The sequence below is a fragment of the Cetorhinus maximus genome, chromosome 21, assembly GCF_964194155.1.
Source record: "Cetorhinus maximus chromosome 21, sCetMax3.hap1.1, whole genome shotgun sequence".
NCBI classification, from domain to species: Eukaryota; Metazoa; Chordata; class Chondrichthyes; order Lamniformes; family Cetorhinidae; genus Cetorhinus; species Cetorhinus maximus.
In genome coordinates, this window is record NC_135899.1 from 28,928,487 (window position 1) to 29,000,575 (window position 72,089).

The window sequence follows — 72,089 nt, forward strand, 5'->3', positions numbered from 1 at the left end:
TTCAAGCATTTTCCCTATAAAGCTAACTGTCCTGTAGTTTCCTGCTTTCAGTCTCCCTCTTTTCTTGAAGAGAGGTGTTACCTTTGCTATTTTCTAAACTGATGGGACATTTCCAGAGTCTAGGGAATTTTGGAAAATTAAAACCAATGGATCTATTATCTAAGCAGTTACTTCTTTTAAGATCCTAAGATGAAGTCCATCAGGACCTGGAGGCTTGTTAGCTTTTAATTCTAATAATTTTCTCAGTACTCCTTCCCTGGTGATTGTAATTGTTTTAAGTTCCTCCCTTTCACTACTTGATGCACACTTATTTCTGGGATGTTATTTGTATCCTATGCAGTGAAGACAGATTCAAAATCTCTGTTCAGTCACAATACATCACCTGCCCTTCAAACTAATTTAGGTGTTAATTTATTTTTCTTAAATAATTTATATTAGTCACTTGGTAATACAGAACTTGAGTATTGCTGAAAAAAGAGACAAGCTGTCGAAGCTTTTCATCTGGAACTCATCAGGACAGATTTGCAAGAATACCAAATCAAATGGAACAACAATTTATGCTGCATGAGAAGAGGATGCTGATAAGTTATGATTAATAAACACTGCTACTCGCAATAACCTTTACTACCGCTAGTAAACCTTACTAAAAGTATAAAACCTTACAATTACCAATCAATTACATGGGTTTTGAAGATAAGTGAGCAAAATATTCACAAACCAACCACTTTTCTGTTTTCCTGTGATGTCAGACTTTGATTTCTCTTAGAATATATTTCCAAGTCAGGATGGTGAGTGGCTTGGAGGGAAACTTCCAGGTGGTGCTGTTCCCACCTATCTGCTGCCCTGGTCCTTCTAGGTGGTAGTGGTCGTGTGTTTGGAAGGTGCTGTCTAAGGAGCCGCAGTGAATTCCCGCAGTGCATCTTGTAGATGGTATACACTACTGCTACTGTGCATTGGTGGTGGAGGGAGTGAATGTTTGCAGATGTGGTGCCAATCAAGCGGACTCCTTTGTCCTGGATGGTGTCAAGCTTCTTTCTAGGTACTGCCGACTGCCCCCAGGTTCTCCTTTAGCCTGCTCTTCTAGATGCTTCTGACAGCCTCCAGGTCCTCCTTTCATCCTTTCTTCTAAGTGCTGCTGGCTGCCTCCAGGCCTTCCTTGTGCCCACTCTTCCAGTTCAAGGCACTGAATGCTGTAAAGGCTATGGGCCCTGACAACTTTCTGACACTAATACTGAAGACTTGTGCACCAGAACTAACTGTGCCCCTAGCCAAGCTGTTCCAGTATAGCTACAACACTGGCACCTAGCCAAAAATGTGGAAAATTACCCAGGTATTTCCTGTCCACAAAAAGCAGGACAAATCCACTCCAACCAATTGCTGCCCAATTAGTCTACTGTTGATCATCAGCAAAGTGATAGAAGGTGTTACTGACAGTGCTATTAAGTGGCACTTACTCAGAAATAACCTGTTGACTGATGCTCAGTTTAATTTCCTCCTGGGCCACTCAGCTCCTAGCCTCATTACAGTCATGGTCCAAACATGGGGCAATACAGTATGACAGGGCCTGGTGTATCCTGGAATATTACAGTACGACAGGGCCTGGTGTATTTATTATTTTATTCATTCACAGGATATGGGCATCGCTAGCTGGCCTAGCATTTATTGCCCATCCATACTTGCCCTTGAGAAGGTGGTGGTGAGCTGCCTTCTTGAACCATTGCAGTCCATGTGGTGTAGGTACACCCACAGTGCTGTTAGGAAGGGAGTTCCAGGGTTTTAACCCAGCGACAGTGAAGGAACGGCGATATATTTCCAAGTCAGGATGGTGAGTGACTTGGAGGAGAACTTCCAGGTAGTGCTGTTCCCATCTATTTGCTACCCTTGTCCTTCTAGGTGGGAGTGATTGTGGGTTTGGAAGGTACTGTCTAAGGAACCCTGGTGAATTCCTGCAGTGCATCATGTAGATGGTACACACAGCTGCTACTGTGCATCGGTGGTGGAGGGAGTGAATGTTTGTGGATGTGATGCCAGTCAAGTGGGCTGCTTTGTCCTGGACGGTGTCAAGCTTCTTCAGTGTTGTAAGAGCTACACTCATCCAGGCAAGTGGGGAGTATTCCACCACACTCCTGACTTGTGTCCTGTAGATGGTGGACAGGCTTTGGGGAGTCAGGAGGTGAATTACCCGCCACAGGATTCCTAGCCTCTGACCTGCTCTTATAGCCACAGTATTTATATGGCTAGTCCAGTACAGTTTCTAGTCAATTTAACCCCCAGGATGTTGATATTGGGGTATTCAGCGATGGTAATGTCATTGAATGTCAAGGGGCGATGGTTGGATTTTCTCTTGTTGGAGATGGTCATTGCCTGACACTTGTGCAGCACGAATATTACTTGCCACTCGTCAGCCCAAGCCTGGATATTTTCCAAGCCTTGCTGCATTTGGACATGGACTGCTTCAGTATCTGAATCATCGCGAATGGTGCTGAACATTGTACAATTGTCAGCAAACATCCCCACTTCTGACCTTATGATGGATTTCATTGATGAAGCAGCTGAGGATGGACACCACCCTGAGGAACTCCTGCAGTGATGTCCTGGAGCTGAGATCACTGACCTCCAACAACGACAACCATCTTCCTTTGTGCTAGGTATGACTCCAACCAGCGGAGAGTTTTTCCCCTGATTCCCATTGAGTGCAGTTTTTCTAGGGCTCCTTGATGCCATACTCGGTCAAATGCTGCCTTGATGTCAAGGGCAGTCACTCTCACCTCACCTCAGCAGTTCAACTCTTTTGTCCATTTTTGAAACAAGGCTAACGACGTCAGGAGCTGAGTGACCCTGGCAGAACCCAAACTGAGCATCAGTGAGCAGGTTATTGCTAAGCAAGTGCCGCTTGATAGCACTGTTGATGACCCCTTCCATTACTTTGATGGTGGTCGAGAGTAGACTGATGGGGCGGTAATTGGTCGGGTTGGATTTGCCCTACTTTTTATGTACAGAACATATTTTCCACATAGCCGGGTAGATGCCAGTGTTGTAGCTATACTGGAACAGCTTGGCTATGGGCGCGGCAAGTTCTGCAGCACGAATCTTCTGTACTATTGCTGGAATATTGTCAGGGCCCATAGCCTTTGCAATATCCACTGCCTTCAGCCGTTTCTTGATATCATGTGGAGTGAATCAGATTAGCTGAAGACTAACATCTGTGGTGCTGGGGACCTCTGGAGGAGGTCGAGATGGATCATCCACTCGGCACTTCTGGCTAAAGATTGTTGCAAATACTTCAGCCTTATCTTTTGCACTGCTGGGCTGGGCTCCTCCATCATTGAGGATGGGGATATTTGTGGAGCCACCTCCTCCAGTGAGTTGTTTAATTGTCCACCACCATTCAGGACTGGATGTGGCAGGACTGTAGAGCTTAGATCTGATCCATTGGTTGTGGGATTGCTTATCTCTGCCTATCACTTGCTGCTTATGCTGTTTGGCATGCAAGTAGCCCTGTGTTATAGCTTCACCAGGTGGATACCTTATTTTTACATATGCCTGTTGCTGCTCCTGGCATGCCCTCCTGCACTCTTCATTGAACCAGGGTTGATCCCCTGGCTTAATGGTAATGGTAGAGTGGGGGATATGCTCGGCCATGAGGTTACAGATTGTGGTTGAGTACAATTCTGCTGCTGCTGCTCCCACAGTGCCTCATGGATGTACAGTCTTGAGTTGCTAGAACTGTTTGAAATCTATCCCATTTAGCATGGTGGTAGTGCCACACAACACGATGGAGGGTATCCTCAGTTTGAAAGCAGGACTTCGTTTTCACAATGACTGTGCGGTGGTCACTCCTACTGATAGTCATGGGCAGATGTATCTGTGTCAGGCAGGTTGGTGAGGATGAGGTCAAGTATGTTTTTCCCTCTTGTTTGTTCCCTCACCACCTGCCGCAGACCCAGTCTAGCAGCTATGTCATTTAGGACTCGGGCAACTCAGTCAGTAGTGGTGCTACCGAGCCACTCTTGGTGATGGACATTGAAGTCCCCCACCCAGAGAACATTCTGTGCCCTTGCCACCCTCAGTTCTTACCCCAAGTGATGTTCAACATGGAGGAGCACTGATTCATCAGCTGGGGGAGGGCGGCACATGGTAATCAGCAGGAGGTTTCCTTGCCCATGTTTGCCATAGGACTTCATGGGGTCGGGAGTTGATGTTGAGGACTCCCAGGGAAACTCCCTCCTGACTGTACACCACTGTGCTGCCACCTCTGCTGGGCCTGTCCTGCCAGTGGGACAGGACATACTCAGGGATGGTGATGGTGGTGTCTGGGACATTATCTGTAAGATGTGATTCCGTGAGGATGATTATGTCAGGCTGTTGCTTGACTAGTCTGTGAAGCAGCTCTCCCAATTTTGGCACTAGCCCCCAGATGTTAGTAAGGAGGACTTTTCAGGGTTGACAAGGCTGCGATTGCCGTTGTCATTTCCGGTGCCTAGGTCAATGCCGGGCCATCCGTCTGATTTCATTCCTTTTTTGTGCCTTTGTAGCGGTTTGTTCCAACTGAGTGGCTTGCTCGGCCATTTCAGAGGGCATTTTTCTGGAGTCACATGTAGGCCAGACCAGGTAAGGATGACAGATTTCCTTCCCTAAAGGACATTAGCGAGCCGGATGGGTTTTTACAACAATCGACAATGGTTTCATGGTCATCATTGCATTTATAATTCCCGATTTTTATTGAATTCAAATTCCACCACCTGCTGTGGTGGAATTCAAACCCGAGTCTCCAGAGCATTACCCTGGGCCTCTGGATTACTAGTCCAGTGACAATACCACTACACCATCACCTCCCCGACATCCTGGTATATTACAGTACAACAGGCCTGGTGTACCCTGGGATATTACAGTACAACAGACTTGGTGTATTCTGGGATATTACACTGCGACAGGACCTGATGTACCTAGGGATATCACAGTATATCCTGGGATATGGTACCAGGACCTGATGTATCCTGGTTTGATATACTACCAGCGCGTGTTGTATACTGGGATATTACAGTACCAAGACCACTATTAATTATAAAGGTTATTTGTGCTTCTCTCTCATTCAATGCAAAACGATCTGTAGGGTGAATGTGGGCACTGGATATTGAATTTCAGTCCGATAGTTGACAGATGGCATCTGTTATAGTGCTGACACTTGTGCAGTCTCTACAATGTATAATGCTGGGTACCCCCAGTATGCTATCAATGCTCTCTCTCTCTCTCTCTCTCTCTCTCTCTCTCTCACTCTCTCTCTACCCTTTCTTTTCTCTCTTCTCTCACACATACTCTATCTCGCTCTATGTTTCCCTCCAACAGTGCCCCAGTTAGGCTCCAACCTCCCTGTGATAATGGATATTGTGCTGGGGATTGTGCTGCTCGTCGCTCTCACTATTCTTGTTCTTGTCACCCACAAAGAAAGAGGTAGGAATTGGAGAGCAAATGGACTGGTCCTTGCTATGCGAGAGGTGACTGGGGACCCGAGTGGTAGGAGGTGAGTGGGAGTCTGGGTGCTGGGGCCCAGGGTGGGGGAGTTGACTGGGAGTGATGGGTTTTTGTTGCTGGGATTTGTGGAGGTGTGTTTGTCTGGTGGGTTTTTTCCTGGTGTTGCTGGGGGAGTGCTGGGTCTGGTGGGCTTTTTTCTGCTGGTGTATGTGTGGATATGTTGGGTCTGATCGTATTTTGCTGGTGTTTGTGGGCGAATGCTGGGTCTGGTGGACTTTTTCTGCCAGTGTATATGTGGATGTGCTGGGTCTGGTGGACTTTTTTCTGCTGGTGTTCATGGGATTCTGCTGGGTTTGATGGGGTTTTTGCTGTTGTTGTTTGAGGTGGTGCGCTGGACCTGGTGGGTATTTTTCTGCTGGCGCTTGTGTGGGTGTGCTGGGCCTGATGGGACTCTGGCTGCTGGTGTTTGTGGGAGTGCTGGGCCTGATGGGACTCTGGCTGCTGGTGTTTGTGGGTGTGCTGGGTCTGATGGGACTCTAGCTGCTGGTGTTTGCGGGTGTGCTGGGCCTGATGGGACTCTAGCTGCTGGCGTTTGTGGCGGTGTGCTGGGTCTGCTGGGTTTTTGTTGCTGTTGTTTGTGGGAATATTCTGGGTTTGTTGAGTTTTCCTCACTATGTAACCATCTATTTCTTTCTCTTCCCCAGAGCCTCGCTGCCCCAGGGCAGCAGATGCATGGGAACACCACCACCTGGAAGTTCCCTTCCAAGGCACTAGTCAGTAACATCCCGCAAATGAATAAAAAAAATCCAAAAGCTATTCTTTTCACTAAAAATGAAGATTCACTAGATTTGTATGAAAATGTTTTAGAAAGGCTGTCAGGTGTCACCTGCATCAATTCTACAGATGAAGAAGATGATAATAGTCTATCCGTCCAGAGTTTCTACACAGTCTAACTCCAACACACAAACATCTGGCTACATATATATTCTATGTCTGTACATTCACACACCGAGCCCTATCCTTTGCAGACAGATGGACTGTCTCCAAACCTCTTTCAACTAATCAAATGCTTAAGGGACAGCCATTCCCTGGTTCATTCCCCAGGGCACTGCCTTGACCAATCAGAGTGGTCCTGCCTGGTTTCAATTTAAACAGAAGTTTTGTGGTCAACTTTTCCCTGGTGCATTCTCCATGGCAACACCTCTACCATTAGAGCCCACTTGCCAAGCAATCAGCACTCTCTTCTCATGCAGTATGAATTGTTGTTCCCCTTACAATTGGTATTCTTGTGAATCTGTCCTGATGAATGCAAGACAAAAATCTTTGACAGCATGTCTCTATTTTCAGCAATACTCAAGTTCTGTACTACCAACCGAGTAAAGGTAAGAAATAGAGGAACTGGAAAAGGTGCAAAAAGTTTGAAAAGCATCCCACCAGAACCGAGAGGCTGCAACTATCAGGAAATATTAAACATATTTGGACTCTTTTCTCAAGAAAACAGAATGCAAGAGGTGTCACTCAAGGCAATCTTTAAGTTTATGAAAAGGCTTGACAGATTAGGTGGACAGATGTTTCCACTTGTTGGGGTGACGTAGGCATGGGGGTGGGGATTAGGAATGGAGGCTATCAGTATCAGCTAGTCACTAAAAAAAACCCATAGGGAACTTAAGAGAAACTTCTATACCAGAGAGTGGTTAGGATATCAATCTCGCTACCACAAGGCTCAGTTGAGGTGACCAGCATTGATGCATTTAAGGCAAACCTCAATAAGCACATGCAGGAGAAAGGAATAGAAGGACATGCTGAAAGGGCTTGATAAGGTTGAGTGGGAGGAAGCCTGTGTGGAGGATAAATACCAACATTGATCATGTTGAACCAATTTCTGTGCTGCAAATGTTGTGCAATTCTAAGGAATAAGCCTTGCACCCTATAAGAAAGCATGCACCCAGAAATAAACCGTGCTCTCTACAATAAATCGTAAACTTAGAAATAAACTTCACACCCTATAAAAAACAGTACACCCAGAAATAAACCATACATCTGGTCATGAATCCTGCACACAGTAATAAATCGTACACCCTATTATAAACTGTTCACTCAGAAACTTGCCACGTGCCCTAGCCAAGCTGTTCCAGCACAGCTACAACACTGGCATCTACCTGGAAATGTGGAAAATTGCCCAGGTATGTCCTGTACACAAAAAGTAGAACAAATCCAACCCGGCCAATTACCACTCCATCGGTCTACTCACCATCATCAGTAAAGTAATGGAAGGGGACATCAATGGTGCTATCAGGCAATACCAGCTTAGCAATAACCTGCTCACTGATGCCCAGTTTGGGTTCCTCCAGGATCACTTACCTCTTGACCTCATTACAGCCTTGGTTCAAACATAGACAAAAGAGCTGAACTCCAGAGGTGAGGTGAGAGTGACTGCCCTTGACATCAAGGCTGCATTTGACTGAATGTAGCATCAAGAAGCCCTAGCAAAGCTGGAGTCAATGGGAATTGGGGGGAAAATCTCCACTGGTTGGAGTCATACCTAGCACAAAGGAAGATGGTTGTGGTTGTTGGAGGTCAATCATTTTAGTTCCAGGACATCACTGCAGGAGTGCCTCAGGGGAATGACATAGGCCCAACCATCTTCAGCTGCTTCAACAATGACCTTCCTTCTATCGTAAGGTTAGAGTTGGGGTGTTTGCTGATCATTGCGTAATCAACTCCTCAGATACTGAAGCAGTCCATGTCCAATTGCAGCAAGACCTGGGCAACATACAGACTTGGGCTGACGAGTGGCAAGTAACATTCGCGCCACAGAAATGTCAGGCAATGACCATCTCCAACAAGAGAGAATCTAACCATCGGCCCTTGACACTCAATGACATTACCATCGCTGAACACCCCACTATCAACATCCTTGGGGTTACCATTGACTAGAAACTGAAATGGACTAGCCAGATAAATACTGTGGCTACAAGAACAGGTCAGAGGCTAGGAATCCTGCGGTGAGTAATTCACCTCCTGACTCTCCAAAGCCTGTCCACCATCTACAGGGCACAAGTCAGGGGTGTGGTGGAATACTCCCCACTTGCCTGGATGAGTGCAGCTCCAACAACAGTCAAGAAATTTGACACCATCAAGGACAAAGCAGTCTGCTTGATTGGCACCACATCCACAAACATTCACTCTTTCAACCACAGATACACGGTAGCAGCAGTGTGCACCATCTACAAGATGCACTTCGCAACTCACCAAGGCTCCTTAGACAGTACCTTCCAAACCCATTACCGCTACCACCTGGAAGGACAAGGGGAACAGACACATGGGAACACCACCACCTGGAAGTTCCCCTCCAAGTCACTCACCATCCTGACTTGGAAATATATCGGCGTTCCTTCACTGTCGCTGGGTAAAAATCTGGGAACTCCCTCCCTAACAGCACTGTGGGTCTACCTGCACCACATGGACTGCAATGGTTCAAGAAGGCAGCTTACCACCACCTTCTTAAGGGCAATTAGGGATGGGCAATAAATGCTGGGCCAGCCAGCGAAGCCCACATTCCATGAATGAATAAAGAAAAATAAACTGCATCTGTTCACAAATTGTACACTCAGTAATGAATTATACTGGTGACAGACTATTGACCCACTCCTGAAAAAAAAACCAGCCATGATAACAGACATAAGCATGTGCTTTGTCTGCCTCATACACCACTATGTGTGGAAAGAGAAATAAAGAAGAATATATTGTGCATCCCGTTATAATCTGTACACCCAAAAATACACTGTATATCTGGTAATAAATTGTACACCCAGTAATAAGTTGTATACCAAGAAATAAACCACATTGCAGGAATAAACTGTACATCCAGTAATAAACCACATGCCCAGAAATAAAGTGTACACCCTATAATATATCAGACACCCAGAAATAAACTGTACGCCCGCTAAAAAACACACATCCACAGATAGACCATACTCCTTATAATATATCAGACTCCAGAAATAAAGTGCACTTCCAGTAATAAGATGCACAACAGATAATAAACCACACACCCAATGATAAACCACATTCCTGTTTATAAACTGCACACCCAGTGATAAACCACATTACCAGGTATACGTTGACAACCATATTAAACGTAGAGATGCAATAGTATCCATTTCAAAGGTAGGGAAAGAACAAGCTGTCATTTAAAATGTAAAGCAATAAACTTTCAGGGCAGGTACAACATAGGTTAGGTACAGAATTATGCGCACTCTACACTGCCCCACCAGGCAAGGTAACGCACAGGTTAGGTGTGGAATAAAGCTTCCTGTACATTGTCCCATCAAACGTTCCCAAGGCAGGTACAGCACAGGCTAAATACAAAGTAAAGCTCCCTCTGCTCTGACCCATCAGGAATTCTCAGGACAGCATGGGTTAGATATAAAGTTCCCTCAACAAACTTTTGAAAATAGACTTGCATTTATACAACACTGATGTGGGAAGTAAAGGGCTAATGTGGTTACGTTGAATTGTAAAGTGAATTATACTGATAAAAGCTCTTTCCTTTGCTGTATTTTGCCATAACCCTTAGCTTACACACCTGACCTGCTTTTCTCGATGAGTTTTATTCGAGATGAAGTTACTGTAGCTGATAAGTCTGAACTGTTTTTATTGTTTTTACATTTCATACCTTTTCACTAGCTTGCTGGATTGTGACACAATGATAGGACATGCTTAGCAGGGACATGTTGAAGAGCATGAGTAGTGAAAATAAGCTCTGGCTGAAGCTGTATTATGTATAAATGTATCTTATTGTAACTGCTTTTTGAGAGATTCTGCAGTTTGAATCTTTCCCCTGCATGCTTGTAATAAATAACTTTTGACTTTAACCATCTCCAGACATTTGTCCCACAACAGTGCCTTACATAACACCTGGATGTTTTACAGCACTTTACAACCAATGATGTGCTTTCGAGCTGTAGCCATTGCTGTAATGTGGGAAACATTGCAGCACAGCAAGCTCTGACAAACAGCATATGTGCTAATGACCAGATAATGTGTATTTTATGTTAATTAAGGGAGAAATATTGACCACAGGGATAACTCCTTTGCTCTTCTTTGACATAGTGACTGAGGAATCTTTTATTACTGCCTGAGAGGGCAGGTGGGACTTCAGTCTAACATCTCCTCTGAAAGACAGCCGCTCTGATGGTGTAGCACTCGCTGCATTGGGAGTGTCAGCTTTGATTGTTATGTTCAAGAGCCTGGAGTGGTGCTTGAACACACAATATTCTGACATGGAGACTACTAACTGAGCTACGTCTAACACTGAAACACTCCCATTGCCGCTTTAGTGTTGGTTAGATACTTATTAAGATCACTGTTTGCTGCTCCAACATAAAATCCAAAGTCAGGTGAGCAACACAATTTCTATCCCTCCACATAGTCCCATCAAACACTCCCAAGACAGGTACAGCACAAATTTAGATACAGAGTAAAGCTCCCGCTACACTGTCCCATCAAACAGTCCCAGGACAGGTACAGCACAGGTTGGATACAGAGTAAAGCTCCCTCTACACTGACCCCATTAAACAATCCCAGTACAGGAACAGTACAGGTTAGAGATGGAGTAAAGCTCCCTTGACACTGTCCCATCAACACTCCCAGTATAGGTGCAGCACGGGTTAGAGACGGAGTCAAGCTCCCTCTATGCTATCGCATTAAACACTCACAGGACAGGTACAGCATGGGTTCGATACAGATTACAGCTCTCTCTAAACTGTCCTCATCAAACACTCCCAGGACAGGTACAGCACGGGGTTAGATACAGAGTAAAGCTCCCTCTACACTGTCCCCATCAAACAGTTCCAGGACAGGTACAGCACAGGTTAGATACAGAGTAAAGCTCCCTCTACACTGACCCCATTAAACAATCCCAGTACAGGAACAGTACAGGTTAGAGATGGAGTAAAGCTCCCTTGACACTGTCCCATCAACACTCCCAGTATAGGTGCAGCACGGGTTAGAGACGGAGTCAAGCTCCCTCTATGCTATCGCATTAAACACTCACAGGACAGGTACAGCATGGGTTCGATACAGATTACAGCTCTCTCTAAACTGTCCTCATCAAACACTCCCAGGACAGGTACAGCACGGGGTTAGATACAGAGTAAAGCTCCCTCTACACCGTCCCCATCAAACACCCCCAGGACAGGGACAGCACAGGGTTAGATACAGAGTAAAGCTCCCTCTACACTATCCCCATCAAACGCTCCTAGGGCAGGTACAGCACGAGATTAGATACAGAGTCAAGCTCCCGCTACACTGCCCCCATCAAACACTTCCAGGACAGGGACAGCACGGGGTTAGATACAGAGGCAAGCTCCCTCTACACTGCTCCCATCAAACACTCTCAGGCCAGGGACAGCACGGGGTTAGATATAGAGTCAAGCTCCCTCTACACTGTCCCCATCAAACACTCCCAGGACAGGTACAGCACGGGGTTAGATACAGAGTAAAGCTCCTTCTACACTGTCCCCATCAAACACTCCCAGGGCAGGTACAGCACGAGGTTAGATAAGAACATCACGACACAAAGACATAAGAAATTTGGCAAGGTGCAGGCCGTTTGGCTCCTTGATCTTGCTCCCTCAGTCACTAACATTATGGTTGATCTAATGTGGCTTTAGCCACTTCCCTGCCTTGGTCCCCTTATCAATCAAAAATCTGTCTAACTCAGCCTTCACTGGCCCAACATCCACTGCTCACTGATGGAGGGAATTCTAAACACTAACAACCCTCTGAGAGAAGATTTTCCTCCTCATGCCCTTCTTAAATGGCAGTTCCCTTATTGTGAAATTGTTACCCCTAGCTTTAGATTCCCCCAATGGGGGAAACGTTGTCTCAGCATCTACTCTGTCAAGACCCCACAGAGTGTTCTATGTTTCAATAAGATCACCTCACATTCTTCTAAATTCCAATGAGTATAGACCCTACCTGCTCAACCTTTCCTCATACGATAACCTCTTCATCCCAGGAATCAGCATAGTGAACATTCACTGAACTGCCTCCAATGCAGGTATGTCCCTCCTTAAGTAGGGTGACCAAAACTATATACAGTACCTTGTGGTCTCACCAAAGCCTCGTGCAGCAGAGTTCAAAATACATGGGGACCAAGGGCGAATTCACCCTTGAAACGTCACATGTAACCTGCGAGAAGGCCTTGTGTATTTTTTTTGAATTACCCTAGAGTTTGGGAAGCCTGTAACTCCCCTTTGTTTTCCCCATGGCAATGCCTTGACCAATCAGAGTTAACTTGGCAAGCAATGAGCACCCTTTTCTCCTGTAGTATAAATTGTTGTGATTGTTTGAAATTTGGCATTCTTGCATCTGTCTTAATGCGTGCAAAAGGAAAAGCTTCGACAACATGTCTCTCTCTTCAGCAATATCCAAATTCTGTAATGCCAAGTGAATGTTAAGAGTATTTCCTTCATTTTTGATCCCCCTTCCAGAGGAAAACATTCAGTGTATGAACACTACTGAATCCTTTTATGTTTGTAAGTTCTTTTGAACTTGAATTCCAATTTTGTTCATTTGAGACTTTACCATTCAGGCAACAGGAGACAGTTTAGTGAAGTAAATCAGGAAACTTTAGTATGCTGTAAGTTAATACTTATCACAGTAGGGCAGTGACTTTACAATTCTTTTGAGTCAACCAGATAAACTAAATTAACAAAACTGGGGACAAATTAAAAAGCAGCCCCTTAAAGGGAAACTGCAAAAACAAAGACAAAATTTAAAGGAAACTTACAAACATTAAACCAAAATGTGATTAAGGTCAATACAACACCCCAGTCACCGCGGTGCCCACTGAGCATGGAAGGCGTCAATAGTGCCAGCAGACACCGCGTACCCCTCTCCAGGGACACCTGGCCACTAACATAGCCATGGAAAAGGGGCAGACAGTTGCGTCGGACGTATTACAGTTCTTGCTTCCCGGTGCAGGTTTGATGCAGGTTGACACACAGTCTTCTCTCTCTCTCTTTCTGGCTCCTGATTTTCTGTTTTCAGCTGATAAGCCATCTTCAGTTTCAAATTCAGTATGCGTTGGTCAGTGAAAGCTGTTGCTTATTAACTCTTTCCAAGCTAATACCCACAGATGATCAATGATGTTATTGTATCTGATTAGCCCAAGGGGTGTGTGATCAGTCTGTGATTGGCCTCAAGGATGATGGCCATCAATTTATATTACACAGAGACACACACAAATACACATGAACATATAACAGGTATAAACCTTAGAGACACAAGGATGAGAGAGAGAGAGAGACAGAGAGAGAAACAGAGAGAGAGAGAGAGAGACAGAGAGAGCGAGATGGGAAAAATAGACAAAAAATGTTCTGCCCTGATGAACATAGCCAAATATTTCCGTACTGGGAAGTAAGTACACTTGTGGCTCTTAATTTGTTTTGAAAAAAGACTATCTTTAACCTTCCATATATGAAGATGGTGGCAGCATCTGCCATGATCAATTCTGATGTGGATGATGGTTATCCCCTGTTTGTGAGGAATATTTAATCATTCAGGGTTACTGTGCGACCCTCTATAAATAATCCATCTGGTATGCCACAGAAGAAGAAAGAGAAAGAGGACCCCCATCCCCAACCTGCATCTTGGAACCAAAGACACTGGAGGCAGAAGTCACCATCTCTGGCCCTGCCTTGCACAGCCGCCTCAGACTGAAGGTTTAGGGAAGACCCCCTTCCCTTTGTTGGGTTGGGATATTGCTGGGGAAGAGAAATAAGTAGAAGTTCACAGACTAAGGTAAACCGACTAGATGCAGTACAGCCTTTAAATATCAGCAACAAAACCCATTAAACTTAGCACACACCCCACAAACACCAGCAGCAAAGCCCAATAGATCCAGCACCCCCCACAAACATAAGCAGCAAAATAGCAACCCCCCTCCCCCCCACCCCCACCCCCACCACCAAAACAAATCAACAGTGGCAAACCCACCAGACAAAAGAGCACAAAAAATAGGAGCAGGAGTAGACCATACGGCTCATAGAGCCTGCTCCTCCATTCAATGCAATCATAGCTGATCGTGGGCTTCAACTCCACTTCTCTTCTCACTCTCCATATCACTTAATTCCCTGAAAGACCAAAAATCTGTCTATCCCACTTTAAATGTAATCAACGACAGAGCATCCACAACCCTCTGGGGAGTAGAGAATTCCAAAGATTTCCAACCCTTGAGTGAAGAAATCTCTCCTCATCTCAGTCCTGAGACTGTGCCCCGATATCTTAGCTTCCCTGACCTAATACCATCAACCCCCACTCAGAATTTTGTAGATTTCAATGAGATCGTCTCTCATTCTTCTAAACTCCAGAGAATATAAACCCAATTTACTCAGCCTCTCATCATAGGACAATCCCCTCATCCCAGGCACCAACTTAGTGAACCTTCAATGTCCCTCTCCACTGCAAGGATATCCTTTCTTAAACGTGGAGAGCAAAACTGCACACAGTATTTCAAATGTAATCTCACCAAAACAGTGTACAATTATATCTAGTCTTGTTTATTCTTGTACTCCAATCCCCTTGCAACAAATGACAACATGCCATTTGCCTTCCTAATTGCTTGCTGCTCCTGCATGTTGACTTTCTGCATTCCTTGTACAAGCACACCCAAGTCTATTTGAACATCAACATTTACAAGTTTCACACCTTTAAAAAAAAATCTGCTTTTCTATTCTTATCACCAAAGTGAATAACTTCACACTTCCCTATATTACACTTCATCTGCCATCTTGTTGACCTCTTCATCTCCAGCAGACAAACCCACCAGAGTGACCACGCCCATGCAAATACCAGCACAGTAAACATCAGACTCACCACACACCAAAAGCAAACAAAAAAATCAGAAAGGTCCAATTCCGTAAACACCAGCTACAAAACTCATCAGATCCATGTGACAGAAACATAGTCTGTGAACTCCCGCCACGTATTGTTACAGGTAACGTTAAAGGTGCAGAGGGGACCAGTTTAAGAAGGTGGTTTATGATGGAGGAGAGAAGCTGGGGGTTACATTTGCATTGTGGGATGATCTTTGAACAGTGAGTGATGGAGAGGAAGTGATATTGTTTCATGTGGAACAGCCAGATCTACAAAGATAGTCAGATCTGGGTCCCTTAGGCTTAAGTAAGCAGAGATGAGGGGTATTTCAGGGGGAGTGACTTGAGCGAGAAAGAAAGTGCATTACCGAATGTTCTGAGAGGCTCTGAAACTATAAGTTTGTTGTGTGTGCCTCACTGTCCAGCTAATGAATGTGTATAGCTGAACGGTATGAGTGTATCAGTATCTTTGAACTCACAACCTGTGTCTTACTGACCAGGCGATGAAAGTGTGTAATCACTTGTTTGATTAAGTACTGAACATGGAACTTACTTTTACATATCCTAAAGATCACAGGTGAAGAACCATGAAGTTAATTATAAAAGAAATATGAACTTGTGATTTCACCATGTGCGTTTGGTTTTGAAGTCTTACCAGTTAGTTGGTTCAGTTTCTATGTGTAAGTATTGACCTCACCCTGGGAAGGGGATATAAATTCTGTAGAATGGGAGGATTACATCAGCTCATGGAAATAATTAAAAATCTGCAAATGAATCAGCTCCCACTTCACCTCATTCCTGTCAGATCCAGCGATTTGTCCCATCTGTCATTCCCAGCAGATATTAAAACGATCATATTCTCAGGATTGTAGGAGTTTGATTTTACATCTGCTCAATACCTCGTTTAGACTACATTATTGTATCAAGAGTCTTATATTGTGTAGCGGCTCAATGCTGGTGCTCAGTGACTGGAATTCATGTTAATCAGCCTAGAACCTAAACTTTCCTGCTTCTTATTAGTTACACGATGTTGCGGTGGGTGTTTGGTTAGCTCAGATAGCTAGAGTGCACAGCAGGATTATGCCAACAGCGTAGGTTCAATCTTCGTACTGGTTTATGGCAGCCTGCCCCATGCTTTCAAAGTGGTGCTCCTCAAGCTAAAAATAACATGTCTCTCTCCAATGAAGACAGATGTGTATGATGCTTTATGGATTATGGCTAATTACCTCACCTGTCAAGTTGCGGGCAATATGCTTACATAATTCTGCCGTTAATATTCTTTAGAATATATTTCAAAAGGTCCTCCAAATTAACATTGCTGCTCAATTCATTAAATGAATCACTATCACTTCACGTCATACAATCAGGCAATATGATTAAGAGATATAACCACGGTTGGGAGTGCAGCCTGTCTTAGGTGTACAGGGCATAATTTCAACATGTTCAGATGACACAAAAAACTTGAGGGTTCTGAACGGTGAGGAGATTAATAATAGGCTTCAAGAGGACATAGACAGGATGGTGGATTGGGCAGAAACATGGCAGTTGAAATGTAATCCAGCAAAGTGTGAACATAAAAAAACATATGAATTAGGAACAGGAGTAGGTCACTCGGCCCCTTGAGCCTTTTACGACATTCAATAAGATCATGGCTGATCTGATTGTAACCTCAACTCCAAATTCCCGCCTATCCCCAATAGCCTATCATCCCCTTGCTTATCAAGAATCTATCTACCTCTGACTTAAAATTATTCAAAAACTCTGCTTCCACTGCCTTTTGAGGAAGAGCATTGCAAAGACTCACAACCCCAGAGAAAAAAAACACCCTCATCTCTCTATTAAATGGACGACCCCTTATTTTTATACAGTGACCCCTAGTTCTTGAGAAACATCCTGTCTACATCGACCCTGTCAAGGCCCCTCGAGATCTTATATGTTTTAATGTGAAGTGGTACCTTTTGGTAGGGAAAATGAAGAGCTGCAATATAAATGAAAGGTTACAAAGGAGGGGGCATATATACACCTGGGGGTATATATACACCTGGGGGTATATATGCACAAAGCAATGAAGGTGGCAGAGCAGGTTGAGAAAGTTGTTCAAAAGCATATGGGATCCTGGGTTTTGTGGATAAAGATACAGTAAAAAAGCAAGGAAGTTATGATGAACTTCTATAAAAGATTGGCTTGGTCTGAACTGGAGTACTGTGTCCAATCCTGGGCACCACATTTTACTTAGAAAGAATGTGAAGGCTTGAGTGAGGGTGCAGGAAAGTTTATGAGAATGGTTTCAGGGATGAGGGACTTCAGTTACATAGATGGATTGGAGAAGCTGAGATTGTTCTCCTTGGAGAAGAGAGGATGAAGAAGAGATATGATAGAGGTGTTCAAAATCATGAGGGATTTGGCAGAGCAGATAGAGAGAAACTGTTCACAGTGCAGAAGAGTCTAGAACCCATGGACACTAGTTTAAGGTGATGAGCAAAAGAACCAAAGGTGAATGAGGAAAACCTTTTTGAGTATTGCTGAAAAAAGAGACATGCTGTCAAAGCTTTTCATCTTGCACTCACAAGGAAAATTCACAAGAATACCAATAGTAAAAGCAACAATAATTTATGCTGCATGAGAAGGGAATGCTAATTAGTTGACAAGTGGACTCTGATTGGTTGAGGTATTGCCATGAAGAATGCACCAGGAAACAGTTAGCTGCTAAGCTTTTGTTCAAGTTCAAACCAGGCAGGTCCACTCTGATTGCACAAGGCATTGCCATTGGAATGAACCAGGGAAAGTTTGCTCCCCCCCCCCCCCCACCCCACACCCCCAAGCTTTTGTTTAGTTGAAAAAGGCGCAATGCATGGACATGCTCCTTTTGCCTGCAAAGGACAGGGCCCTGTGTGGGTAGATCTGTGGTTTATAGCTTGCATAAGTGAGCCACACTGCAAGCCCGACTGATAATCTTAAATTGGCTTTCAGTGGAATTCTCATCACAAAAAAGGTTGTTTAGCAATAACAGAATCACATCTAATGCTGGACCATATGTTTTGAGTTTTGCAAGCACAGGCTGGTTGAGTGTGGCCTGTACTTTGCCTGGTTAATTTCCCATGGAAATGCCTTGACCAGAGTCGACCTGCCTGAACAAAAGCTTGGCGGTTAACTGTTCACTGCTGCATTCTCCATGGCAACGCCTCTACCAATCAGAGCCCACTTGCCAACCCATCAGCATTCTCTTCCCATGCAGTATAAATTGCCCCCTTTACTATTGGTATTCTTGACAATTGTCCTGATGAGGGCAAGCTGAAAAGCTTTGACAGTATGTCTCTTTTTTCAGCAATACTCAGGTTTTGTGCGACCAAACGACTGGGGAATCTTCCAGAATCTGGAATGCATTGCCTGAGAGTGCAGTGGAAGCTGATTCAATCGTGACTTTGAAAGGCAAATTGGATAAGCGCCTGAAGAGAAAAAGAAATTCAAGGGCAGTGGACTGGGATTCGTTGAGTTGCTTTTGCAGCAAACCTGCAAGGGCACGACGGGCTGAACGGCCTCCTTTTGCGCTGTAACCGTTTTATGGCGCAATCACATAGGCTGCCGGCTTAAGGTGAATTTTCCATGCATCAGTTCTCTGCCCCTGTACAACTCGGGGCGAGAAATAGTTGCGGGCACCGTTAAGGTGAATAACGCAGTCACTGAAACTTTGTTCACTGCCGGATGTTCTTGGCTGCAGTTTCCAGGGGAGTTGCGAGGTGGCAGCAACATTCCGGCTCCGAACACCAATATCAAAACAATTTTAGCACGTCTCAGCCATTTGTGCCAGATTCCTTGAAATCTCCTGGCTGACCCCTAGGGGGGACACGGGGAACTTTTTGAGAAGCACTGGTGCAAAGTCCGAGCTCTGCTCTGTTTGCCGGGGCATTGGGGCTCTTACTCCAGAGGCTGCAAATGAATCGCTGCACCAAATATGTCAATCGTCTCTTCGATAGAAGAGTTCAGGTGGAATACAATAAAGAAGTGGTCCAGTCCCAGAAGAAAATGTCCAACTCTGCAGTCAGCCACAGTACCTTGTCCTGGACACAGTGGTTCATTTGTTGCTGGCTGTATCTTCAGGTTGGTTGATGGAAGCCGGGAATGAAATGTAACATTTCTGGACTGGGAAACGCTGGGGCCCTGCTCCGCGCTGTTCTCAGTGGTTTCGTTTATTCATGAATTGAATAATGGATGTAACCGGATATTTCACCGCGCTCTTCAACTGCTCCCTGAACTTGGACTGAGTCACCCCGTAAATAAATGTGTTTGTACAGCAACTCAAACTCTGCAGCATAGATCCGACTTGCTGAAAGATGTACAAAGAATACCTGTAATAATTGGGAGTTATTTCTGTAATGATATATAGGAAATATACAACATATGTCAACCACAGGAGTATGAAGCTGCCGGATATGGTGAAGAGTAAAATCATAGACTTCCTTCTGCTCTCCATCTCTGGGTCACTGCGATTCTCTCCCTTGCTCTGACCCCTCAGGCCCTGACGGACTCGGCTGGCGATTAAAATGTGTCTGACTGTCAGGATGTTGAGCAATAAGATTAAAACAAATGGGGGCAACGGGGTTAAAAGCGTGTCAAACCAGTCAAATCCCACCCATCCGGGCTCAGTAAAATAGCTTGGTTTTGTATGACAAAACCATGGGACATTGTCGATTATCTCTGAAGGTTCAAGCGTAAAGTAGAAGGGGATGTTTTTCAAACAGAGCAGGATGCAGGTTGTTGCTAGAACCACACACACAGTTTTCACGGTGCAATATTTTGTCTTCAGCTTCTGGCAACAAATGGCCACAAACCGATCAAAAGTGAAGTCAACGGTGAACCAGACAGAACAGTCTGTGGCTGCGCGACTCAGGACAGCTCGAACACTGCACACAGGGGTGATGTTCAGGAAAATCATTATTGGGAAATAATAGCCATTGATGTGCCGCAGCATGACCTCAGTGATAATGACCATTAAATCCGCTGCTGCCATGGCCACCAGGTAGCAAGTGGTACACGTAGAAAGCCCACACTTTCCCCGAGACAGGATCAGAATTGTAACTAAGTTAACTGCACACAAAAACAAAGACAAGGGGAAAGGTTGGAAATTGCAAAGCAAACATTCTTTATCTGTGTCTGGTTTAAAGTTTCATAAAACTTGAACCCTCGCCCCAGCGGCCCTCCAAACTGTCCTCCTTCCAGGCTGAACAAGGGGTGGAACGGAAGGCAGGGCAGCCAACTACTCCCAAGGTGCACGTTGGCAATGTACACACTTTAAATGAGGCTGATTTAACTTTGTTGGGCCTACTTTCTCAGGCCTAGGGGAAACTCCCACAGCTGAAGGGAGATGAGGAAAGCACCAGAGATAAGGCAAGTGCTTTGACAGCACTGTTTTTGGGCCAGAAGGAACAAGAGTGCATCTGGTTGTCCACTCAACCCTCCTCCAAGCTCACTCCCCATCAGCTCCCTCCCAGTTAAAGACCCTTGCTCCCTGGGATTGGAACACCCAGTCTACAATTGGATCGTTGTGGGGTTGGTCACATACCCGGATCCCTGGATTGCATCTACCTGGTTCTGCAGCTTGTCCCTACCCGCCTAGAAGTCAGGTTTTCAATCAAGCTGCTCCTGATAGGCAATCTATCAAGGGCAAAAGAGTCACCGTGATGACTCTCCAGCAGTGGGAAGCCAAAACTTTCAGGGTTTTTATTGTGACATCTTTGTCATTTAATCTCTCCTATCCTCTATCCTATCCTAGACCTTCCCTTTTGTTATCCCTCCCCCTCTCCTTTTCAATGGCATCAAATCCATTACACTTCCACCTTCTGAAGAAGAGTCATATTGGACTCGAAACTTTAATTCCATTTCTCTCTCCACAGCTGCTGTCGGGCCTACCGAGTATTTCCAGCACGTTTGCGTTGATTTTTTTTTCCAGGATTCTTGTTTGAAACTCTGCTCCCCGCCTATGTAAACCACCCATGTTATTACCTAGTTCTAAGTATTTCCAAAAGGACTTTTTAAAACATTCATGTGATGTGGGGGTCGCTGGTTTGGCCAGCATTCATTGCCCATCCCCAATTGCCCTTGAGAAGGTGGTGGGTGAGCTGTCTTCTTGAACCGCTGCAGTCCAAGTAGTGTAGGCTCACCCACAGTGCTGTTAGGGAGGGAGTTCCAGGGTTTTAACCCAGTGGCAGTGAAGGAACAGTTATGAATGAAATTTAAAAAGAAAAACAATGCCGAAAACATTCAGGTCAGGCACCAACTGTAGAGAGAAACAGTTAACATTTCAGGCTGATAACTTTTTAAATCAGAACTGGACGCGATATTAGAGATTAACTGTTTGAAAGTAATCATGGGGGCACAGCAATGACCATTAGGGAAGGAAAGAGCCAAGGGGAAGCTCTATGATCGGGCAGAGGGCAGGAATGAGTTAATGGTAAAAGGGATAATGGCGCAAAATGAAAGGTAAGTAAAAAAGGAGTTAGGTCCAGAGGAGGTATAAATGTTTCCAGCAGAGTAATAGATCATGAATGACAGGTGGGAAATCTGACCAAGAGGAGAAAATGCTGCAGTGACCCTAGAATGAGTCTGGGAAAGGTAGATAGACCCCAGGAGTGAGGATCATCTGGCTGGTTGGGTGTTAATGGATTGTCCCTACCACAAGCAGCAGCCTATATCTCCTCCACTCCCAGGGGCTCTATGCAGTCATCCTCCATCACCGGCACGTGCCATCTGAGAAAGAATGTTGTTTACGATATACAAAAAAAAACAAGCGTTAAGTCCAGCAGACAGTAACATGGTTCATTGAGATAAGGGGCTGTTCCTCGTTAAGCTTCAGCGAAGCGGTGCATAAGGTCGAGGACAGAGAGGTCAGAGTTGGATTCGGATGCTGAATAAAATTTACCTCAATGGCGGACTGAATGGAAGTGTCTGGCAAAGAGATCATCCAAGTGTGAGTTTGGTCTCCCCAAAGTAGGGGCGATTGTTGTGCATGGAATATGGAGAGTGCGGGAGTTAACTCGGAATAAATGCAGAATTGTTAGGCCTCATACATGATGCGATCGTGGCGCCAGCTGAGTGTGGGGATAAGCCAGTATTCATACCCTCGGTCAACATTCCTGTATTTTGCAATAAGGGCACTGCACAGGAAATTAGGTCAGGAACCTGCGAGGGTATCCATTACCAGCTCAGAGCTGCTGGGGGAGAGCGGTATTCCAGCGTAATGGTGAGTGAGTGGAGACGGTTGCAAATGGTACCTTTAGATGGTGGAGGGAAAACGGCTTGGCAATGACTGAATGGTGCAGGCCAGGCACAATCCTGCTTACTGCCGGTTTGAGAACAACTCGGGTTTATTGAACTTTGGATGACCGAGGGACGGATTGACAGGGGCAGAAATTGAAATGCGCAGTGCGAGTGCAGATCCAACCTCCGAGGGAAAGAAGAAGGTCGCCGTGTGGGACAGCGGTAGCAGCGTGAGCATGTGGATGTGGAGTAGAGCGTGAAAAAGGGGGATTCCATCTTCATAACAATCTCTAGAGAAAGAAATAGACTACGGAGCAGTCACCTTAACGCCCGTGTTAGCAAAGAACCTGGAATCCTTACAAAAAGATGTAACATGGAAAAAGACAAATCTAGAAGCACAAAATATAAAGAAGTTTGGTCAGCACATATTCCATAAGGGAATGTCATGCTCAACCCACCTTGCTGAATTCTTTCAATGCGTATCAGAAAGAGAAGCTGAGGGTAATGCTCTAGATGCAATATATTGAACTTTGAAAGGGCTTTCGATAAGGTACAATATAGCAGACTCCTGACTATTCTCAGTGCAAGTGGAGTTAAGGGATATCTAGACTGTAACAAACAAAAATGAACATGGAGTAGGGGTTTAAGGTATTTACTCGGGTTGACACAATGTGAGATGTGATGTTCTACAACTTTCAGTGCTGGGGCTACCATTGCTCACCATTTGCATAAACGATTTGGTCTTGGGTATCAGGAACACAAATTCAAATTAGCAGAGGAATCCAAAATGGGAGTTAAAATAATATAGAGGGAGAATGCAAGGAGATGCCTGAAGAGATCCACAAACTACTAGAATGGGAGTCTCAACGGCAAATTAATTTCAATATTACCAAGTGTGACGTGCGGCATCTTGGCAGGAAGAATAAGGTATTTGGAGAAAAAAAACACATCTGAATAGGCTAAAGGGTAAAGAATGTTTCCGCAGCACAGAGCCACAAATCATTTGAAGAAGCAACGCAGATTAACAAGACCAGTAGGCACAAAAAAAAGCATTGGAATTCCTTGCTACAGGAGTAGGCTAGATGATGGTGGACCGACAATGTCTTTGGACTAATAATTTGGAGGCCCAGCATAATGATCTGCGGATATGGGTTCAAATCCCACCACTACAGCTGGTGGAATTTATATTCAACTCAAAGTTTGGAATATAAAGCCAGCCTCAGTAATTGTGACCATGAAGCTATCATCTAATGTTGTCAGAGCCCATCTGGTTCACTAATGTCCTTCAGGGAAGGAAATATGCCTGGTCTGGCCTACATGTGACCTGAGACCCACAGCAATGTGGTTGGCTCAACTTTCTTCCTAGCAAGCAACCAGTTCAAGAGCAATTAGGGATGGTCAACCAATGGTGGCCTTGTCAGTGATGCCCACACCCCATGAACAATTTGAGAAAATAATTGAATTGAAAAGCAGAAAGGGTATATTTAACCTTTTGGAATTTTGGTTATATGACCCTTAGCATACCGTGCACAGAGTTCTGGTATCCATATTGCAAAAAAAGCATATCAAGACCCCGGGGAAAGTGCAACCTTTTTTTTAAACTGAGATTTTATCAGAACTGTGAGGTTATAACTTCCAGAAAGAGATTGAATAGGCTTGGGATCTCTGGATAAGAGAATGCTGAGTGGTGACCTTTAACATGATGAAGGAGGTTGATAGGATGATCGTGGGGAATATATTTCCATTTATCGATGTAAGCTAGCCAAAAATAAATGCAGTAAGGAATTTAGGAGAGAACACTTTACACAGAGACAGTGGAGTATTTGAGGGGAGCAACATAGATCTATATCAGAGGAAGTTAGATACATGAGGGAGAGAGGAATAGAGGACATGCAGATAGACATAAATGGGGTGAGATGGGGATGGGGATGGGGGGGTGGGTAGGGGGGAATCTCCACAACAGTAACATCCATACTTTATGTGGGGGCAAGGTTATGAGGAATTCCACTAAATTTGACAACTTAACTTGGCCACGAGAGATAAACAGAAACAAGAATTTAAGTAAGACAAAGTTATAACAGAATATGAAGTTTGGGACATCCTACTTATCGAAACGATATCGGGTGATTGCATAACTGTCAGAATATATCAGTGAATGAGCAAATTCAGAAGGCAGCTGACACATACATTTGCACGACGATTGTCGTCTCTTACCAGGAATACCAATGACGGCGAGGATCATGTAATATATTTTAATGATCCTGTCAATCGGAAGATGCATTTTCTGTGTGAGGTGATCTGTCCCTCCGTGCTGCAAGCATTCTCCTCGAATCAAACTCTGAGACGGTACATTTCCAGAGCCTTAAATTTATATTCCGTGCGATCTCCACGGGGACATTGAGGTTACCTCATTAGATTTTTTTTCCGAAAAAAAATTGAACAAACAGATTACGACAGCCAATTTAGGTCCCTGTGGTGGCAGAGTTTAATTAGCGCTAAAATTGATTTCAAAACCTCCAAAACCGAACAATTCTGATAGCATTCATTAAAAGGAGCCTCCTTTCATCCATCAGTTGGCTATTCTCAAGGTCTCATATTGTTTTGGTCAGTTGGTTTGAATTGCTGGACATGTTGCAACTGTTTGAGATACGGTATTCATTGGAGGGATATTATTAGGTACAAATTCTACAATTTACTTGGTAACTGAATAGCCACAGTTAAAGAGGGCGATGTCTTTCGCGCTCCTGTGTTAAATTTGTAATTAAATTCATCATGCATTCTGCTTTGTTGCTACCCTCTTTAACCAGGAATCGCTCCCACTCTTACTGCCTGCCACTGGCTTATGTTGCAGACTCACACTCCACCTGTGTGGCCACACCTTCCTGGGCTATCAGCTCCTCAAGGTGGACTCGTACTCGGAGCGCCTGGCTCAGGTGGTAGAGACGCTACCTACTGCATCGCAAGGTCACTTGACATAAATCATTACAGGATTAATATAAGTGCAACTCTGTGCGTGAAATAAAACATGGAGATTCTCAAAAGGATATGCGGGCGTGTCTGCATGTATATGTATGTGTGTCTGACTTTATGTGTGCGTATGTTTGTATTTGCATTGTTGTGTGCGCGTCTGCTTATGTATGTGAATGTGTGTATGTTATCACAGGGTAAAAGGTAAGTGATTGGTTGGTGAGTATTTCCTGCAGGGTGCGCGTTAAAATTAGGAGCTGGGAAATTAAAAATATTTGAAACCTCTTTAGTTAAATATAACGTAATAAGGAAGACAGGGCCGATGATGTGTTGCAGCTGATGCGCGTGGGAGCCGGTGTGATCCATGGGAGCCACAAGTACCTGTAGCTCGAAGAGCTTTGGCTCAGAGTTGATGAGCTGGAGTCCGAGCTCAGTACACTGTGTCAGGATGGGGGAATGTTACCTAGATACTTTGTCCCAGAAGGAAGTCACACCCCCTAGGCTAGGTTCTTCAGATTTTGTCTGTTGTCAGGGGCAGGAAGGTATGACTGCGAGAAAGGCAGGCATGGCGATCAAGAAGATGGAAGTGGAGGAGGAGGCTCAGGCCACAGTCCGACTGTGCAGTTCTTGTAGCTGACCGAGAGCGGGGGCTGCAGGTAGGATGAACGAACTGACCATGGCACCATGGTGCAGGGAGCCATTCAAGTTGGGGGGAGTTAATAGGAATATATTGGTAGTAGGGGACAGTATAGTCGGGGTATTGACACAGTTCTCTGCAGCCAAAACCAGAAGTACAGACGGTTATGTTGCCTGTCTGGTGTCAGGGTTTGGAACATCTGTTCAGGGCTGGGAAGGAACTTGAAGTGGGAGGGGCATGATCCAGTTTCCATGGTCGATGTGGGTACCAATGACACTCACAGGACTAGGAAAGAGGCTCTACTTAAGGATTATGAACAGCTAGGGGAAAAAGTAGAAAGGAGAGCCCCAAAGGTAATGATTATGACCTAAGCCACGAGCAAATTGGTGTAGGGTAAATAAGATTAGAGAGTTGAATGCATGGCTCAAAGAATGATGTGGGAGAGATGGGTTTCAATTCATGCGGCACTGGAACCAATACTGGGGAAAGTGGGCGCTGTACCATTGGGATGGTCTTCACCTGAACCATGCTGTGTCCAGTGTTCTGGCGAGTCGTATATCTAGGGTGGTAGGGCTTTAAACCAATAATGTGTATTTGTGTGTGGGGGTGTTGGGAGGGTGTGAGGGATGGGGTGTGTGGTGCTGCTGGTGGGTGGGGGTGGGGGGTAGGGGAGGGCTCATGACCAGGGGAGATGTGCTAGGAAAACTATTAGAACTGAAATCTCACAAGTCACATGCACCTGATGGCCTGCACCTTCGGATCTTAAAATAAATGGCTGCACAGATAGTAGATGCATTGGTTGTAATCTGCCAAAATTCCCTAGCTTCTGGAAAGGTCCCATCTGATTGGAAAATTGCAAATGTAATAAATCTACTTAAGAAAGGAAGGATATAGAAAGGAGGAAACTATATGCCAGTTAGCCTAAGGAAAATGCTAAAATCCATGATTAAGAAAGTAATGGCAGGGCATTTAGAAAATGATTATATAATTAGGCAGAGTTAACCTAATTTTGTGAAAGGGAAATCATGTCTGACCAATTTATTAGAATTCTTTGAGGAAGTGACAAGAAGGGAACCTGTAGATGTGGTGTACTTAGATTTCCAAATGGCATTTGATGAGGTGCCACGAAAGGTTAGCACACAAAATAAGAGCTCGTGATGACATTTTAGAATGGATAGAGGATTGGTTAGCTATTAGGAACAGGGAGTTCCTAATAGATGGGTCATGTTTGGGTTGGAAAGCTGTAACTAGTAGTGTGTCACAGGCTAACATTATTGACAATGATTGATCAGACATATACAGTTTATCTCCTTCACGCAACTTGCTGCAATATTTAAAATAGGTGCAGCCAGCTATTAGTCATGTAGGAAATGAATCCTCCCCACCTCCCCCATTTCCCCTCCCACCCCCCGACCCCGCCCCTCTCTACAAAAGAAAAGCCCACTGATGCAGGAAGTATGTGAGCTCCGCAATCTGACAGCTTTGGGTGAGCCCAGAACCATTTCATTGACAGGTTTGTGATGATTTCTGGGATAGATTGTGGTCATGAAATTTCATAGAAATATCAAACTCTCACTTAGTGAAACCAAACCATGTAGACGATCTCCCGCCAAAATTCTTCACTCATTTCTGCAGACCCATGACAATCAATGTTGTATGGCCGTATTATTTAAAATACCGACACATTCCCAGACACCCCGAAAAATGTGTGTGCATCAGCCGGAATCTTTGCCGTGCATATATAACCATGGACCTCATCCTGAGTCAATTGTAACCATTTACCTGCTTTAAGCGCTGAAACATTTCTGAGTTATCCGCTTAAATATTAATAGAAGCCCAGGGGCCCGTGCGACAAGATTCCAGTAGCTCCATCACTGTAACTGTAATGTAACTATTAGTAACTAAAGGTTTACAATCGGTTGGGACTGACTGGAGTTATTGGCACAATTCCTGGGAACCCGTCGGCAAATGCTGTTTCAGAGAAACATTCCAAATAACTCATTCTTAAATCTTTCTTATGCTTATTTTCTCACTTTCAGCAGCGGACTAAGAGCAATTCACATAAGACCAAACTCTAATCCCTGAACTTCTCTTTTAACATGGATTTTAATTATATATAGAGAAGAGGAAAGCCGTTTTATTTCCTAATTAGAGCAGAGAACAGGCTCGATGGGCTGAATGGCCTTCTCCTGCTCCTTGTTTGTATGTTCGTAATGTTGACAGGAGGGCTGACGGAATCGTTCAAAATCAGAAAGGGTTTTGAGACAATAGTCCGGGAGGGGATGTAACCACTGGCGGGGCGGGGGCGGGGCGGCGTGGGGGGCGGGGGGAGGAGGGGTGGGGGCAGTTAAGGTAATTGTTAAACAAATGCAGGAGGACTATGAGGAGAAATATATCTTGCAGCAGTTTGTTATGCTCTGGAATGTAGTACGCGTTGCCAGTAGAAGCAGATTCAGTGCCGACTTCCAAATGGATATTGAACGCAACGCAACAACTTGCATTGTTGTTGCATCTTTAGTTTAGCAAAATGTCCAACCGCAATTCAGAGGCAGGTTATTCAGAAAGATTGACACTAAACTACATAGAGACAGCTGAGGGTAAATAGCCAAAGGCTTGGTCAAAGAGCAACCGGTATAGCTGACACTTTTCGAGCTCCAGGAGATTTATTATCCGACCCTTGTTATTATTAGTGCCCCTCGTAAGGATTTCTGCCCAGGTGTTAATTCCATAACCATTTTAACTTTTAAAGAGCATTTTAAATGAAGAAAGAAAAAGAGGGGAGACGTATAGGGAAATCGCTGAGTTAGGGCCTAGGCAGCTGGAGGCTTGGCCATCAAAATTGGAGCGATTAAAATTGTGGATGTTTATGGGGCCAGATTAGGGCAAGTATCTCGGAGTGTGGTGGAGCTGGAAGAGTTTACAGAGATAGGTAGGGGCGATGACATGTGGAGATATGTGAAGCAGTATGACAACTTTAAAATCGAGCTGTTGCCTAACCGAGAGACAACGTAGGTCAGCGAGAACAGGCGCGAAGGAATATTTAATGCCAGTAAGGACACGCGTGGCAGAGTTTGGCCGTTTATGGGGGGTAGGATATGGGAGGCTGGTCAGGAGGGTGTTCAAGGGTCAAAACTAGGGGCAACAAAGGAATGGATGCGGGTTTCAGCAGCGGATGAGCTGTGGTGGTGGTAGTGGGGAATGGGGTTGGGGCACAAATCGACGGACTTAATGATGGCGTTGGAAGCTCATATCGGGGTCAAAGCTGAGACTGAGGTTGCAGCAGGTACCAACGACTCTTCGGAACATTTAATTGGAGGAAATAAAAACCGAAAAAAAAAGTGCTGGAAATACTCAGTATGTCAAGCAGCACCTGTTCTGTGACATTTCATCAGAACTGGGAAAAGTTAGAAATGTTATGGTTTTGAGCAAGTGAAAACTGGGAAGATGAGAAAAAGAACATAGCTGAAGGATTGTGATAGGCTGGAGGGCAGGAGAGATTGCATGACAACAAGGTTTCAACGGTACAAAGTCAAAGGGAGTGGGTATCGATCAAGTAAACAAATAAAAGGTGTGTCTAGAAGAGGTGTGAATGGCAAATTGAATCATACTTTCCAAAAGAAATACTGCCTCCTCACCGCCCTTTCTTTCCTCCGGTATCTTTTCTGACAACTTTGTTTTCTTGAATATTGTGTGCCCAGTCCTCACCACTTTAAAGTCACTTTCTTGTTATTGCCACTACATCTTATTCCCACCTGTTTACTTGTGCTTGTAGCTCGCCAGTCTTAGTCACACTTTGTGGGTTTGCATACATGCATTCTAATCTTGTTTTTTTTAATTCCTCGTCGGCCTTCTTTGTCTGTTCCTATCTACATGGTATTACTTCCTTTTAGTCTTTCCAAGACTCGCATTCCTTCATGCACCTCATTACTTCCTTCTACTTACACATGCTGGTGCCTGTTCCTTTGCCAATTTAGTTTAAACTTTCCCCAATCACACTCTGAACCTCCCGTGAGGACATTGGTCAAAGTTATATAGCACTTTAGTCCATAAACACCAGATCGACCGCAGTCCCCAAATCAACCTTCCCTGCTAACTCATCAAAAAACTGAATCAAATTAGTTAAACCCGATTTGCCGTTAACAAATTCCTGCTGGTTTTCCTTAATTAATCCACACTTGCCCGAGTGACTGTTTATTTTCTCTCGGCTTATTATTTAGAAAGCCTTTTCCATTACCAAGTTTAAACTCATTGTTAAATGGTTGGTGGGTTTATCTGTCTACCCTATTCTAAATAATGGTGTAACCGTTGTGGTTCTTTATCGCTCTATCACCACCTCTGTATCAAGGAAGGATTGAAAAATTACAGTCAATGCATTCGCATTTTCCATCCTCACTTTGCTCAGCATTCTCAGATGCATCCGATTCGGTCCTGGTGACTGACCAACTTTAAGTACCGCAATCCTTTCCAATGTCTCCTTCTTATCTATTTTAGACCACTTGGCACCTCAGCTACTTCCGATTTCACGATGATTCTGGTAGAACCTGCTTCCTTGGTAAAGACAGAGGCAAACTTCTTATTTATCACTGGAATGCTGCTCTGGGCTGCAGTAGAGTGCTTAAGTTGGAGTTTGATGGCTGAGGGAACTTAAGGGTTAATTTCTATCTACAGTCTAGTCTTTATTTAATTTAGTAATTAACTGAAAGTTGCTGTTTGGGTTGGAAGAAGGTGAGTTTTAGGTCAGCTTTAAAACAGGGCTTATACAGACTCTGCTGCAGCTACAACTAGTTAATTAGATAACCGGCTTTAACGGGTTTTCAGAGGCTAGATTCACAGAGTATAAAACAGGCCATCTTACAGTGCTGACTTTGTCTGCACTGAAGTGCTGCTTTGGGCTGCAGCAGAGTGTTTATGTTGGAATTTGTTGACTGAGGGAGATCGATGAGGAGGGATCGAGTTGATCCTTTGCGTATCGTGAGTATGGTCGGGTAAGTATTTACTACTTTTATCGCTTATAGTTTTTAAGGTCTTATTTTGTGGTTCATCGTTTGTAAGGGCTATATTCTGTAACAACGAGGAGCAGGGAAGAAGGGCCCTAGAGTAATTGATATTATTTGATATTAAGTACCTTCCAAAAGGTTTAATTAAATTTAAATGGATAAGTCATGACAGGAGAGCTCAAAGCTGTGCTGTGCTCCACCTGCTCTATGTGGGAAGCCGAAAAAATTTCCAGTGCCCGGGGCCAGCATGTGTGCAGGAGGTGCCTCCAGCTGCAGCTCCTGGAAGCCTGGGTTTCGGAATGGAGCTGTGGCTGGGGACACTGTGGAGCATCCGCGAGGTGGAGAGTATTGTGCATAGCACATATAGAGAGGTGGTCACACTGCAGGCTAAGCGTCCACAGGCAGGCACGGAATGGGTGACCACCAGGCAGTGCACGAATCTGCAGTGGCTATTCCCCTGCAAAACAGGTATATTGTTTCTCATAATATTAGAAGTGAAAAAAATAACATGCCTTCAGGCAAATTCCCCGACAAATCTTGTTTCAGTTTTAGGCTAAATGATGCATCGGAGTGGTAAGGCACAAGTTGCTGTACACAATAGAACCATAGAACCACAGAAAAGTTACAGCACAGAAGGAGGCCATTCGGCCCATCTTGTCCATGCCAGCCCGAGGACACCCAGGTACCCTTTCTAATCCCACCTTCCTGCACCCGGCCCAATAGCCCTGCAGTTTACAGCACTTTAGGTGCAGATCCAGATACTTTTAAAAAGAATTTAAAGTTTCTGCCTCTACCCACTTGGGCAGCAAATTCCAGACACCCACTACCCTCTGCGTAAAAAAGTTGTTCTTGGATAAACATAGTTACTTATGCAAAACGGGTTAATCTAGCCTAATGAACGGAAATTACTTCGATTTTGATGCGATGAATATCTTTCATAGACGTTGTCTGAGCTACATAATCAAAATTTAAATGCAACCGATAGATTTGAGATCTCCAGGCAGAAAGGCAGACAAACCACACCTGAGGCACACAGTTGAAATTGAAATGTATATGACTAGAGTGATAAGCTTGTGTCAACTACATTGGGCACCCATTGTACTCATAGCTTTGAAGCCATGTTTTACTCCCTCTATACCCTGGATTCTGCGACTAATATTTGCCTTAGCTGATCAACAACTAGACATTTAATCCTCCAGCTCCATTGCTTTCCAGTCAATATGTTTAGGAATTATAGCTAATGATCTTTGACACAAAAATCATTTTCCTTTTAATTGTGTTGCAGCCAAAGTAACAAATAAAGCCTGGAAGCACTGTGCACATTCGATGTTTTTTCTTGCACACAGTGACAGTATGCACAGCTAGCACATGGCAACAGCCTAATTCTCGTAATTATACAGCATGATTGTTATGTGACAGCCCTTCGGTAAAGCTGAGTTAATTAAAAATCCCAGAGGGAAACTTGAAACAACTGTCATAACATATATTTCAAGTGGTATATTTGAGATGCAACTCTAAATTCAGGAATCAGGCCACCAGTCCTCGAGAGGTTTTATATTAAGCTAAGTGAAACATCGTATCAATTTACACAAGTTAAAATATATACACATAGCTACAAATTACTACTATCATAACTTTTAACAAATTCCCAAATTAATCTCCATTGCAACAGACTTAGCCAGGCACCAGGCAAAGCATTTTCACCGTACGAATTCAAAATGAGGTTCCTTTCACTTTGGTTCCTGTGGAAACAGTTGTAGGCTTACAGCTACTTTGATCTTACATTGCCTCTGCCCTGCACACACAAAACTGCTGAAGTTATACGTAGAATGTAAATTATCATTGTATCACCAGCCTCTTCTAACAATAAAACCCCTTTCATAGTACCAATTTTATTAGCAATATAAACATATAATGTAAACATATTGCTTGGTCTTTGCTCGCTATGTGCCAGATTTCACTTGTTTTCTTGAATGCTGTATTCAAAAAATGCAAATACACTCAACCTCTCTTACATCTCAAAGCTAGTACACATCAAAGCACCCAGACTAACTGGCTTTAATTCAATTAAGGCACACCCACAGACTAAACTCTATTTTAAAAGAAAAATATTTTCCAATACTATTATATACATTAATAGCTTCATGACAATGATCAACCAATTTCTAAGTCATGTTTGAACTCGATGTAAAATCTGAATCAATCCAGTTTTGTTACAATGTTATGAAAAACAAAATCAAGAGAAAAGTGGAGACCATTTCCACGAATATAATCCAAGGAAATGGCTGCCACCAGCTCAGGTCCAATTTTAGATATAATTTTCAGGCTCGGGTGTGTCTAGGACTTTTGGAAGGTTTGGTATATGACGCTCAGCCACTTTCATGGACTTTTCAGGCGGATATTAAGATCTTTATGCAAATTGATTTTCTCAAAAACCCAGTGCGTATCATGCCAGTTTCTATATCAGTCACAGCGCTCAACGCTTGTTGATGCCGAAATCCAACATCTCAGTTCATCTCTATTTCAGCATTTAACTGACTATCGCTTTCTGTGTCTAGTTGTGACGTTCCTTGATCTCATTCTTCATGCATCTTCTTAAATGTACATCATTACAGTATTTAATTAAAAGGAAATGATGCAATAACAAAGTGTAAATGCCGCTAATCCACCAAAAATATTTACAATTATTTCATCGGCTATCGTCCATGAACTTACTTACTTAATAAGTTTAGATTCAACCGTATCAGTGTTTTTGGGTGCAGACATTTGGGTGCTTTATTGCATTAAAAACATGATCACAACAATATTCCATAATTAACTTGTTTGAAATGTTGCAAACATGGTTCTGGGAGGGAGAGGATGCGCTGGAAGTGGGCCGGACACAGTTGAGCGGTCAACCGCCGTGGGTGGAAAACCTCGGTTAAGGAAGAAAGAAGGCATGTCAGAGGAACTGTTTTGGAAAGTGGCATCATCAGAACAGATGCGACGGAGGCGAAGGAACTGAGAGAATGGGATGGAGTCCTTACAGGAAGCGGGTTTGTGGAGCTGTAGTCGAGGTAGCTGTGGGAGTAGGTAGGCTTGTAATGAATGTGGCGGACATTCTATCACCAGAAAATGAGACAGTGAGGTCAAGGAAAGGAAGGGAAGTGTCAGCAATGGACCAGGTGAAAGTGATGGAGGGTTGGAAATTGGAGGCAAAATTAATAACTTTTTCTACAGAAGTAGAGAGGTTATGTTTCAGTTGTACAGGGCATTGCTGAGGCTACATTTAGAGTGCAGTGTACAATGTTGGCACCTTAGTTAAGGAAGGAAATAATTTATGGAAAGTTTACTAGACTTTTGATTGGAATGGGTGGTTGCCTTATGAGGCAAGGCTGAACAGGCTAGGCTTGTACTCATTGGGGTTTTAAAGAGCAAGAGGCAACTTGATTGAAACATATAAGATCCAGAGGGGTCTTGGCAGGGTTGATGTGGAAAGAATGTTTCGTTTGTGGGAGAATCTAGAACTATGTGGACATTGTTTAACAATAATGGGTCGGCCATTTAGGACAGTGATGACGTCATTTTTCCTGCCACAGTGTGGTGAGTCTCTGGACCGGTTTTCCTCAAAAGGCGGTGGAAGGCAGAGCTAGATAGACCCTTGATGAGCAAGGGGGTGGAATGTTATCGGGGGTAGTTGGGATTACAGTCAACCATGATCTTATTGAATCGCGGAGCAGGCTCGAGGGTTTGAATGGCTGATTCCTGCTCCTAATTCATATGTTCATATGTATGTTCATATGGGCCAGCTATTATACACCACAGAAGATTTTATTGCCCAGAGAAAGTAAAAGGGTGGTAGCCTAATCAGCTCAGCTCCTCATTGTTCGGGCTTGTTCAAACCGAATGAAATGCTTTTATTAAGAACATGAATATGAGCCACGGACTAGCTGGTATAATCACCTCATTGGATGTGGTTAAATAGAAATTAATTTCAGCTTTGATGCAATAATGTGGGAATAAGAAGGAACAATTGCCAGCTCATGGGGTTATCCCAAAGGAACTTTTGTTTGAACAATGGTGATGAATAAAAAATGGACGGCATCGTGCTGATTGAGAATCCCTGGAAATCCTCACTTCGGCTTTTCTTGTTAATTAGCGAAAACTAACTTAGGCACTTTGACTGACTGGTCACTCGCTGTGATATGATAATACTTCAAAATGAAGTTTTGTTTTTAACCTGTCTTTGAGGTGCCGTGGTGAAACGCGGCTTACAAGTAATGAGAAATTGCAGGCTGGATCTTCTTTGACGAAGTGCTTTAATAAAAGTGACGAAGTGTTGAAAGGGCAAATATCAGCAGAAATTCAACTAAGGCTTGGAAACAGACGGCTGTACCTCTCTGAGACTCAATGATGTTAATTTTTTCTAATTCCAGAAACCCAGATAAAGGACCAGAGAATATAATATCCTGGATTTCTCTCACCGTCATTGGATACAAGGAACATCATGCTTTAATTTCCTTAGGTGGGGATTAGCCTTGAAATGTCAATGAGCGGACATGTGCCCGAGAGTAGAAAAAAAACAAATGATATCAGGGATCATGAGACGCTGACACGGGCCATTGGGTACGTTTCATGGTTTGTTATTGGACAGCTTACATTACGGCAAATCAGTGATTGAATTAATTTGGTCTATATAGACAGTGCAGCGTATCAAAAATATAAGAAAGCCTTCCATGAGCATCCTAAAGTGCAGAGGTGTTCAAGCAAAGGTTTGTAGCTATCCACGGCTATGAACTTCCAGAGACTTTTCAGGCGGCTATTAAGATCCTTTTTAGGGCTCATTTTCCAAAACGCTAGCTTATTTCACACTAGTTCATATGCATCTCACATGTTCAAGACCTCTTGATGCCGATGTCCAACATCTCAGCTCACCCCCGTTCGAGTTTGGAACTGACTATATCTCATGCTCTGTGTCTAGTTCTGAACGCTCTTCAACATCACAAGCATCATGCATATCCTTCATTATATACTATATAGTTTTTAAGTTGAAACAAAAGCAACGTAGAAATTCCACCACAAACGTGCACATTTATTTGATCAATTGTATTTCATAAACTTCCTATTTGCCAGTTTGAGATTAAAACGTCTGTATTACTGTTTTTGGAGCGCAGGCATTAGCCTGTTTTATTTCAAAATGTGATGACTGCAATGCTCCAGATTTTTTTATATTTGAATATGGGATGCCGTTGAAAGTGATCAGGCTTCTATAGCGGTAGAAGTAAACACGGCTCGGGTTAGTCCATTTTTTCAAAAGACTGAATCTAACGCTAATCATTGCGCAATGTTTGTGTTGTCACTTGAGGTATCCTTCTACTAATACATTTTGCACCTTCTACAGTGCCTCCTCCCCCTCTCCCCCCAACCCAACCGCAAATCTGTCTATATATTAGTGAGATCACGAGTATTCACAGCGCTCCAAGAGGGTTTTAGATGAATTTGTATGAGAGTACGTTTTTAAACTTCATCCTTATGGAAATTATATCCCGTGATTTGTTTGCATATTTATGGTTTCATTATCTTGCATCACTTCTTTAGTGAACAGTATATCTGTACGACCAGATCCGCCTCTTCATCGACACTGTTTAGACAAATATTTTTCAACATGCATGTGATCCCTTAAAGCCTCCTAGCCACTTATGTCCTGTCACACAGATCTGTATTAAACTTGGGTTGCTATTTTCACGCCGGTCATGCAAGCTTATTACAACTTTGTTATATTTTCTTGCAGTTTTTCTTTTCAGAAATACATTCCCAATTTGATGATATTGCAATTATATTTCCGCTTCTTGAGTCCAGATTGTTTGTGGACGTGTTAAAGAACAATTGCCTCAGACAGATGCTTGTGGAAGAGCTGATGTATTTCCATTCAGTTATGACAATCAGAAGAAAACCCCAAGGCTTGTGTTAGCACATTCTTAGGCAGCAAATTCTTGTCGGCATTTCAGCCAAAGCATCTGAAACCACCGGACAAATTTAAACTTGGCAGCCTTCCGGAGACACACATAATCAGATGAATCTGTAGTTTTACACCTTGGCGCTTGAACCTTATATCGAAAATATGCAGCATAATATTGGCACTTGGCAAAACCAGCGTCCCAAACAATAACATTGTTTTTTTCAGCTCTCCCAAAAGCGTAACATCAATATAAACAGTGCATGATTGTTTCGAACAAAATAAATCTCGACTCGTCATCCTATCAGTACCAGGAGAGTTACCAATTTAACTATTCGCTTCTTTGCAGCTAATCTGGTGACAATTGTGATTCTGTCCCGCGGACGTTGCGAGCTCTCCAAGTGCATCACCCGATGCCTGGTGGCTGTGGCAGCGCCGGATTTCTCTCTCCTGATACTTAATGCAACACTCCATGACATAAACGATTCTTATTTTACGTATTCGTTCCTCAACTATACTCCAATTTACTCCTTTGACATCTTCCTGTGTTTCCTTTCGTTTGATGGTTCTGTCTGGTTGACTTTTGCATTCACCTTCGATCGGTTTGTGGCCATTTGTTGCCAGAAGCTAGGAAGAAACTATTTAACGCTTAAAACCGCAACTATGGTTATAGCAGTGGTGTTTGATTTGAGCAGTTTACAGAGTGTTCCGTTCTATTTTATACACGAACCCCATGTAATAATTGCCAATGCACCATTGTCCTGCTCTGGAAAACCAAGCTTCCATACCTTACCCGTATGGATTGCATTTTCTTGCTGGAAACTCTTTTAACCCCATTTATTCCATTTATTTTGATTTTGACGTTCAACGTGCTGACTATAAGACACGTTGTAAGAGCTAATAGAGTGAGAAGGGGGTTCAGAGGAAACAACAGTGATCAGGATCAGGAAGACTCGGAGGTGAAGAGCGGCTGAAAATCAATGATTTTATCACTCGCCATATCCGGCAGTTACATACCCTTATGGACTGTAAAGTTAGTGTCTTATCTTTGTGCACAGTTTACAGATGCTCAATTATTAGAAGCCAATTACACCGGCCCATTAACTATTCTGGAACAATCTGAATATATCCTTACGACATTGAGTTGTTGCACAAACACGTTTATTTACGCAATTTCTGAGCGTAAATTCAGAGATGAGCTTAAGCATATGATTAAACGACGCCTGGCGTTAATGACGGCTTCATTGAAGTAAATTAATACACTTCACCTCTCGGCGACTGGCTGAGCTCAGAATTTGTCGAATGGGTGGAATTCTCGAACAATTTGTAAAGTTGCGACTCGGCGTCTAGATTTATACTGATCAGATTTCGAATCCAGGATCACATGGCATCACCAATGCAATAGGTGTGCGAAAGCATAAAGGCAGAACTTGATGGCCCGGACATTTCAGGGCTTCGCTAGCTGTTCTGTCTTTAATCAACACTGGGAATAACCTCGGGTTGAATAATGCGCTTGGAGATCGGGATCGTTTCCTGCTTCGCAGAGCGTGCGTTGGGTATGATGACGACTTGTGCCGTTTACGACGTAAACAAGCTGTTCTCCGATAATACGGCACTCGCTCGTGTCAAAAGATCGGGAAGCCGCACGTGTTAATTAAATGTCAATTTAAAAGGCAATTCAGCACATTCACTACGCGTCTCACTGCAATAATACCTCCAGAAGGCAATAATGTGCCTTTGGGATGAGATTTAGGGCAGTTGGGCAATCGGTGTTTTCAACGGTAAACCTGGGCAGATTTTTACGGCCCCGCTGAAGTCAATGGACGTTTGGACCGTAAGCCGCATTTTACGGCCACGTGCCCGCCACGATGGGGCCGTAAAATTCCGCCCCTGGTCTGGGCGGGTTTTAAAACTGCACCTGAGGCCAGGGTCCCAGCGTTGCAGTTCAAACTTTTTGACTGGAGGGTCTACTCATTTGAGTGGGCAGAGGAACATTTTGGAACTTTTTTATTTCACGAGGAATACTCTTCTCTGGTTCAGAGGGGTTTTCATGTGAATATCTTCCTGTCCATTACCCAGGGGTGAAGGGAGAAAAGTGTCTGAGACAGATCGGGATTGTGGCCTCACTTGAAGACATTGCGTCCAGTGAGGGGGAGAGCAGGATGAGGAGGAGGCGGATGAGAAGGGTGGGAGGAAGTAGGGAACACAGTGAGGCTCAGGATGCTGTGGTTACTCAGGAAGGGACAGAAATTGCCAGGCTTCTAGGATCAGAGAGAGCCAATAAAACCGCAACAGAGGTGCAGATGAACCTATGCAACCCCAATGGGCAGAGGTTTATTTCCCTGCAGCTGAACACATGAGGCCATTGAGCTTCTTGTGGCACTGGGACCAGGCCCTTCGCACCACCTCAACACTGTTGACCTCGTCGGGCATCTAATTCTACACAGGATGAGTCTGCCTGTGCTTCCTGATCTTCACAGCTTTGGAGCGAGCTGATCACACCTACCAAGTACTGCACGCAGGAAGGCACCAATGGCGGCCTCACTGAATCTGGAGGCAGGTTTGCCCTTTCTAGAATGCCTCTCCCCACGCTTTGATGGCGCAGATACCTATGCATGGATAAATGTAATAAATGTACAACTCATGAATGTCAAACGTTGGAAGGGTGGATGATTTTTAAAACATCTGCTGCCTATGATATTTGACATGGTTGGCAGAGATTAGCTAAAATGCAAAATGAAAACAGAAAATGTTGGAAAGTCTTAGCAGGTTGGCAACATCTGTGGAAGGAGCGGCAAACTTAGCGTTTCGAGTCTTTAGGGCTCTTCTTCTGACAGTCAAGGATGCAAAAAACCTGATGGGTTTTATAGTATGGAAGAGAGGGGGTCGATTAAGTGGAGTGAATAGACTGTCATGGATCGGTGGGAGCTCAGGAGAGATTTGACAAAGATGTTATGGACACATGACAAAGGGTCTGGTAATGGTAGTGTTAAAGACTAAGACAGCCTCTAACAGTGACGTAAAGATCATATAACAGAATATGTTAAAAGCAAAAAAAGCTTTCTATGAAGACAAAACATAAGAACAAGTTACAAATTGGCCTTTGTGTGGTGATATGGTTTGGAAAAGTATCAACATAGAGGACAGAGTTCTGAGTTTGAAGTATTTGAACTCAATGTTGTGACCAGAAGGCTCTAAAGTGCCCAATCGGAAGTTGAGGTGCTGTTCCTCCAGTTTGCATTGAGGAACTGGAGGAACAGCACCTTATTTTCTAGTTCGGAACTTTACAGCCTCCTGGGCTTAATACTGAGTTCAATAACTTGGCTCCATGAACTTTGTCCTCCATTTTGATACTTCTTGCCTCTCTTCATTTCTACCTCTTTTCAGCCCTGAAGAGGAGTCATGCCGACTCACACTTTTACTCTTTTTCCCTCCCCCTAGATGCTGCCAGAATTGCTGAGCGTTCCCAGTATTTCCTTCATTTCAGATTTCCATCATCTGACTAGTTTGCTTTTATTTTTGTTAAAATTTAAATCGAATTATCTGGCTGTACTGGAAAACGCACAGATCTTCACTATTTATAGTAGGTGCACTCGAAAGATCATCTGATGGGATACCTGAGACTGTCCTGGGCTAGGGGGGCTCTTTAGAGCGCTGGCAGTCACCTTGTCCTGGGTCCCAGCCCCTAGCCTCAGAGCCCTTCAGCTCTCATTGGGCGACCTGACGGGCTGTAACCAGCCTTTGCCGCTAATTCGCGGCAATTACCATATTATTGGGTGTGCACTGACTACGAGTTTGGAAGTCGGAACGCCGCCAACTTTCGGGTGCGGAACCGCATTATTCAGCACCTTGCAGGAAAGTCGCACTGGGAATCGAGTATTGCGATAATTAGCGCACGGGAAACCCTTTCCTTTGACAGCATCGCGAAGGACGAACATAGAGCTTTGCAGACAGGTCGTGATATTTTTCCCCCGCTGGAGTTGCGGTGGAAGGAGTGTCTGACATTATAGGTAGGAGTGCAAGGATACCACATGAATGTGAATTCAGTTGGTCGGGAATCTCTCTTTGGGCACTGAAGTCCGCGATTTCTCATTATTTGAAGATGAATAATCTTTTTTTCAGACAATTTCTTTTAATATATCACCTATTTAACAGTGAAATATTAAATAAATACGGAACCATTCATTGCATCATTGTGTTTAAAAGATTCATAAAATATAATACTTTATATTTCTGGCATGCCGATACCGTGACACCCAAGCAAGGAAAAAAGCTAATTGAAAAAATCTTAATTTCACATAAAGCTCTGCCGACATTGAAAACAATAAACGGGGTCACAAGCTTTAGGTAGTGGAAGTTCTTTGAAGCAACTGAATATTCGCACGTCATAAAATGAATTGAATGCATCATCCTGATCAATTAGCTTCAAAAACATTTTTCATTCCTTTCTCTGCAGGGAAAAAAATGCATAAAAACACTAAATATTCTCTAAATAATTCAACAGGTGTTAATCTAACAGAGGTGTTAATCTAAAAACATTTAACCCCAGGAAATGTTTTAATCTTCCTGTTATTTTGCACTCCGAGCGATTTTTTTGTCGATTCAGGGGTAAATAGGGGAATAATCTAATCAAGGCAGTTTATCCCTGCTCGATTTAGGTGAAAACAAATAATGCATTTCTTTCTAAAAATAAAATCACATAAATATGTGAAGATGCACAGTGCATATAACCATTTCATTCAGCATGAAACATTTTCCCACGCTGAAGCATAAATTTGAGAATTAAAAGCGACAAATCTCCTGGGCTTTTCCTAATGTAGAGTGAGCTTGCATTCGAGATTAGTGCAAAACGGACGGTAGAATGACGATTCTTCGAGAATTCCTGGATTCATACATCGGCTTTTAACGCTTATTAACGAGAACTATTTCAGAAATTATGACTGACTGATTTAATTCTAGTTTCACGAATTGAAATATGTATATGTTTATAATGAACATTATTTTAACTCTGCTTGTGAGATGTTATGGTTAAAAGCAGCTGAAAGTCGGTGGAAATTATAGCCAGGGCCTCTCCTGACAAAATGTTTTAGTAGAAGCAACGTAATGGTCAAACGATAAAGATCAGGAAAATAATGAAGCAGGGAGTGAAAACAGGCGGCTACATGTTGCTGAGACCAAAAAGAAGTGTAGGATTCCATTAACCCTGATAAAGGTGTAGATAATACAACAGTGTCTTGAATTTCAGACATGATAATGGAGTTCAAAGAATGTCATGCTTTAAATTCTTGAATCAGGCTGTGAGAATATAGAGAGAAAAAGAGAGATACCAGGGATTAAGTGAGGCTGAGATGACTTGGGTAGGCAACTGAGAACGTTCCATCTTTCGTAACTGGACAACTTAAATCAAAGCAAGTCGATGATTCATTGAATTAGACGCCCTCGGCTTTGCTAAGCATCAGGAATAGACGGAAGTGTTTCATGGGCACTTAAGGTGTAGAGTCATACATCCAGGGCCTTGATACCATCTCGCCGATGAACCGTCGCAGAATGACGGCCAGCAGACGTACAGCAGGAACTCTGCAAGGCCCCTTAGGCAGCCCGTTCCATCACTTGGCCGCTACCTTCTAGAAGAACAATGGCAGCAGCTAAATGAGAATACCACCATCCGGAAGTTCCCCTCCAAGACACTTGCCATCCTGACTTGGAATTGTATAGCCGCTCTTTCGCTGTCGCTGGGTCAAAATCCTGGAACTCCCTCCCGAGCAGCACTGGAGTGTACCTACACCACATGGACTGCAGCTGTTCAAGAAGGCAGCTCACCACTACCTTCTCAAGGGCAATTAGAGATGGGCAATAAATGTTGGCCTATCCAGCGACGCCAACACCCCACGAATGAAGCAAATAAAAAGACAGACTGCACAGTTTTGCGTTGATTAACTAAATACATGGGGCACCTGACGTTTAACATACGAGAATATCTCCTGGGAAGTATTAACTTCTCATCGGCTGATTCCTGCCAATCCGATACACGGCACTTCACTGGATACTTACTCTGGAAATGTTAGACAGTTTAATACCTGCTCATGCAGCTGTGTAACTCAACTCCGCATCGCAAGCGATCCCACAATCACCCAGACTTTCCCCCCCCCCCCCCCCCCCCCCCCCCACCCATGACCACCAGGCCGTGGCCGCTGACCAAAATATCGAGGCTATTGAAACCTTACCTCTACCCAGGACATGACAGTATTGCCATTCTGCTTTGATTTTTGTGCTCAGACATTAGCATTTGTCAATCAACTTGACATTGAACAGAATATAGCCATTTTGATAAATTCAGATATCACCTTGAATCATTTAAAAAATTAATATTTTCAAGCCCCCGAATTCTCACCATTATCCATCTCATATGGTTGATTCTATTCGCATCGCTGACATTTAAAATCGGGGCCCCCGGATTAAGAGGTATCAATTCGGTAACCTCGATTTCACATAATTGCCTAGATAAATTCAAATCGTCCCCACCTTCCCTCCGCAGTGAAATTACTTGATTGGGTTGAAGTGAGAGTGACTGCCCTTGACATGAAGGCAGCATTAGAACAAATGTGGCATCAAGGGGTCCAAGAAAAATTAGGGTGAATTGGAATTTGTACCTAGCACAAAGTAAAGTGATTATGGTTGTTGGAGGTGAATGATCTCAGTTCCAGGACATCACCGCAGAGGTTCCTCAGAGTAGTGTCCTGGACGTAACTACCCTCAGATGCTTCGTCAAAGACATTCCTAACATGATAAGATAAAAAGTGGGAATGTTTGCTCATGATTGGACAATGTTTAGCTCCAGCCGCGTTGCCTCAGAAACTGAAGCATCCCATGTCCAAATGCAGCAAGACCCGGGCCCAAGCTTGGGCCGAAAAGTGGCAAGTAACATTTAGACCACACACGTGCCAGGCAATGACCATCTCCAGAAAGTGAGAATCCGGCGAACGCTCCTCGACATTCAATAGCATTACCATCGCTGAATCCCCTACTATCATCATCTTGCATGTAACCATTGACCACAAACTGAACTGGAGCACACATAGGAATACTGTGCCAAAAGAGCAGGTCAGAGGCTCGGAATCCCGCTACGTGAAACTCACCTCCTGCTCTGCAAAGCCTGTGGAACATCTACAAGACAGAAGTCAGACGTGTGATGGAAAAGTCTCCACTTGCCTGGACGAGTGCAGCTCCAATAACAGGCAAGAAGCTTGATACCGTCCAGAGCAAAAGACCCCGCTAGATTAGCACCCCATCAACAAAAATGCAATCCCTCCACCAGCGACGCACAGGGAGTCACCAAGACAGCACTTTCCAAACCCACCATCACTACCACCTAGAAGGACAAGAGCAGCAGGCTGCTGGGAACACCGCCACTAGGAATTTCCACTCCAAGGCAATACCCTCCTGAATTAGAAGATATATCACCGTTCCTTCCCTGTCGCTGGGTCAAAATCCTGGTAAGCCCTCCCATCAGCACAGTGGATGTGCCTACACCACGTGAGCTGCAACGGTTCAAGAAGGCTGATCACTACCAACTTCTCAAGGGGAATTAGGGATGGGCAATAAATGCTGGCCTAGCCATTGACGCCCATAAACGAGTAAAAGAAAGATAATTTTTTTGCGAAAAGCGCAAATGATAATGAAAGGGAATTGGCTGTCCATGTCACATACGGCCCTAATTCATGATCCTTCATTTGAGTGCAAACTGAAAATAGTGTGTATGAAAGTGGCAGCGGATCTCAGTACAGCTAATAAATGAACACAAATCCAATTGAACCTTTCTTGCCTGCTTCATGTTCCGTAACTTCTAATGCTCACTGCCTGAAAGGAGCAGGTCACGTGATTCGTTGGGTCGCCAGGGTGACCTTAATAAGAGCACATTGGTTTTCTTTTGCTTGTATTCATGAAGATTCTTGGCCTGAAAGGTTGCTGGAAATAAGCAAACAAAAAAGAAAAACAACTTTGATTTGCTTCTGCAGACAAGCCAAGAAGTCACTTTTGAGGTTGCGTTACTTCCTGTGATCGAAATTTCAACTTTAGGTGGTACTGCTGCGATTTGTATGGTTTGACTGCTGAATAATCTGAAAAAGGTCAAAACTTCGAAGAGAAATTAGGGATGGGCAACAGATGTGGTCCGACCAGTGGAGCGTAGGCCCTGTGGGAAAATAAATAAAAAAGCCACTCTGTACTTGTTAGAATCAAAGTGATTCAGGCAAAGAAAACCCAACGAAATTGATTCTTTTACAGCCCCCATGGTATGGTAGCTTGATGGATCTGTGTATTTTATATTTCCGATATTCAATGCGTCTGCTATTCAGAGATTCTGACTATTTAAAGACAAATCATGCAGCCCTATGCGAAAAATTGGATATACGATTAGAGCTTAATTGCAGTGCCCCAGAGGAAATTCAGAAAGGAATTGCTTCTTGGTTGCAATTAGTGCATCAATTAATATGTAACATCTTTTCAGCGTTATTAGAATTATATCTACTCAAGCTTAAGGTAGTTTCTTGGGGTCAGTTAGTTTGAAAAAGCGCAAAACATGTTTAGCATTGAAAATAATGGTTTTCGTTATGCCACAGTTACAGATCTGTGACGTGACCAGCCAGATTGGTCATCCCATGAATACATAAATCTGATTACCATGTCCTTGTACCTAATCCTGCCCGTATAATTGCACTGTTCATCAGTCTTTAAATTGCAGCTTCTTTCAATCAGCATTATGATGACCAGTTTTAATGGTTTGACAGAAACCGATGAGCACTGGTAGATACTAATGGAGGTAACACCCATGTCTCCCTGTCGAGCGCTTTATGTTGCAAACTGAGAAAGGAAACTATAGTGCTTGCACCAATGCCTTTGAGAGTGTAATTCTTATTCTGTCTTTCCTGCACGTTGTCAGATTAAATGATGTGCTTCCAATCTTTAATATAACGTGTGTCATTAGCCTGAGTACAATTCCAAGCGCTTACATTGAGTTATAAAATGTTGTGTCAATTTTGAACGGAGTTGGAATCTTGTATGCAGCACTGCAAATTTGCAAACTTCTGTTTACTAATTCAGTGAGCTTAATGATTCGTACTACATAAAGAGACGTTCAACATTAACAAACCCGATTTGCTGTGAAAAGATGCACTTTTCATGTGCATGTTGTAGAATGGAATTACAGCTATTGATGATACGAGCTCCAATGTTCTTTCAATCACATGGCTGACCAGGAATAAGTCCAGCTCTTACCGTTTTCCATTGCCGTGCGATGGAAGGATTTGCAGGTTGATACTTTTCGAGTTATCAACAGTCACAGATTGTTGGTTTCCGGGAGTGGGACATGAACCCACAACCCTCTGATTCAAAGGCGAGGGTGCTACGAACTGAGCCACAGCTGCAGGTTGATACTCTTTCGCGTTATCAACAGTCACAGATTGCAACTCTTTTCGAGTACAATCACAGTTCTTGGTTTCCGGGAGTGGCGCACTTCCTTGGGCGCGTTATTAACGAGGGGTTGGCCCTCATTTTTTTTGATTTACGTAATCGCCTCCTTTTGTGTCGTCCGGGCGTATTTTGTTTTGGAAAATGCACCTCTTGCCCATTAGGAATGTAAACAGGCTTTATATTACAAAACGAAAAAAATGAGGACAACCCAACGAGCACCTGTCGAGCAACCCTTAAAGAAATTGCCCTTTTTGCTGACCACAGCCTCTACCTTTTCCCATTGGTGCAGCCTTATCCAAATCCAGAACCTACGCCACTGTTTTTGCTCCTCCTTTCAACAATACGGTAAAAGCGACCATATTATGATCACTTTTGAATAAATGTTCATACACTGTTAGGTCGTTACCCAGGTCTGACTCCTTATATTATTCAATCTAATATCCCTGCCTCGCATTGATACTAACTGACTAGCGTTCTGACATGAGGTGGTCTGCTTATGTCAAACTATATGAAAGATGAAATCTTCCATTCAAACCACTCTTCCGTTCGTATATGCTAATCATTACCGCGACAATTCATTCTTTCACATCAGTTCCTGCCATAGCGCGTAAAAATAGCTCAAAATATATGCCTATTAAACGTCTCTGTATCATAATGGTGCTCTCCAACGCCTGCTTGCCTCTCGTTACATCTTCCCATATCATTGAAGTGATCATTCATCTTGAACGCTATTCCTTTCCGTTGCGGTTGCTAAAGCTGCTCCTTTCAGTTCTCCCGCCACTGGGCCCGAATGACCTTCACGCCCATCCCTCCAAAAAACCTTACTTCAGGACTAAGCTGTTGCTTTCATAGTATAAAGCAAAAGCATAATATTGTGGTTTTATATTCAGCTGAGTTGCATCCTCTTGAGTTACTTAAGCGGTAGCCGATTAAATCGTCTGTTGAAATCTTTGTGGACCGATCCACCGGTTTATGACTGTTTTATCACTTTTGACTAAATGTTCACACGTTATGTTACCTAGATTTACCACATTTAATTATTAAATCTAAGACCCGAGATATTAATGAAGGCATCAGGCAGACAGCATTCCAGACGTTGACGTCGCCGCTTTTGTTTTGGCGCAAACGTCACGTGTCTTAACTTGCTTGTGGTCTCGCAGGGTAATTGCAGATCCGCTTTCTGATGAAATATCGAGATTACAAGGACACCCAAGACACTCTCTTGCTTTTATCAAGTTATAATAAATGGAAAAGTTAACATGAATTCAGATGAATCCAGAGGCTACATTTAATATTCAGCTATATTTACAGAATAAATAACACATCGAAGGAGGTTGCTGCACTAAAAAAAACTAACACAACGAATGGAATTACTTTGACTTTGAAAGAAATAAAATCTTTCGTAGACTTTCTACACGTTGAAAAAACGAAGTTTTTTCCGAACCCCGAGAGTTCAGAACTCGAAGTATAAAGAAGGACAAGCGGAACCTAAGGTATAAAGTTGCAGCTGGAATGTATACGACTACTGCCCGAAAAGTGATGTCAGCGAAATGGGGCATCGATTGACTTGGTCGCTTTGGCACCAGGTTTTACTCTCTATATCCACCGGCGTCTTCCACGCATAGATTTTAGTGCCTATCAGAGCAGCTACGACCTGTAACGCCCAATGCATCTTGATGCCGAAATATCTCTGCTGCAGCATGGAACTGGCTATAGGTCATTTTATGTCTACGTGTGAAACCTCTTTCTCCTCAAATGCATCATGCATCCTCTTAAATCTGTATGAAATAGCGTTAAACTTCAAAGAATACATGTTATAACAAATTGTGGATATATCGAATGTGCCACAATCGTGCACCTTTATATCATCAATTACCTTCCTTGAACCTATTGTTTAATACGTTCAGATTCAAGCGTCTGTATCAATTGCGTTTGGAGTGAAGACATTGAATGTTTTTATTTGAAAAAATTGTGATCACCGCAATGTTCCAGGCATTAAAAAAAAAATTTGAATATGAGATAAGTTGACAATGTTCCTGCCCCTTTAGTGGTAGGAGTACACAAGACTCGGGTTAATTTCTTTGTTCAAATGAGTGGAAGTAATGCTAATCATTGAGCAACGCTCTTGTTGTCACTCGTGGATTCTGACAAGTATAAATGAGACACTATTTTGAAAACAGAAGACCCGCCTTTACAGAATACGAACAGAGAACGCCGCTTCTCTCCGAACATGGGACAACCGGTAATCATACAGATAGAACGTATTTATTACCCTATTCTTGGAATAGTTGGTGTTCCTGGTAAGCTACATCTAATCAGTTAAAGTTTATCATTTCTTCTGTCGAACTTAATCGCCGCTCCTTCTGCCCGTGATGTGTTCTGTTTGCTTTGATGTGGCTGATGCGGTCGTGTTGACGAAATTTAGCATCATTAATCAAACAATAAGAATTCCCATATTTCTGTTATATTCTTAATGGAATCATTTGTCTGTCAGCACAATTTGCCCTGCAGTTAAAATATGATTCGATGTAAGTTAATTTGTGAATAGCCTGTTTTATTATCAGAAGCACAAAACAGCGGATTATAGAAATGTGAAATACATTTGTAAACTGTGGGATGCAGTGGCACGTCCATCCAGCATCTGCAGATAGAGAGAAAATATATCTTTCAGTGCAATGGTCTGTATTGATGCGAGATGATAGATCGGAAACATTCACTCTGCACTGATCCTGCCTTACCTGCTGTGCGTTTGAAACATTTTACAAGGTAATGTAATGTATTCCCATTGACTCAAAAAGGTTCATTTCTTTTTACTCTTTTACTGAAATAACTTCCCCTCGAATGTGTCTATGGCATTTGTTTCAGCTAATCATTCTGGAAAACAGTTACCCATTGTGACTAAAAGCAATAAAAACTGCGGATGCTGGAAATCCAAAACAAAAACAAAAATACCTGGAAAAACTCAGCAGGTCTGGTATCACTCCACCCCACCCCCACTAGGGCTATCTGTACCTTGCTTGTCCTGCTTTCTACCCTTAATTAGCACATTCCTTAGATAAAATCACCACCTTCAACACCTCCTTGACCTTTTGTCTGTGACATCTTTTGGTTATCTCCATCTATCACTGGCCCTCTATCCAGCTCTACTTCTCCAACCTCCACCCCCCCCCACCCCCAACTTAAACCAGCTTATATTTCACCTCTCTTCTATTTTTACTTAGTTCTGTTGAAGGGTTAGTCGGACTCGAAACGTTAACTGTGCTCCTCTCCGCAGATGCTGCCAGACCTGCTGAGTTTTTCAAGGTATTTTTGTTTTTGTTACCCATTGTGACTAGTTTCTGGTTAACAAAGTTTCTCTCAAATACCGCTATTGGGTTTATTCACATCTGTCTTAAATTTGAGGCACCTGGTTTTTTTCTCACCCTCACTTGGAAACATTTTCCATATGTCTACCTTGCCGATAATTTCATCTGAATTTTATCAGGAAAAAAGTCCGCCTTCTATTTCCTAATAAAAATAACTCCAGCCTATTCAATATTCCCTGATATATATAACCTCTCAGTTCTGTTATGATTCCAAGAATAATATTTTGCACATTCATTAGTGCCTATCTAAACTTTCCATATCATTGAGACCACTGATCTTCATAGTGCACCAAGAGTGGCCTAGCAGGATCTCTATTCAAGGTTGATATAAATTCTCTGCTTTAAAATTTATCCCTATTGAAATAAAACTCCTCGATAGGTTCGCGTGTTTACGGCCTTATTACCTTGCGCTAATGAAAAGACTTGATGCCCAGGTCCGCGTGTTCCTTCTCACTGGTTAAACACTTATTTTCCAAGAAGCATGAGGTCATATTTTATTTCCTCCGACCAACATGCACATCTCTGTGTTGAATTCCTTTGCCATTTTCACGTCCATCCTGCGAGTTTATAATTTGCAGTCCTCCTTTTAGTATTCCACCGCAAATTTGGCGTTATTTTCGAAATTTGAAGTTATGTTTCCAATTCCTGGGTCCAGATTATTTATACAGGTCCTAAATAACATTTGTGTCAGAAATATCCTTCCGGGATTCAGGATGTTTAATCCTTTCAGTTGAAGCAAAAGTCGTAATTGCGTTCGCACATTCTGTAACAAGTAAATTTACGAACATCAGATTCACAACCCTATGCTGTGAAAAAAAAGGCCTCTTAAACCTTCTGGAGACAGTATAATTACGTGAAGCTCTAGTTTTGCCCTTTCACAACTTTGCTGTATATTCAAGGTACAAGATTGGGGGAGAGTAAAACCAGCGGTCCATCTGATGCCACTGCTTTTCGGCTCTTCCAGACGCCAAAGCAACAATGTAAACACTGCATGATCATTCGAACAAAACAAATGCCAACTGCTCTTTCGCACAATATGAGGAAAGTTGTCAACTTGATTATTTGCTTCTTTGCAGCTAACCTGGTGACACTTGTGATTCTCTCCCGCGGACGTTGCGAGCTCTCCAGATGCATCACTCGGTACCTGGTGGCCATGGCACTGGCGGATTTATCTTTCCTGGTGTTTGTTGTAATACTGTATGAGATCAATGATTCTTATTTTCCTTATTCATTCCTCAATTATACACCAAATTGCCGCCTTATTCTGGTCCTGAATTTTGCTTCCGTTCACTGCTCCGTCTGGTTCACTGTCGCGTTCACCTTCGATCGATTTGTGGCTATTTGTTGTCAGAAACTGAGAACCAATTATTGCACGGCAAAAACTGCAACTGTGGTTATAGCAGTGGTGTGCATTTTGGGCACTTTAGAGAGTGTTCCGTTGTATTTCATATATGAAGCTCGTGAAATAATTGACAACCTACCATGGTTCTGCACTGTAAAAGCAAGCTTCTATACCTCACCCATGTGGATTGCATTTTTGTGGCTGGAAAGCCTTTTAATCCCATTTATTCCATTTATTTTGATATCATTGTTAAATGTACTGACCATCAGGCACATAGTCTTGGCTAATCGAGTGAGAAGGGCACTCCGAGGGAACAGCAATGATCAGAATCACAAAGATCCGGAGATTGAGAACCGAAGAAAATCAATGATTTTGTTGCTCGCCATATCTGGCAGTTTTATACTTCTATGGTTTGTAAATTTCGTATCTTATGTTTATACACAATTTACAGATACTAAGTTTTTAGAAACAAATTTCTACAACCCATTTACTATTTTGGAACAATCTGGATATATCCTTATGACTTTGAGTTGCTGTGTAAACACGTTTATTTATGCAGTTTCCCAGCGTAAATTCAGAGAAGAGCTTAAGAATATGATTAAACGTCCCCTTGCTCTAATAATGCATTCATTTAAGTAAGTTTCTTTACTTCGCTGTATTAAATTGCAATGACAATTGTATTCTGATAATTAATGAAATGGGACTGATAGAAAATTGCTAATTATGTGGCCCGCCCTTTTTTTCCTTTACAGTGCTTTAGAGAACGCAAGGTTTTAGGTGGTATATGTTGGCTGCCTTTTTCGATATATCTATTGAGTACGACACTCCGAAATCAAATAGAACAATTAACACCACCGCACCCACCCCCACCCCCTCCCGCGCGCCCCAGCAATTTAATCCATCCAAATTTAATTGGAAAACTTCATATAGCCTGACACACGCACAAGGAATTCGCTTGTCCATTTGCTCAAACCTATTGCAAGCAGATGCAAGATTTTCCTGTTACTCTGCCTCGCCAGTTTTTTTTATTCTTGTTCATTAAATTGAGCAAATTAAGTAGAATGATCGAGATCATCCATCAGAAGTACGGATTAAACGCAAGGAAATAAGATTGTTTTGAATGCACGTGGTGCTTGAAACCTGTGTCTGAGGAGAAGGACTAAACGGCGGGTGAGCGAACTAACTTGTGGAACCATGGTGCAGAATAAATTAAAGTGGGGAGTTGGGGGGTTAGTGGGTGTAGTGGGGTTGGATGAGGAAAGTGTTAGTGATAGAATACAGTATAGTAGAGGGGATAGATTTTGTTCTCTGCAGCCTCGATCGGGAACACGAAAGGAATGAGACTGGAAGCACCAACCAGCAGCGACCTAGGCACCGGCAACGGGAACAGCATTCTCAGCCCCATCGATCTTGCAAAGTCCTCCTTGCTGACAGCTGGGAGCTCTTGCCATAATTGGGAGAGTCATCTCATGGCCTGGTCAAGAAACTGCCTGACATAGTCATACTCAACGGATAATATCCTGTCCCAGTCACCACCATCACTATCCCTCGGAATGTCCTGTCCCACCCGTCAGACAGACACAGCAGAGGTGGCGGCCCAGTGGCGTACTGTCCTCATTATCGACTCCGGACCCCATGAAGCCTTATGGCATCAGGTCAAACATGGGCAAGGAAGCTTCCTCTGTTTACCACGCACCGTCCCCCCACAGCTGATGAATCAGTGCTCCTCCATGTTGAACACCACTTGGAGGAAGCACTGAGGGTGGAAAGGGCGTAGAATGTACTCTGGATGGGGGGGCTTGCATGTCCACCACCAAGAGTGGCTCTGCAGCACCACTACTGACAGAGCTAGCAGTGTCCTGAAGGACATAGCTACTAGACCGGGTCTGTGGCAGGTGTTGAGGGAACCGATAAGAGGGAAAAACATACTTGGCCTCATCCTCACCAAACTGCCGACTGCAGATGCATCTGTCTACGACAGTTTCGGTAGTCGTGACCACGGCACTGTCCTTGCGGAGACAAAGTCACGTCTTCACATTGAGGATACCCTCCAACGTGATATGTGCCACTACCACCGTCCCAAATGGGATTCTTATCGAACAGGTCGAGCAACTCAGGACTGGGCAACTATGAGGTGCTGTGAGCCATCTGCAGGAAGGGCAGAATTGTGCCAACCACAGCCTGCAACCTCATGGCCGGGCACATCTTCACTCTCCCATTACCGCCAAGCCAGGGGATCAACCCTGGTTCAATGAAGGGTGCACGTGGCCGTGCCAAGAGCAGCACCAGGCATGCCTAACAATGAGGTGCCAACCTAGTGAAGCTATAACATCGGACCACTTGTGTGACAAACAGTAGAAGCAGCAAGTGCCAGACAGAGCTAAGCGATTCCACAACCAGGAATTTTCCTAGGGCGATGCCACATCTACGTCCGGTTCCATTCTTTTCAAGTTCCCGATCCAGGCTGCAGGGAACAATATCTATCCCCTAGACGATACTGTCATCTCTCACTAACGCATTCCTTGTCCAACCCCACAACCCCCACCCTCCCCCCCAACTACCTGTTATTGTACCCTGCATCATGGTTCCATAGTCAGTTCGTTCATCCGTCTTACAGGCCTTCTCTTCATATACACATAGCATGTGCACTCAAAACAATCTTATTCTATTATGTTAAATCCGTACTTCTGACGGTATTGCATGTCGCGTTTACGAGCACCTCCTGTGCCGATAAAGACCAGGGCCTGGATAAGATCTAAGCTCTGCAATCATACCACATCCAGCCGTAAATGGTGGTGGGCAATTTAAAAATTTACTGGAGGAGGAGGCTCCACAAATATCCCTATCCTCAATGATAATGGGGTCCAGCACATTAGTGCCAAAGTTAAAGCTGAAGCACTTGCTGCAATCTTCAGCCACAAATGCCGCGTGGTTGATCCATCTCGGCCTCCTGCGGACGCCCTCCGCATCACAGATGCCAGTTTTCAGCCAATTCAATTGACTCCACGTGATATCAATAAGCGGCTGAAGTTACTGGATACTGCAAAGGCTATGGGCCCTGACAGTATTCCGGCAATAGTACTGAAGATGTGTGCTCCCGACTTTGCCTGGCCCCTAGCCAAGCTGTTCATTTGCAGCCATGACACTGGCATCTACCCAGCAATATGGAAAATTGCCCAGGTATGACCTGTACACAAAAAGCAGGACAAATCTTGTCCGGGCTGTTACCGCCCCATCAGTCTACTCTCCATCATCGCAAAAGTGATGGAAGAGGTTATCAACATTGCTATCAAGCGGCACGGGCTTATCAATAACCTGCTCATTGCAGCTCAAGTGGATTCCGCCAGGACACTGAGCTCCTGATCTCATTATAGTCGTGGTCCAAACATGGACGTAAGAGCTCCAGAGGTGATGTGAGAGTGAATGGCTTTGACACCAGGGCCGCATTTGACTGAGTGCGGAATCAAGGAGCCCTAGCAAATCTTGAGTCAATGAGAATCAGGGAGAAAGCTCTCTGTTAGTTAGAGTCATGCCTAGCAGAAAGGAAGATGTTTGTGGATGTTGGAGGTCAATCATCTGAGCTCCAGGACATCAGTACAAGAGCTCCTCAGGGAAATGCCTAGGCCCAACCATCTTCAGCTGCTTCATCAATGACATTCCTTCCATCAAAAGGTCAGAAGTGGGGATGTTCGCTGGTGATTGTACAATGTTCAGCAAAATTCGCAACTCCTCAGATACCAAAACAGTCCATGTCCAAATGCAGCAAGACCCGGACAACATCCAGACTTCGCCTGACAAGTGGCAAGTAACATTCGGGCCCCACAAGTGCCAGGCAATGACTATCCCCAACAAGATAGCATCTAACCTTCACCCTATGAATTCAATGGCATTACCATCGATGAATACCCCACTATCAACATCATGCGGTTACCATTGGCCAGGAACTGAATGAATAATGTGTACGCGAGAACAGGTAAGAGGCTAGGAATCCTGAGACGAAGAACTCACCCCCTGACTCCCCAAAGTCTGCCCACCATCTACAAGGCACGCATCAGGAATGTGATGAAATGCTCTCCCCTTGCCTGGATGAGTGCAGCTCCAACAAAATTCAAAGCGCTTGACACCACCCAGGACAAAACAGCTCTCTTGATTGGCACCCCATCCACAAACAGTCACTCTATGCACCACCGACGCACAGTAGCAGCTGTGTGTACAATCTACAAGTTGCACTGCAGAAACTCACCAAGACTTCTTACACAGCAACTTCCAAACACACAAGCACTACCGTATAGAAGGGCAAGGGCAGCAAATCGATCGGAACACTATCACCTGGAATATTCCCTCCAAACCGCACACCATCCTGACTTGGAAATATATCACCGTTCCTTCACTGTCGTTGGGTCAAAATCCTGGAACTCCATTCCCATTAGCACGGTTGGTGTACCTACACCACATGAACTGCAGTGGTTCAAGAATGCAACTCAGTACCTCCTTCTCAAGAGCAATTAGTGATGGGCAATAAACGCTGGCCTAGCCAGTAAGCGCATGGCACGTGAATGCATAAAAGAATCATAAAGAGGGCGAGCAGAGGAAAGTCCGTGATCTTACTTTTCACAATCTGCAGCAGCTTCATACTTCTGTGTTTGATATGTGTTTTACATTCCTTATGTTAAAACATTTCAGGAATAAATCAGAAAGATTACATTCATTTTTTGCATATCTTTCAGCAAGTCGCATCTATGCGGTGGCGTTCAAGTTGCTGCACAAATACTTATATTTATACAGTGACTCAGCCCACGTTCGGAGGCGAATTCAAAAGCATGGTGAATTATCTGATAACATTAATTCTTCAACTAGTCAATGATTCAAGCAACTTACCTCAGTCCAGAGGCAGGTGGAAGGGTTTTTAACCAAACTGCTTCCTCAGCCCTGGGGAAGGCGCAAAAGTTTCTAATACATGTAACTAACACCATAGCCCCAGACCTCCATCAGCAGAATTACTCTAGCCATCGCTGGTGACCTGAGGATAGAACGAATTGTTGCACAACAAACACTGTGGTTTGGATATGGTATCATTGTCATCGTTCGTTCTGATATTGTATTTCAAGATAGGGACACATGTTTGTTGCATTCCCTCTGAGTTCTTCTGTAAAACGCCAGTTCAATTATTTAGTGCAACACTGTCCGAGACAATGTCGTTTCGCACTTCCATAAGCGATGTAGACTCAGGAATGGGAAGTACAACGTCGAAATGACATCAATTCATTTATCTAAATTCTTATAAGGAGGCCTGCAAGAACATACAGGGAGACTTCAATAAAGTTACAGAAAGGCCAGGGAAACGGAAAACGAATTTCAAATTCAGATATGTGTGAAGTTGAGCATTTGGGTAGGAAGAATAAAGCGATCACATCCTTCTTGGAAAATAAGTGTCCAGGCAAGTGTGGCACAGTTTGCTACCAGAACTCGCTGAAGCAGATACCAGAGATACATTCTATGAAAGCACGAGGCAGAGAATCTGGGGCTCTTGGAGCCAATGGCAGATTCAATGCTGTAAATACATTGCATTACTTGCAAAATGGTTTAAAAAAACACATCAGGTCAGGCAGCATCTCTGCAGAGCCGATCTGGAATATTTATACTGAACGATTTTTTTCGTCAAAACAGGCGCTTGAACTGAAAATTTATTCTCCTCTCTCTCTCCTCACATGCTGAGTGCTTCCAACATTTTGCGCTTTTATTTTACATTTCCTGAATCTGCTGATTTTTTTTCTTCTGGAAATGAAATTGTGCCCTACAAAGGAAATTAAATCCGGATTTTATTCAAACTTCAGAATGAATTGTGCTTCTCTTAAACTTATTCCGTTCAGGCGATGACAGACACATGGAGAACTCTGGAGTAAAGGCAGAAAATGCTGGAAAGGCTGATCAAACCTGGCAGCATCTGTGGGAGAGAAACGCAATTAACGTTTGGAGTCCGTATGACGTTATCTCACTGACATGTATTTATATGAGAGGAATTTTTCAGGGAATATGCTGGGACGATGATTGTCCTGTCGGCAGAAGATAAATCTATTTGCCATCGAACATAAAAAATACAAACAAACGGATTAGGAGCTGGAGCAGCCACTAGGTCCCTCGGCCCTGCTGCGCTTTTCAATAAGGTCAGGACTGCTCTGGTTGCAACATCAATTCCACATTCCCAACTACCCCCGATAACGTTTCTACCCCTTCATTATCAACAATTGTGCTAGATCTTCCTTAAAAACTTTCGAAGGTTCTGCTTCCACCGCCTTTTAAGGAAGAGTCCAGACGAATCAAGAACCTCTGAGAGAATAAAATTCTCTCCACCTCTTACTTAAACGGGCGATCATTTTTTTGAACAGTGGGCCCAAGTTCTTGAAATCTCCTACAAGAGGAAATATCCTTTCTACATCCGCCCTGTCAAGACCTCGCAGAAACGTATATGTTTCAATCTTGCTGTTCTGGACCCCAGCGTTTGGTCGAGAAGCCCAACTCCCTGGCCCAACTTTCCCCATAAGACAACCACACCCCCCGCGCCCCGCTCTCCGTTCCCTGTATTAGTCTAGTAAACCTTCTCTGAACTACTTCAAACCCTGCTCACAGCATTAGAGTAACGGGACGGCTATATAGGATAGAGATGAGGGGTACTTTCTTCTCTCTAAGGGCTGTGAATTATTTTTCGACTTGCATATTTCATTCAGCTGTGGATGCTCACTGATTCAATATGTGCAAATGACGGATTTTAGGAAGGGAATGTAGCGGTAGGGCTAGTGCAGGAATATATAGCTGAGGTAGATGCTCAGCCAAGTGCATGCCGACTGGTGGATAAGGCCCGACGGGCCGAAAGACCTAGCCCAGCAATTGTCTATAATGTTTGCATGTAAACTTACAAAAGGTGGCCGACTGATGCCCTCATTAAGTGATTTTGTGCATGCAGTGACATCCAGGCGGATAACGCGATATAGTTTGAACGGTGAACTTGTGTTAAGGGATAATGGTAAATTCCCAAACATAACCAGACAAACTTGATCAGGATGCATCATGGAGTCTAAGAGCAAGTAGATGTATCACATAATGGACTGATAGTAATTGCTGCTTCTGGGCTCTTCCTAGGCTGTTATAATATTTAATAATGCAGAATTTCAAGAACTGTGCCGCCTGCATTTGCGGCTGTGATTTATTGGGGTATTCATTCCCGCTATGATATTGCATCGCGCTTGAAGAATGTGCTAACTGAAGTATACAGCCTGGTCCATGGACCAAAGCGAATGAATGGAGATATTCCATTTTACTCCGTTTTAACGGCTTGACCTTCGCCACTGCAGCCGCCAGATATTTATTTTAGATTTATACAATTAACTGAAATTTAAATCCCCAAGTGCCATGGCGGGATTTTTCACTCACGGTTCTAGATTATCAACCCAGCCTGTGGATCGCTAGTGCTGCAACATAGCAACTATGCTCCAAATCAGACAATTATACGACACTTTCAGGATTTACAGCTAATGTTTCCGCATGGAATAACATGCAACATTTCAGAAATTCAAATAAACGGCATCCTTTGGACAGAAAGAGAAAACGCTCATTTGAACCTTTTGGCACAAAAGAATTAAACTGAATTGAGTGTTTAATATATGAATTTAAAAAGAACGAATTAATTGGAATTTGCTGTTGAACTTCATATGTATAAGGAGAGGAAAGACGAGTCAGTGACTTGAGCTAATTTCTGATTTCAATCCAACAGAGCGAGAATCAATCAATTTAAATGCGGTGTTTTGGCTTGCTATTTGAGGTTATGCAATATAAAATAAGAATTAATAATACTTTGTGACAGAGTTATGCAAACAAATCTAATTAAAAGTCCATCTCATCCAGTTATTTAAGAAGCGACTTACTAAAAGCAAAATACTGCGGATGCTGGAAATCTGAAGTAAAAACAGAAAATGCTGGAAGAACTCAGCAAGTCTGACAGCCTCTGTGGAGATAGAACAGTTATGTTTCGAGTCCTCATGATTCTTTTTAAGATTTAGGAAGAGTCATAAGGACTCGAAACGTTAACTCTGCTTCTCTCTCCACAGATGCTGTCAGACTTGCTGAGTTTTTCCAGCATTTTCTGTTTTTATCACACACAATGGAGTCTTAGGAAGATGAGACGAATTTCAACAACTGAATGAATGAACTCAGTTAAAATTTGAGATACAATTTTCATGATCAATTATGTACAGGACTTTAGGGGTTTCAGTACTTTACGGCAATGAACTCCCACAGCTTTTTCGGGTGGTTTTAAAGTCTCATATTTTGAATTTAGTTCTCTATGACCAGCTGCATTTCAGATCATTCTCTGTCTCTATCCCCGCGCCCAACACTTGTTGATGCAGAAATCCACCATCTCAGTTTGTCCATGTTGCGGCATGTAGCTGACGAAATGCCACGTTCTGTGTCTGGTTGTGAAAGCTCTTCGGTTTCACATGCAACATGTACCTGCTTAAATCCATAATATATACAGTTACAGTTAAAATAAACCAATATCTATGAACAAATTGCAGATGCCACTAACCCACCATACACATATCTTTACTTAATCATCTATCCTCCATGAAACTACTATTTCATGCCTTCCGATTCGAACACGTGTATTAATGCTTGGAGTGTAGAGACTAAAATGTTTTATTTAAAAACATATGATCATCGCAATATTTCAGGTTTCTTGTATTTAAATATGAGAGAACGTTGCAAACGATCCTGCTCCATGAGCCGTTGGAGTTAACATGGCTCAGGTTAATCTGTTTGTTCAAAAGACTGAAACTAATGCTAATCATTCTGTAATGTTTGGGTTGTCAATTGGGATTTCTCTCAGGTATAAATGAGACCCTATTTTGATAGCAAGCGGCTTGCACCTACAGAATACGACCGGAGATCTTTGCTTAAGTCCTACAATGGCACAGCTAGTAATCATACAGATTGAAAGTATCTACTATCATATTCTTGCAATAGTTGGTATCCCTGGTAAGCCGTCTATTATCATTTACTACTCACACTAACTCTGTAAAACGGAATCAATTCTCCTTTTAAAGGTGATATGTTCATTTTGTTTTGATGTGGTTGATGTACTGGCAATAATTACTGACATCACTCAAATAATGAGCGCTCTCCATGCTCTGAAGAAGAGCCACATGGACTCGAAACAGTAATTGTCTTTCTCTCCCACAGATGCTGCCAGATTTGATTAGTCTTTCCAGCATTTTCTCTTTTTATTCCAGAGTTCCCTGTCATCGCCTTAACCGAACAAGCTTAAGGGAGGCACAACTTATTCTGAATCTTGAATAAAATCCGGATTTAATTTCCTTTGTAGGTCACAATTTCATTTCCAGGAGAAAAATTCAACGGAATCAGGAAAGGTGAAATGTTGGAAGCTATCAGCACGCGCGGAGAGAGAAAGGGAAATAAATTTTAAGCGCAAGCGTCTGTTTTAATGAAGAAGGATCGGTCAGTATAAATAATCCAGCTCGACTATTCAGAGATGCTGCCTTACCTGATGCGTTTTTCAATTCACTTTGCTCGTAGGGCAATGTATTTACAGCCTTGAAACTACCATTGGCTCCAAGAGCTCCAGGTTCTCTGCCTCATGTGCTTTCATAGAATGCACTTCTGGTATCTGTTTCAGCGAGTTCTTGTGGCAAACTGTTCCACACTGTCTAGGCACATATTGCCCTAGATGAATGAGATCGCTTTACTCTTCCTACTCAAATGCTCAACTTCACACATATCTGTTTTGAACTTAGTTTGCCGTTTTCCCGGCCATTCTCTGAGTTTATTTAAGTCTCCTTGTATGTTCTTGCAGGCCTCCTCCCAAAAGTTTAAGTAGCAAACTTGATTTTTTTCGAAATTTCGAGGTTGTACTTTCCATCCCTGAACCTACATCACTCATGCAAGTGAGAAGCGACATTGTCTCGGTCAGATCCTTGTGGAATTGCTGATCTATTTCCCTTTCAATTACATCAACTGAAACAGAAACCAATATCATGTATTAATATATCTTTTGCCCACAAATTTCTTTGGGTACATCAACCAACTTATATAACACCACGGGCGAATTTTGAATTTGCCAGACAACTGGAGATTGGCACAATCAGTTGAAACTCGGGTTTTACACCTTGGCGCTTTTCCTGTATGTTAAAGATAGATTATAGTGCATAATATTGGCGACACTGTCATTGGTATTTCAGATCTCCCAGACGAGTTGCCGCTAATATGAACGGTGCGTGACTTTTCGAAAAAAAAGAACGTTGACAGGTCATGCGATCAAAATAAGGAGAGTTACTAATTTGAGTCTTTGTTTCTATGCAGCTAATCTGGTGACAATTGTGATTCTCTCCCGTTCATTCCTCAACTACACTCTAATTTGCTGTCTTAACCTCGCCCTGACTTTTCTTTCCCTTGATTTTTCTGTCTGGTTGACTGTCGCCTTCACCTTCGATCGATTCGTGGCTATTTGTTGTCAGAAGCTGCGAACAAACTATTGCACCCCCAGAAATGCAGCTACGGTTATAGCAGTGGTGTGTGCTTTCAGCACTTTAGACAGTGTTCCGATCTATTTTGTATATGAGCCTCGTGAAATAATTGCTAACCTCCCATGGTCCTGCACTGTAAAAGCAAGCTTCTATACCTTACCCGTATGGATTGCATTTTTGTGGCTGGAGACTATTTTAACCCCATTTCTTCCATTTATTTTGATCTTCCTGTTCAACGCCCTGACCATCAGGCACATAATACTGGCTAACAGAGTGAGAAAGGGACTCAGAGGAAACAACAATGATCAGAATCACAAGGATCCGGAGATGGAGAACCGAAGAGAATCAATGATTTTATTGCAAGCAATATCTGGCAGTTTTTTGCTCTAATGGCTTGTAGCATTCTTATGTCATTTTTTGTACTATTTACGGATCCTCAATTTTTGGAAGCAAATTACATCGGTCCATTTACAATACTCGAACAATCTGGATATATCCTTAGTAATTTGAGTTGCTGTATCAACACTTTTTTTATGCAGTTTCTCCGCGTAAATTCAGAGACGATTTTAAGAATACGATTAAGCGTCCCCTGGCATTAATAACGCATTTATTTGAGTAAGTTAAAATGACTAAACTGGATTAAATAACAATAGGTCTTTTAATGTGGGTAATTTGTGCACATGGTCTGAGTTAGGAGAGTGTCCGCCAATAAGTGCTCCGATAAATTTGTGTTTCATTGACTTACTGGTAACACAAAATCAGACGCCGTATGTGCTGAGTTGTTATTTCGGTATCATCTATTGCACAGTTCCGCCCATAGTTGAATACACCCCACAATGGTATCCCTATGAACTAAAAATAAAAATGTAATTAAAAAGATACAAACACAATAAATCTCCTGTCGTCTTGCCAAAAGCACTGGAAGCAGATAGAAGAGTTTCTTATTTTTCCGTTCGCCTGCTCTTCTCTTTGCCTTATTAATAGCATTGAATAAACGAGGAAGAAAGGTCGATAGCGCTCACATTTTAAATACAGACCCTAGTTTTTCAATTTACAGGTGGGGTATGCTGAACAGAGTGAGATTCAGTATACTCAAAACCACTGATTTAGGATAAGATTGTTCTTAAAGTTTTATTATGTACTCGGCGTTTACGTCTATCATTGTAACATTGCAGCAGAGGAACCGAGGAAAAGGCACTAGCAATTTAGCCCCTCAAAGAGCTTCCGCCAGTCACTGAGTTGACGGCTGATCTGCGACGTCAATCCTATAGCCGCCTTCCTCTTCCCTCCCCCGCCCCCAGTAACTATCAACTCTCCTTAAGCAATTAATAATCAGTCGCAGGTTTAAAACGGACATTTACCGTCACATGAATTGCCGCTTGCGGAGCAGATTCCCAACGATCTACAAAACCTTGCGCTGTTTACTAACACCGGTTATATTTTTAAGCTAAGTGTAATCGCCCTGAGCAACCCACCCGAACGGAAATAGATTCTGTTTGTCAGTTACTTCAGTTCCTCTTACCAACTTGAAATTTTTAATCAAACCGCGCTGGAATCTTCGAAATAGCAGGGAAGACACTGCAGTTTATGTAATAACTTCATTATGTAAGACTTGACGTCTAGCTAGCATTCTCGTGTATCTATATCCCATTCCTTTGATACCATATGTTTCCTCGCCCAGTTCTCGCCCCCAGAACCGTACACAGCACTATTGGTGAGATTTAATCAGTTATGTTAATAACTGTGGTATAACCTTTGCCCGTTTACGTTCTATTCCTCCATGTATAAACACAGCGGAAAGTCGTCACTCGGCGCAAACTGGAGCGAAATTTTGTAATAAAATGCTCCGCCTGATATCTCAATTGACGCGTCACATACTTATAGCCTCTCTCACACAAGAGCAAGGTGGAAGCCAGAAGCAATGAGAGGGATTGGTTCTAACGCTGAGAGCTAGCATACGTTCGTAGTTGTGAGCTTAGGAAGAACTAGGCCGGGGGAGGGGGGAGAGGGGTGGGAGGGAGTGAGTGAGTGGGTGGATGGGGGGGCTTGCGGTTGTGGGGGCGCAGATCGATTTTGGTAACATTGATGATAGTCCAGGAAGTTCTGCAGTTTAACTGCACGGGATTGGCTGAGCCGAGATATAGCTCATCTGATGGAAATTTGTGATCATTACTAACGCTATTGAACGTCGTTCACTTAAGCAGTTAAAGCTATAACGAAAATTAAAGAAAATAAAACATTGTGCGGAAAGGGTGGCAGGTCAAGAGATTGGGCAGGTGACTAAAATTTTAATAAGGAGTGAAAATAAAACTAGAGCACGAGTGAAATTCAGCTAGAAATATAAAGACGGATAGTAAGAATTTGTACAGATATTAAAAAAAAGAGTAAAACAATGAGCATTTGTCTTACAGAAAGTAAGTCTGAGGAATTAATAATGGGAGAGAAGGAGATGGCAGGTAGGACCTTGGAATGAAGTTCATCAAGACCGGGGACTTGTTAACCACTAGTTGTAACAATTCGCTAAGTGCCACTTCCCTGGTGATTGTGATGTTCTTGAGTTCCAACCTCCTTCCAATTCCTGGTGAGGTGTCAGCTGTGGCTCAGTTCATAGCACCCTCGCCTTTGAATCAGAGGGTTGTGGGTTCATGTCCCACTCCCAGAAACCAAGAACTGTGATTGTACTCGAAAAAGATGCAATCTGTGACTGTTGATAACTCGAAAGAGCTTCCAATTCCTGGTTTACAGCTATTTCTGGGATGTTACTTGCATCCCCGATACTGAACACCGATGCAAACTACCTGAATTTTCAGTGAAAGTGAGGACGTTGTCAAACGGTAAATATCAGCAGAGATTCGAATGCGGCGTGGAAACAGACGGCTGTACGTCTGTGAGACGCAAATGATGTTGATTTTGTGGAACTCCGGAAACCCAGATAAAGGACCAGAGAAAGCAACATCCTGAATTCCTCTCACCGTTACTGGGTACAAGGATCATCATGCTTTAATATCCCTAGGAGTACATTTACTTTGAAATGTCAAAGGTAGGACATGTGTCCCAGAATAGAAAAAAAACCAAATGACATCAGGGATCATGAGACTCTGACACGAACATTGGGTATGTTCCATTGTTCGCCATTGGACAACTTCAATTATTTCAATCAGTGATTGAATTAACTTGGCCTTCATGGGAATTGCACTGTATTAAGAATATCAGAAAGCTTTCCATGAACACTTAAAGTGCAGAGGTGTTCAAGCAAAGGTTTGTAGCTATCCCGCAGATGCTTCCTCCAGGATTGACGTCCAGACGAGGTGTGTTCCATTGATGCACGACAGTGTCTGGTGTATGGCCACTGGGAGAAGGCACATGGGACTAGATGTTACTGCCCCACGTCCGCCTAATTAAAGTCAGGGGACTCCTAAAATAAAGCGGGTTGACTTTCCACCGCCTTCCCGCCCTCCTCGAACCGCCTTCAATATGCCAGTGAGCAAGGAAGGTGTCGAGCAGTCTACCCGCCCTTAGGCCTATTGAGGTCCGGTGTAGGCAACTGTTGGGCAAGAACACCTTCTGTGGGGGCTCTACTGTCCTCATCGGAGGCGGCTCCGTCGCCCTGCCACCCCGCAACCCCCTTATAAGGCACCCCTTTTAAGCTTCCCCTCCAGCCTCTCTAACTCAGTGGTTCACCCCCTTCGCCCGGTTCGCTGGGGACTCCTAGCAGGCCCAGCAATAATATTGGACTTAGCTCATATCACTTTTCTTCTTTGAGAACTGACTGCAGTCCTAGTAGTGACCACCGCGCATTACTGGCGCTGCTGGGATTGTCGAGCGGGACTTCCTCCAACATGTGTTCCGAAGTCAAAAACAGAATTACCTGGAAAAACTCAGCAGGTCTGGCAGCATCGGCGGAGAAGAAATCAGTTAACGTTTCGAGCCTTCATGGCCCTTCGGCAGAACTGAAGCATAGTTAGGAGAAGGGAGAAATAGAAGGGAGAAAGTGTTCCGAAGTGTTACTCTGAAGATTGCTCCCGTCCTAATGTTGTTGTAGAGCAGTACGCTCTGAGTTGCTGGCTTAAGACCAATTTTCCGGTGAGGGTTGAGGGCCAGGGGTAGGGGTGGGGTGGGGGAATCGTATCCACGTAAAGTCCAGCCCATGGAGATTGTGCTTCTACTTAGGGCCTGTCGTGATTGCAGTTGCGCTTTGTTACTACTGCCCAGGCATTAGCTTGTGTTAATTGATGGTTTAATTGAAAAACAGTTATACCCACTCTGGTCAATACGGATAACACTTCCAATCATTTCAGACCTTGAGCGTGAAGCAGTTAAAGAGTTAATTGACTCAGGCCCGCATCTTCTAACGATCGTCAATCTCGCCTGAGTTATTTTCTGTTGAACTCAAAGGAATTGAAAACCGAGCGTAGCGCATAACTGGGGATTAATTGGGTATATTTCATAGCACAGAATCGTCCAAAGTTAAAATCACCCCTCCTCCAAAGTCTTAATTCTGGTGGCATAGCCCTTAGTGGAAGGGGACAAATAAGACAAAAAATGTCATTTTCTCTCTCTATCCCATTTTATGTTTCTTCACTCAAACAAAACGTGGCGTTTACGAAAGGCACGGTCGATCTTGAGGTACTCCAGAAATGAACAGATGTCGAACTGGCTGCATCTTGCGTGTTTAATGCACTTTTATATTGAATTCATTCTTCCTGAGACGAGCATGGCATCTTCGTTGAATGGGCAGCCATTGTAGATTGAATACTAAGGCATGGCCTTGTTTTTTTCTTGTATTTATGAACATTCTTGGTCTGATGGGTTACTGGAAGCAAAGAAACAACATTTAATTTGATTCCTTGGTAAAACTGTAAAGTCACTTTTTAGATGGGGGCACTTCCCGTGATCAGAATTTCAGCTTTCAGAGAAGTTCGTGCTTTGATAATCTGTACATCAATTCCCTTTGAAGTGTTATATGTTTCAGATGGACTATTAAAAGGAGTTATGTGGTGGTGCTTCCATTTTTCTGGTTTCCTGCTCAATACTCTGACCTTAAGGTGATTTCTATCATCGAGAGAATAGAAGCTATTCAGATATGGAAAGCCTAAGAAAATACATCCTCTTACTTCTTTCCCACTCTTGTAGCATTATAGATCTATGGATGTTATAATATGGGTGAGATGTTGAATATTTAAGAGACAAATAGATAAATAATATGGAAACTGGATACATGATTAGGAGATTGTGTTGACAAAAAGCATGTTTATCAGCTTAATGACGCGGGGAAATACAGAATGACATTGAAAAATATAATTTATTTTCACTTGGCCGTAATTTGTAAGTCAGTTAAACAGGTATCATGATCATTATTCTCTTGTACCCCTTAATTGCACACCGTTTTCATAGTTTGACAGTTAAGATTTTTATGTACACCAAAAACAATCATCCAAAATAGTTGAATTTGAAGATACAATATTGGTGTCTGATATGGCCCGCGAAGTTACCGAAATTCAAGTAAATGTTACCCGTTGGGCAGAATGGTATGCATGAGAAAAGGAATGGCCAAAACACATTTCTGAAGGCAAAATGTGTACAATGTAACATAAACACCTAAGTGGCTTTGCTAGCTCATGCCTTTCTGATTGTCAAGGCAGCAGCAAGCCTTGCATTTTTGATTCGTATGTATTTGATTTCCAAGGTTGGGATAAGTTTCTAACTGCAATGTCAGCAATTTAAAACGGCGTAGGTGTAGAATGTATGTATGATTCAGAATTCCAGTACATCTCTTTGAATAGTGCCATGGAGATTGTTATATCCATTTAAGACTGTAGACAGGGCTTCGATTTGATGCCTAGCTAGTGATACTTTTGTATGATACAGTTGTACTGCTACCTCTGTCATTAGATATTTTAGTTCCAACCTTCACATGGGCAGGTATAATGTTTCAGTAACCATACTATCTCCTTTCAGAGTGTTCAGTCAGTTCTTGTCTAATGGAACCATATCAAGCTAAACTCAAAATCAATCCTAATAGGGCGCCACCCCAGCAAAAACATCTTACTTTGCATCTAAGCGGTTACCTTCACAACATAAAAACGTAAAATTTTGGTTTTTGCTCAGATAAGTTTCTCGCCTTGAGCACGTTAAGGCTCAGCTGATTAATTTGTTTGGTGGATTCCCTGTCGATTGACCCATTCATTTCTGATAAATTTACTATTCTTTTCCTGTTATACATTGATGACATCATCAGGCGGAGATTGACTGAGGCATTGATGTCGACGCTTTATGTCTTGACGAACGCATCACTTGTTTTAACTTGCTTGTGCTCAGAGTCAACAATTGCACACCAGTTTTCTGATCAAACATCGTGATTACATGGACACTCAAGACATTCATTATTTTTTGAAAAAATGTATGAAGATGAGACACTACATGCCTTCAGCTGAATTCATAGACCGAATATAATGTTTAGGTTTCCTCCAAGGCTAAATAATACATTGAAGAAGTGAGGCACAAGGTACTGTTCGAAATGTTTGAATAAACACTGTTCCTCATGCAGAACGGGTTATTCTGGATCGCTGAGCCACAATTGGTTCGCCTTTGATGATATGAAAAGCTTCCATCGACTCTCTTTGAGCTGAGCAATCAACATTTATACCCAAATAAGAAGGCAGCCCTTCAACCAGAAAGAAAGGCACTAGCACCGAGGGCAACAAATTGGACACGCATTGACCCCATAGCTTTGCAGCCATTGTTTTAATCTCTCTGTTTCCACACATAGTTGCTTTAGTTGGCCAACAGTTAGACATGTTAAATCATTCAACACCACTGTTTTCCAGTCAACATGCCTTTGCTTGATAAATATGTTGTACTTTTCATGAGGAATAATTTATTGTTCCTGTACTTGATTTCCAATTAAAGGCACAAGCAAAGCATGGACAGACTGTGCAAATACGATGCTTCTTGCACAGAGTGACAGTCTGCACAGCTGACGTCATAACAGGCATAGCAGGAATGGAATTCTCGCAATTACACTGTGTGGTCAATCAACTTCGAGGTGACGTTTTCTCTCTATATGAAATCATGAAATATAAAATACGAATCAATTCTACTTTGCTACAGAGTTAAGCTAAAGTAACCCAACCAGAGAGAGAGAAAAAAAGCAAGCAGCAGGCAGCCTTTTAGGATTGATGGCTAACATCCATTCGGAGAGCGATGTGGAGACCATTTTCCCCCAATATAATCCAAGGGAGAACGGACAAAATGCAGCAACATGTTAATCATATCACCTGCCTCAGTTCCAATTGGGATATAAATTTCAGTTTCGAGTATATATCGGGATTTTGCAAAGTTTAGTATTCCACGGCTATGAACTCCCAAAGGCTTTTCAGGCGGCTATTAAGATCTTTATTAGGACTCATTTCCCAAAACGGTAGTGTACTTCAGACCAGTTCACATGTCTGTCACATGTTCAACCCCTTTTGATGCCGATATCCAACACCTCAGTTCACCTCTGTTCGAGTTTTGAACTGACTGCACCTCATGCTCCGTGCCTACTTCTGAATGCTCTTCATTCTCACAACCACCATTTATATCCGTAAATCTATATTATATAGTTTTTAAATTGAAAGAAAAAAACAAAGTAGAAAATCCACCACAAATGTGCACATTTATTTCATCAATTAGATTTCATAAACCTTTTTGTCAGCTTCAGATTAAAACGCCTGTATCACTGCTTTTGGGTTGCAGACATTCACATATTTTATTTAAAAATATGATCAGTGCAATGTTCCAGACTTTTTTATATTTGAATATGAGATGCCGTTCAAAATGAGCAAACTCCTATTGCGGGAGCAGTAAACACGGCTCGGGTTAATCCATTTTTTCAAAAGACTGAAACTAACGCTAATCGTTGCGCAAATTTTGTATTGTCACTTGAGATTTCTTCCGGGTATGAAAGCACGAGATTCGTACGTAAAGAATACGAAGAGAAGAACTTCGCTTCCCTTCGAACGTGAGGCATCCAGTAATTATGCATATGGAAAATATTTACTACCCTATTCTTGCAACAGTTGGCATAGCTAACATTCATAGTTGACTCTATCTGACTCGTAGCTTACTCTATCGGTGATATGTTCTGTCTGCTTTGATGTGGTAGAGTCAATCGTTATCACCGTCAATCCAATAATGAGAATTCTCCAAGTGCCTGATTTATACTAAATGGAATAATTTAGCTAACAGCTCAATTTATTCTGAAGTTTGACTATAACCCGGATTTATTTTCCTTTGTAGAGAGAATTTTCATTTTCTGAAGCAAAATATGGTGGATACTGGGAATGTGAAATATAGTTAAAATTTTAGAAGCACTCATGCGGTTAGTCAGCATCTGCGGAAAGAGAGAAAAAACTGCGCAAGTGTTAGTTTTGATGAAATATGATCGTCCTGATTCAACAGCTCTGTTCCGTTCCGCAAAGATGCTGCCTGACCTCCTTGCTCTTCACGCGTTTTCAGTAATGCAACGTATTTAGGGCATCGAAGCAGGCTATTGATTCGAACAGTTCTATTTCTCTCTACCTCGTGTTTTACCAAGCTTCCCCTTGAATGAATCTATATTTGCCGCAAATACTCTTTTGGCAAACAGTTCGCCATTCTAATTAGTCTCTGGTTAACGAAGTTTCTCTTAAATTATCTATCAGGCTTATGAATGACAGTCTGAAATTTCAGGTACCTAAGTTTTGTCTCGCCCGCTATTGGATACATTGCCCATATTTCTATCTCAACGACGATTCCATGATCTTCTGAATTTTATCAGTTCCCAAATCAGGGTTCTATTTCCTATAGAAAGGAATCTCGGCATGTTCAATTTTTCCTCAAAGATGCAACCGCTCAGTTCTGGTATCCGTTTATTAGCATATTTTGCACTATCTACAGTGCCCCCTACCCTACAACCGCCAACCTTTCTAAATATTAGTGAGATCACAAACCTTCACAGTACTGCAAGAGGGTTCTGGATTTGTATGCGAATACGTTTTTAACTTCCATCCCTACATCAATGATAGCCTGTGCTCTGTTTGCAGATTTGTGCATTCATTATCTTGCGTCACTTTTTGAGCAGTGTGCCAGTGCTGCCAGATGCGCCTGTTCATCTACACTGTTTAGATAAAAGTTTTCTAACATGCATGTGATTCCTTAAGGCCTCCTAGCCACTTGTATCATGTCACACAGATCTGTATTGAACTTGGGTTGTTATTTTAATGCCGGTTCTGCAATTTTATTAAAACCTGGTTTATTTCCGTGCAGCCTTGCTTTTTAGAAAGTACATTCCCAATTTGATGTTATTGAAATTATATTTCCGCTTCTTGAATCCAGATTGTTTGTGGACGTGTTAAAGAACAATTGCCTCAGACAGATGTTTGTGGAAGAGCTGATGAATTTCCATTTAATTATGACAATCACAAGAAAAATCCAAGGCTTGTGTTAACACATTCTTAGGCAGCAAATTCTTGTCGGCATTTCAGCCAAACCATTAAAACCACCGGAAAATATTTAAACTTGGCAGCCTTCCGGAGACGGACACAATCAAATGAATCTCTTGTTTTACACCTTGACGCTTGAACCTTATATCGAAAATATGCGGCATAATATTGGCACCTGGCGAAGCCATCGTTCCACCCGATAACATTGCATTTTTTTTAGGGCTCCCAAAAGCGTAATCGCCAATATAAACAATGCATGATTGTTTCGAACAAAATAACTGTCGACTGGTCATCCTCCCAATATCAGGACAGTTACCAATTGAACTATTCGCTCTTTGCAGCTAATCTGGTGACAATTGTGATTCTCTCCCGCGGACGTTGCGAGCTCTCCAAGTGCATCACCTGGTGACCATGGCAGCGGCGGATTTACCTCTCATGATATTTAATGTAATACTCTATGAGATTTAAAGAGTCTTATTTTACGAATCCGTTCCTCAACTATACTCCAATTTGCTCCTTTAACATCTTCCTGTTCGTCTATTCATTTGATGGTTCTGTCTGGTTGACTGTTGCATTTGCCTTCGATCGGTTTGTGGCCATTTGATACCAGAAGCTAGGAAGAAACTATTTCACGGCAGAAACCGCAACTATGGTTATAGCAGTGGTGTGTGGTTTGAGCAGTTTACAGAGTGTTCTGTTCTATTTTATATATGAACCTCGGAAAATAATTGCCAATGTACCATTGTCCTGCTCTGTAGAAGCAAGCTTC

At 43.1% G+C, this 72,089-nt stretch overlaps 1 protein-coding gene and 1 pseudogene across 1 annotated transcript; one reads left to right on the forward strand and one right to left on the reverse strand.

The window, feature by feature from the left end:
* LOC144695148 (major histocompatibility complex class I-related gene protein-like) overlaps window positions 1–6,425 on the forward strand; it is a 12,501-nt pseudogene extending 6,076 nt beyond the window's left edge.
* A 13,105-nt stretch (window positions 6,426–19,530) lies between these two features.
* Window positions 19,531–46,429, reverse strand: LOC144695149 (putative G-protein coupled receptor 139). Its single transcript, XM_078566046.1, has 4 exons — window positions 46,420–46,429; window positions 45,196–45,263; window positions 44,154–44,310; window positions 19,531–20,441 (listed from the first exon to the last, which is right to left on the reverse strand). The coding sequence occupies exons 1-4, from the start codon at window positions 46,427–46,429 to the stop codon at window positions 19,531–19,533; spliced, it is 1,146 nt and encodes a 381-aa protein (XP_078422172.1).
* Window positions 46,430–72,089: the final 25,660 nt, after the last annotated feature.

Excerpts from the sequence above, each read along its gene's own strand:
- LOC144695149 (XM_078566046.1), bottom strand. Across the intron at positions 44,311-45,195 it reads TGAAATTTCGATCACAGGAA|ATGTTCCACAGGCTTTGCAG; the intron begins GTAACGCAACCT and ends TCTGTCTTGTAG. Across the intron at positions 20,442-44,153 it reads TAGTAGGGGATTCAGCGATG|TTAACTTAGTTACAATTCTG; the intron begins GTAATGCTATTG and ends TTTTGTGTGCAG.